The sequence below is a fragment of the Hordeum vulgare genome, chromosome 1H (genome assembly GCF_904849725.1).
Source record: "Hordeum vulgare subsp. vulgare chromosome 1H, MorexV3_pseudomolecules_assembly, whole genome shotgun sequence".
NCBI lineage: Eukaryota > Viridiplantae > Streptophyta > Magnoliopsida > Poales > Poaceae > Hordeum > Hordeum vulgare.
Window position 1 is genome coordinate 484,501,399 of NC_058518.1, and position 72,089 is coordinate 484,573,487.

A 72,089-nucleotide genomic window follows, 5' to 3' on the forward strand; every position below is an offset into this window, starting at 1 on the left:
ATTACTCTTTGTAGTTGATGCTAGTTGGATTACTTGGTGGAAGAGTTTACGTTCAGATCCTTGATGCTACTAATTACACCTCCGATCATGATTATGATTATTCTTTGTGAGTAGTCACTTTTGTTCCTCAGGACATGCGATAAGTCATGCTAATAATAGTCATGTGAATTTGGTATTCGTTCGGTATTTTGATATGTTGTATGTTGTTTTTCCTCTAGTGGTTTTATGTGAACGTCGACTACATAACACTTTACCATTATTTGGGCCTAGAGGAAGGTATTGGGGAGTAGTAAGTAGATGATGGGTTGCTAGAGTGACAGAAGCTTAAACCCCAGTCTATGCGTTGCTTCGTAAGGGGCTCATTTGGATCCACTAGTTTAATGCTATGGTTAGACGTTGTCTTAATTCTTCTTTCGTATTGCGTATGCTTGCGAGAGGGGTTAATCATAAGTGGGATGCTTGTCCAAGTAAGGGCAGTACCCAAGCACCGTTCCACCCACATATCAAACTATCAAAGTAACGGGCGCGAATCATATGAACATGATGAAACTAGCATGACAAAAATTCTCGTGTGTCCTCGGGAGCGTTTTTCCTCCTATAAGACTTTGTTCAGGCTTGTCCCTTGCTACAAAAGGGGTTGGGCCACTTTTTTGCACCGTTGCTACTACTTGTTACTTGTTACTTTTCACCTGCTACGTTTCACCTCACTACACCATCACTTGTTACCGCTACTTTCAGTGCTTGCAGTTATTACCTTGCTGGAAACCGTTTATCAGAGCCTTCTGCTCCTCGTTGGGTTTGACACTCTTACTTATCAAAAGGACTATGATTGATCCCCTTTACTTGTGGGTCATCAAGACCCTTTTCTGGCGCCGTTTCCGGGGAGTGAAGCGCCTTTGGTAAGGAAACATTTATATAATGTGCTGAAATTTATTGTCACTTGTCACTATGGAAACTGTTCCTTTGAGGAATTTGTTCGGGGTATCTTCACCACGAACGGAAGCACGAGTAGTTGCTCCTCAACCCAAGGTACGTACTGAAAATATATTTTATGAAATTCCTTCGGTATGCTTGAGAAACTGCTGGCTAATCCTTTTACAGGAGATGGATCATCACATGCAGACTTGCATCTAATCTACGTAGATGAAGTTTGTGGTTTATTTAAGCTTGCAGGTTTGCCCGAGTATGAGGTAAAGAAGAAAGTCTTTCCTTTACCTTTGAAGGATAAGGCATTGACATGGTATAGGCTATGTGATGATACTGGATCATGGGACTACAATCGGTTGAAATTGGAATTTCATCAAAACTTTTATCCTATGCATTTAGTACATCGTGATCGGAATTACATTTATAACTTTTGGCCTCGTGATAGGGAAAGCATATTCAAGCTTGGGGGAGGCTTAAATCAATGCTATATTCATGCCCCAATCATGAGCTCTCGAGAGAAATTATCACTCAAAAGTTTTATGTTCGGCTTTCTCATGAAGATCGTACCATGCTAGACACTTCTTGTACCGGTTCTTCTATGAAGAAGGATATTGACCACAAGTGGAATTTATTGGAAAGAATCAAACGCAACTCTGAAGATTGGGAGCTGGAGGAAGGTAAGGAGTCAGGTATGAATTTCCAGTTTGATTGCGTTAAATCTTTTGTTGAAACAAACACTTCTAGAGATTTTAGCGCTAAGTATGGACTTGACTCTGAGATAGTAGCTTCTCTATGTGAATCTTTTGCTGCACATGTTGATCTTCCCAAAGAGAAGTGGTTTAAGTATCATCCTCCTGTAGAAGTCAACATAGTTAAACACAATCTAGTTGAAGAGAAAGACATTGCCTATAACGATCCTATTGTTCCTTGTGCCTACACTGAGAAACCACCTTACCCTGCTAGGAAAAAGGATTATTCTAAAGCTCCAACTGTGATATGTAGGGGTTACATTAGACCACTTGCACCCCCCTGAGGAAATTAGAGTTGAACCTAGTGTTGCTATTATCAAAGATCTCTTAGCCGAAGACATAGACGGGCATGTTATCAAATTCTGTGAGGACTCCGCTAGAATTGCTAAACCTCACGCAAAAGACAAATACGGACCTATAGTTGGCCTACCCGTTGTTTCTGTCAAGATAGGAGATCACTGTTATGATGGTTTATGTGATATGGGTGCTAGTGTTAGTGCAATACCCCGGTCCCTATCTGATGAAATCAAAGATGAGATTGCACCTGCTGAGTTAGAACCCATTCATGTCACTATTATGTTAGCTAATAGAGACACTATCTGCCCTGTGGGAATTGTGAGAGATGTAGAAGTCCTATGTGGTAAGACGAAGTATCCTACTGATTTCCTCGTCCTTGCTACTACACAAGATAGCTTTGGTCCTATCATATTTGGTAGACCCTTTCTCAACACTGTCAATGCTCATATTGATTGCATTAAACAGACTGTCACTGTTAGTTTCGAGGGTGTGCCTCATGAATTTAACTTCTCCAAGTTTGGAAGACAACCCCATGAAAAAGAGTCGTCTGGTAGGGATGAAATCATTGCTCTTGCCTCTATTGCCGTGCCTCCTACGGATCCTTTAGAGCAATATCTGCTTGAGCATGAAAATGATATGCATATGGATGAAAGAGATCAGATAGATAAAATTGTTTTAGAACAATATCCTATTCTTAAGAATAATCTGCCTGTTGAACTGCTTGGGGATCCTCCCCCACCAAAGGGTGATCATGTGTTCGAGCTAAAACAGGTACCAGATACACTTAAGTATGCCTATCTTGGTGAGAAGGAGATATATCCTGTTATAATTAGTGCTCACCTCTCGAATCATGAAGAAAAAAGTTATTAAAAACTTTGAGGAAGCACTGTGCTTCTATTGAATATACTCTTGATGATCTTAAGGGTATTAGTCCCACTCTATGTCAGCACAAGATTAAAACCGATCCTGATTCTAAGCCAGTTGTTGATCATCAATGGAGGTTAAATCCTAGGATGAAAGAGGTCGTGAGAAAATAAATATTAAAGCTTCTGGAAGCAGGAATCATTTATCCTATTGCTCATAGTGATTGGGTAAGTCCAGTACATTGCGTACCTAAGAAGGGAGGTATCACCGTTGTTCCTAATGATAAGAATGAACTAATCCCACAGAGGATTATTACTGGCTATAGGATGGTTATAGACTTCCCGAAACTGAACAAGGCAACCAGGAAAGACCATTATCCTTTGCCGTTTATCGACCAAATGCTAGAAAGGCTATCTAAACACACACACTTCTGCTTTCTAGACGGTTATTCAGGTTTCTCGCAAATACCTGTTGCACAATCTGATCAGGAGAAAAACACTTTAACCAGCCCCTTCGGTACCTTTGCTTATAGACGTATGCCTTTTGGCTTATGCAATGCACCTGCCACCTTTCAAAGGTGTATGATGGCTATATTCTTTGACTTTAGTGAAAAGATTGTTGAGGTTTTCATGGATGATTTCTCCGTTTACGGTTCTTCCTTTGACGATTGCCTCAGCAACCTTGATCGAGTCTTACAGAGATGCAAAGATACCAACCTCGTCTTGAACTGGGAGAAGTGCCACATCATGGTTAATGAAGGCATCATCTTAGGACACAAAATCTTTGAGAAAGGCATTGAAGTTGATAAGGCTAAGGTTGATGCAATTGAGAAAATGCCTTGCCCCATAGATATCAGAGGTATACGAAGTTTCCTAGGTCATGCTGGTTTCTATAGAAGGTTCATTAAATACTTCTCTAAGATTTCTAGGCCTCTTACCAACCTCTTGCAGAAGGATGTCCCTCGCGTTTTTGATGAGGATTGTAAGGAAGCTTTCGAAATACTTAAGAAGGCCTTGATAACCGCACATATTGTCCAACCACCTGATTGGAACTTGCCCTTTGAAATCATGTGCGACGCTAGTGATTATGCTGTTGGTGCTGTTCTAGGACAAAGAGTTGACAAGAAGTTGAATGTCATTCACTATGCTAGTAAAACTCTAGACAGTGCCCAAAGAAACTATGCTACTACGGAGAAGGAATTTTTAGCAGTCGTGTTTGCATGTGAAAAGTTCAGATCTTATATAGTTGACTCCAAAGTCATTATTCACTCTGATCATGCTGCTATTAAGTACCTTATGGAGAAGAAGGACGCTAAGACTAGGCTAATCAGATGGGTTCTCCTGCTACAAGAATTTGATTTGCACGTTGTCGACCGAAAGGGTGCTGATAACCCTGTAGCAGATAACTTGTCCAGGCTACAGAATGTCCTTGATGACCCACGACCTATTAATGACAGCTTTCCTGATGAGCAATTGAATGTCATCCGCACTTCACATAGTGCATCGTGGTATGCTGATTACGCAAACTATATCGTAGCCAAATACATACCACCCAGTTTCACCTACCAGCAAAAGAAGAAATTCTTCTTTCATTTGAGACACTACTTTTGGGATGATCTTCACCTTTATAAGGAAGGAGTAGATGGTGTTATTAGACGTTGTGTGCCTGAACATGAACAGGGACAGATCCTGCTGAAGTGTCATTCCGAAGCCTATGGAGGACACCATGCTGGAGATAGAACTACTCATAAGGTATTGCAATCAGGTTTCTATTGGCCCACTCTCTTCAAGGATGCCCGTAAGTTTTTCTTGTCGTGTGACGAATGCCAAAGAATAGGGAACATCAGTAAACGTTAGGAAATGCCTATGAACTATTCACTTGTCATTGAACCATTTGATGTCTAGGGCTTTGATTATATGGGACCTTTCCCGAGTTCCAATGGGTATACTCACATCTTAGTTGCTGTTCATTACGTCACTAAGTGGGTAGAAGCTATCCCCACTAGAAATGTTGATCACCACACCTCTATTAAGATGCTTAAAGAAGTCATTTTCCCAAGATTTGGAGTCCCTAGATATCTTATGACTGATGGCGGTTCACACTTCATTCATGGTGTTTTCCACAAGATGCTCGCTAAGTATGATGTCAACCATAGAGTTTCATCTCCTTATCATCCTCAGTCTAGTGGTCAAGTGGAGTTGAGTAATAGGTAGATCAAATTGATCTTACAAAAGACTGTCAATAGATCTCGAAAGAATTAGTCTAGCAAACTTGACGATGCTCTATGGGCTTATAGGACTGCTTATAAGAATCCCATGGGCATGTCACCGAATAAAATGGTTTATGGTAAGGCGTGTCATTTACCTCTTGAGATAGAACACAAAACTTATTGGGCAATCAAAGAGCTCAACTTCGATTTCAAACTTGCCGGTGAGAAGCGGTTGTTTGATATCAGCTCATTAGATGAATGGAGGGCCCAGGCATATGAGAATGCCAAGTTGTTCAAGGAAAAGGTTAAGAGATGGCACGATAAAATAATACAAAAATGTGAGTTCAATGTAGGTGATTATGTCCTGCTATACAATTCTCGCTTAAGATTCTTCGCAGGCAAACTTCTCTCTAAATGGGAAGGTCCCTACGTTGTCGAGGAAGTATATCGTTCCGGTGCCATCAAAATCAATAACACAAAAGGTAATTTTCCTAGAATGGTAAATGGGCAAAGAATCAAGCATTATATCTCTGGTACTCCCATAAATGTTGAGACCAATATCATCAATATCATAACTCCAGAGGAGTACATAAGGGATGTTTATCAGCCTGTTTCAGACCCTGAAAACGAAGAGTATGTGTTTCGGTAAGTAATTGGACTCCAAAACTTTTCCAGTAGGTAATTTTCTCCGTTTTGGAATTTTTGGAAAAATAGAAAAATAAAAAGCAGTCCGGAGAGCGCACGAGGCGGCCACAAGCTTGGTCGCTGCGGCCTGCCCCCTGGTCGCGGTGATAGGGCTTGTGGGCACCTCGTGTACCTCCCGGATTTTGTTTTCTTGCGGAGCACTCCTTCTGGTCCAGAAAAAATCATTATATATACGCCCAAGGGTTTTGATCTCCGTATCGCACAGTTTTCCTCTGTTTTCGTTTCGAGCCTGTTTTCTGTCGCAGATCTAGGTCAAGATGTCTTCTCAGGATTCAGAGGGGGAGAGCTATGTGGCTGATTACCTTGCTAACCCCAAGGTCTATGGGGACTTGGAACCATATGGCTGGACCACTGACCAGGAAGAGGACTATGATCCCAAGGGGAAGGAACAAACGAGTTCCGATGAAGAGGAGGCTCCTCTACCTCAACTTGGACGCACTCATGTGGAGTTCAAGAAGTCGAGCGTCCCTGACTCAAGGAAGAATCCTAAGAACTTGTTTATCCCTTCTCGTTTCTTGCAGGAGAGTAAGCAAGAACTTTGTCAAAGGGTGTTCAAGCTTGAGGAGGAAAATGATGATCTGAGAGAGCAGAATTTTATGCTCAAGTGGAAATTAGACAAGCTCAAGACCTCTGCAACGAAACCACCATCACCACCAAAGGAAGACAACTAAGCATTGGTATGGGAAACTCCCTCGGCTTGTGCCAAGCTTGGGGGAGTAGCCCTGGTATCGAATCACCTTTATATCTTTCGCTTTTACCTTTGTTTTAGTTCTTTCTTTTTCAGTTTTTACTTTCTTCTCTTAGTGGAATAAGTCTTTAGTGTTTAGTTTGAGTCTTTTGCTTTGTATCTCCCCCGATGTATTCGAGCTTGCGAGCTATATAATAAAGAGTATCTTAGTCAAGGGCTTTGTTTTGTGTCGTGATCAAAAGTATGAAAAGAACGATAGCATGAAAGATCATGAGATGATCTTATGGAAAGTGATAGCTTCACATATAACAAGTATGATGATTGAAACTTGTTGAGAATAGACCAACATAGACCCCAGTCATTGTTGCAATTAATAAGAAGTAATAAGGAAAGAGAGGTTCACATATAAATATATCATCTTAGACACCTTTTACAATTGTGAGCACTCACCAAACTATTACATGCTTAGAAGTAGATGTTGGGCAAGGAAGACAACATAATGAATTGTGTTTGCTTGATTCCAAACAATGTTATATGATTAGAGATTCCTTAGCATGTGACGATTGCTTCCACCTCATATTAGCCGAAACTCCTGCACCAAGTAGAGATACTACTTGTGCATCCATAAACCTTCAAACCACTCTTGCCATGAGTGTCCAACATACCTACCTATGGATTGAATAAGATCCCTCAAGTAAGTTGTCATCGGTGCAAGCAATAAAAATTGCTCTCTAATATGTATGATCTATTACTGTGTGGAAAATAAGCTTTGTACGAACCTGTGATGAGGAAGACATAAAAGCGACAGACTACATAATAAAGTTCTTTATCACAGGAGGCAATATAAAGTGACGTTCCTCCGCACTAAGAGGACACGCATCCAAACCTCAAAAGCGCATGACAACCTGTGCTTCCCTCTGCGAAGGGCCTATCGTGTACCTTTACTTTTGTCCTTGTGAAAGTCTTCGTGATCAACACCAATTCCCTATTCCGTCTTCATCTTGGTGAACGTCATATGCTAGGGAAAGATCTATATTCTTATATCAACTTGGAGATGAGTACTTATGCTTTATTGTTGTTGGTTTTACCCTTGAGGTAAATGGTTGGGAGGCAAAATTATAAGCCCCTATCTTTCTCTGTGTCCAACTGAAACTTTGATGCCATGAGTACCACGTGAGTTGTAACAATTGTGGAAAACAAAAGAGATGATTGAGTATGTGGATTTGCTTTACAAGCTCTTATTGGACTCTTTCTAATGTTATGATAAATTGCAATTGCTTCAATGACTATGGACTGTTGTTGGCTACTTCTCGGTAAGGTTTTTGATTCATACTTTGTTTTGTGAAGGAATTGTAACTTTCCCATAAGAATCTTTATGATATATTGCTGTTCTATGTGTGATCATGATGCCCTCATGTCCGTATTATGTTTTATCGACACCTTCATCCCTAAACTTGTGGACATGTTTATGGATCTTGGTTTTTGCTTGAGGACAAGTGAGGTCTAAGCTTGGGGGAGTTGATACGTCCATTTTGCATCATGCTTTCATGTTGATATTTATCGCTTTATGGACTGTTATTACACTTTGTGGTACCATACTTATGCCTTTTCTCTCTTATTTTGCAAGGTTTATTTGAAGAGGGAGAATACCGGCAACTGGAATTCTGGACTGGAAAAGGAGCAAGTTTGAGTCCTCTATTCTGCGCAACTCCAAATGCCCTGAAAATCAATGTGGAATTTTTTGGGAATATATAAAAAATACTGGGCGAAAGAAGTGCCAGAGGGGAGCTGCCAGGGGCCCACAAGCCTGGTGGCTGCGGCCTACCCCCCTGGCCGCGGCAACAGGTCTTGTGGGCACCCTGGTGGCCCACTGGTCCCCCTCTTCTGTCATATGAAGGGTTTCATTCGGAAAAAAATCAGGGCGGAGCTTTTTCGTGGATTCTTCGCCGCCATGAGGCGGAACTTGAGCAGAACCAATCTAGAGCTCCGGCAGGACGATCCTGCAGGGGAAACTTCCCTCCCGGAGGGGGAAATCGTCGCCATCGTCATCACCAACACTCCTCTCATCGGAGGGGACTCATCTCCATCAACATCTTCATCAACACCATCTCATCTCCAAACCCTAGTTCATCACTTGTAACCAATCTCTGTCTCGCGACTCTGATTGGTACTTGTAAGGTTGCTAGTAGTGTTGATTACTCTTTGTAGTTGATGCTAGTTGGATTACTTGGTGGAAGAGTTTATGTTCAGATCCTTGATGCTACTCATTACACCTCTGATCATGAATATGATTATGCTTTGTGAGTAGTCACTTTTGTTCCTGAGGACATGGGATAAGTCATGCTAATAATAGTCATGTGAATTTGGTATTCGTTTGGTATTTTGATACGTTGTATGTTGTTTTTCCTCTAGTGGTTTTATGTGAACGTCGACTACATAACACTTTACCATTATTTGGGCCTAGAGGAAGGCATTGGGGAGTAGTAAGTAGATGATGGGTTGCTAGAGTGACAGAAGCTTAAACCCGAGTCTATGCGTTGCTTCGTAAGGGGCTGATTTGGATCCACTAGTTTAATGCTATGGTTAGACGTTGTCTTAATTCTTCTTTCGTAGTTGCGGATGCTTGCGAGAGGGGTTAATCGTAAGTGGGATGCTTGTCCAAGCAAGGGCAGTACCCAAGCGCTGGTCCACCCACATATCAAACTATCAAAGTAACGAACGCGAATCATATGAACATGGTGAAACTAGCATGACAGAAATTCCCGTGTGTCCTCGGGAGCGTTTTTCCTCCTATAAGAGTTTGTTCAGGCTTGTCCCTTGCTGCAAAAGGGATTGGGCCACTTTGCTGCACCGTTGCTACTACTTGTTACTTGTTACTTTTCACCTGCTACGTTTCACCTCACTACACCATCACTTGTTACCGCGACTTTCAGTGCTTGCAGTTATTACCTTGCTGAAAACTGTTTATCAGAGCCTTCTCCTCCTCGTTGGGTTCGACACTCTTACTTACCGAAAGGACTATGATTGATCCCCTATATTTGTGGGCCATCACTTACCTTAAAGCCCGCGAGCAAGCCATTAGACTTCATTCAGTCCGTTATTAACGGATTGAATACTTTTCAAGACCACACCCATAAGGGTGTGATGTTCTTCGGCTATGGAGGAGCCGGCCAAGGCGTCTTCCATTATGGTAGGCCACCCATCCATAGCTTGTTCTGTCGTGGGCGGTGCTGGGGTGGCATAGAAGATGCCGGAGCATCAGGTCCCCCGGAGGTTGTGTCTGGGCAATGCTCGAAGGGAATTGGGTTCTTTTCCCCGCCTACGGAGAAGGAACCTGCCCCCTGAGTTTCAATGACCGAGGTGTGTACCTCGGTCAAAATCTCCTGGTCCTCGGTGACCGTTGTATTAACACCAACCGGAACCTCTCGGTCGTTGGAGGTTTGTGTCTTTTCTTCGGCCAAGATCTCCCGATCCTTGGCGCCCGATGTATCTGCCTCGAGCATCACCTCCTTGGTAGTGGTCGGCGGGGCTTGATGAGCGACACCTCGGCTAGCTTTTCTGAGGTCCGGGGAGGGGTGTTGTGGGACACATTCCCACTCTTGGCCAGCTCGGTAGGCAAGGAATCCCCCTCTGACACACGATCCGTCGGGAGATCACGGACCGGGCTATGATACAAAATGGCTCGGTCCTCATTATTGGTTCAAATAGGAATAACTCTATTAAAATAGAGAATGGACTTTGTACCTTCGAGCCACGGGCTTGACCCTCACTGTTCGGCAAGGAACTGCCCCTATCTCTTCATTAGAGTTTGGGTGGGCGCCGGGGAGGGTGGCCTTGTGCTTGCAAGGTTTCTTCGGAGCCCGAGGAGGTAGTCCCTCCTCAGCCCCCTCCGGTGCCCCCCTCTTCCTCGCGTGAAGAGAATATTTCTCTTCCTCCTCATCTACCTCCTCCCCTTCATGGGTAGAGGAGGCATGGGTGTCCTTGGATTTTGTATGCAGACCCTTTGAACGGAGACCCCCGTGGGTCTCCTTCTTTTTGTTGTCCAGCGCCACATTCGACGAATCTACTAGCATTTGCTCCAGCAGAGGAATCCGGGGTTCCTCGGGCAAGGGAGCTGGGGCCTCTATGTTCTTGGCCACTTCCAGCCACTCCTGTGAAAGTGAAAATATAGTACAATCTTTAACAAAAACAAAGCTCCAAGTAGATAAAAGAGCTTGGAGGCACCTCCACCGGGGGAGTATTGTCGTCTAGGCCGGTATCTTCATCCTAGACCAACAACTCCTGTAGCGGTTTAAGCAGTACCCGCCACATGTCTTCATGGGTGGTGCGATAGAACTCGAGCACCGTCCAAGGCTCGTCAGCCTTGTGACACCACATCGGGTTGTCACGACGCTGGCAGGGAAGGATATGGCGATGGAGCGCGACCTGGACCACATCAGCAAACCGAATATTGGACTCCACCATTTGCCTGATGCGGTTTTGCAGCTGCTGCATGTCTGAAGATGAGCCCCAGTCCAGGCTTTTCCTGACCCATGAGGTCAGCCTCACCGGAGGACCAGACCTGAACTCGACGGGCGCTGCCCAGTTTTATTCTCGTGGTTCTATGATATAGAACCACTCCTTCTGTCAGTTCTTGATGGTGTCGGTCAGGGTGCCCTCCGGCCATGTCACGCGGTAGATCTTGCGTATCACAGCCCCACCGCACTCGGCATGCTGGCTACAGACCGACTTCGGATTAACACCAAAGACCTTGAGCCAGAGAACGAAATGCAGATGAACCCACAGAAAAGTTTTGCATACGGTGATGAAGACCGATATGTGCATCATGGAGTTTGGGGGAGATCATGAAAAGCCACCCCATAATAAAACATCAGACCCCTGACGAAGGGGTGAAGCAGGAAGCCAGTCCCCGGAGGAAGTGGGGAACGAACACCACCCGCTCCTCGGACCTTGGCGTAGGAACCACCTAGCCCTTTTGTGGTGCTCGGTGGGCGATGTCGATGGCAATGTAGCCGCAACGCTTCAGCTCCTAGATATCTCCTTCGGAGACGTAGGAGACCTCTCATTTTCCATGAGCGCCCGAGCTAGCCATTGCAGATCTTGAGACGGAGGGCGACTAGAGGGATGGGAGTCGGAATGGATCTGGGCACTTAAGCGAGGAAGAAGAAGGATCAAGGGTTTGGAATGCCTGTGGTGGGCTTTAGATCTTTTCCCCTTTTAAAATGGGAGGTCGAGAAACCAAGGGTTTCCGCTTACTGTGCCACCAGCTCCTCCACTTCTCGAAACAACCGCACCGTTGGGACGTGCGTAGATTTTCTCGGGTCATTAAATCAAAGTCCCCTCAAATGCGGGACACGATCTCAGTTGATGATGGGACGTTTCGGATTAAGAGGTCCTGGGAAGTCGGCTTATCCCGTATGGGTTGATCATATGGGACACATCATTGAAGAATAGGATTATCCGACGACTACGTGATAAAAATGGAAAGCTCCGAAGACATGCATTCACTCCAAGGCAGGATGACCAGTTCGGTCCATCTACTCCTCTTCTATGTCGTTAACATGTAACCCCAGAGTCCCCAGTATCTAGATAAATCGGAAGCCCTTAAACATAGAGGGAAAGAATATCTCATCTAGGGTCAGCTTGTACGATCTCGAGGTAGATCAACTCTGTAACCATTGTTCCCCATCAATATAATCAAGCAGGATGTAGGGTTTTACCTCCTCAAGAGGGCCCGAGCCTATGTCAACATCGTCTCTCTCTCTCTCTCTCTCTTGCAACCCATCGATCCAAGCTCCATAATTCGGGACCCCCTACCCGAGATCTGCCAGTTTTGACGTCGACATGAGGGGGCGCTACGCACGGCTCCATCCTACCGGCAAGGAGTCAAACCCTAGCAACGATGCAACCGACTAGGATGGACCTTCACTGACGGGAATGAACTGAATAATCTTATCGGACATACCCCAAAAATTCTACCAAAAGTACCCTTGAAAAGTTTGAGAGCGAAAGTCTAATCTGTTTGAAAAAACTTCTAAAAATGCCCCTCGGTGTCATATATAATACAACTGACATCACAATATTGAATTCGATCTAGACCATTCAATACGGTCGGACGGATGGTCCATATCGACTGGATGCATCGTAATAGAACTGCTATCTGTCTATCCATATTGATTTTAACCCAGTTAGGTTCCGATGGTTGCCAACCATGGCCTACAGAGGTGCTAGGGATATTTCTCGGAAGGTCTAGAAGAGCCAAGTCGTCCCTTGCCCTCTTGACTACGTGTACAGGGTTATATCCATCCTCATCATTTTTTTCAAAATGGCAGTTATCATGCATTCATTAAAAGAAAAGACTTGCTCAGTGAATTAGGGAAATCCGAGCAAAAACCTGATTGCCTAGTTAATTATGGAAAACCGGGCAAAAACCGTTACAACCATTGCGCGACACACATAAAAAAACCCACACACAACACTCCAAAGAGGGTCTCGGTGAGACAGCACGCGAGCGTCATCATCATCAGTCCTCCCATAGAGGCGTCATCGCCATCCCTACACTTTGAGCAAGAAACAAACCGAGGCAAAATCATAGACACGCCGAAGAAGAGCCGACTGACGCAACCATTTCTGCATCGCTGAAATCGCTCCCACCATCATCGTTGCCACACAAGTCTGGATGCCACACCCGTCGCCAACCGCCAACCACCGGTCCCGCTCACCGGCGCCAAGCTCCCAAGATGAAGCCCCTAAAAGGGAATACGGCACCAAGGCACCGCCATCATCCGATCATAGATCAAGGTTTCCCCCGGAGAGGCAAAAATGGCCAAATCCATGCAGGAGGGGTGGGAGAACAAAGAACGGCGCCTCCATGAAGGTCAACGACGGCCACAGCGGCCGTCATCGCTGGTCACGGCACGAGGCCGAGACATGGTTTTCGTCAAGCTCCACACCACCTCAGCCGCACATTATACTGCATTGGCATGGGCAAGCCCACCAAACATCACCACCATCAACGAAGAAGCACCAATATCCGCCGCAGCCAAACCCACCTCACGGAGACCACGACGGCCTGAAAACAAATCCGCATCACATGCTAGAGCGCACTTCCTCGTTGCCATTGTCCCCCAATCCATGCACCCCCTGTTAGGGAACGTCGCATGGGAAACAAAAAATTTCCTACGTGCACGAAGACCTATCATGGTGATGTCCATCTACGAGAGGGGATGAGTGATCTACGTACCCTTGTAGACCGTACAGCAGAAGCGTTAGAGAACGCGGTTGATGTAGTGGAACGTCCTCACGTCCCTCGATCCGCCCCGCGAACAATCCCGCGATCAGTCCCACGATCTAGTGCCGAACGGACGGCACCTCCGCGTTCAGCACACGTACAGCTCGACGATGATCTCGGCCTTCTTGATCCAGCAAGAGAGACGGAGAGGTAGAAGAGTTCTCCGGCAGCGTAATGGCGCTCCGGAGGTTGGTGATGACCTTGTCTCAGCAGGGCTCCGCCCAAGCTCCGCAGAAACGCGATCTAGAGGAAAAACTGTGGAGGTATGTGGTCGGGCTGCCGTGGAAAAGTCGTCTCAAATCAGCCCTAAAACCTCCGTATATATAGGTGGGAGGGAGGGGACCTTGCCTTGGGGCTCAAGGGGCCCCAAGGGGTTCGGCCGAGTCCAAGGGGGAGGACTCTCCCTCCCCCCAAACCGAGTTGGACTAGGTTTGGTGGGAGGGAGTCCCCCTTCCTTCCCACCTCCTCCCTTTTTTTTATTTCTCTCTTGATTTTCTTCTCCTTGGCGCATAGAGCCTCTTGGGCTGTCCCACCAGCCCACTAAGGGCTGGTATGCCACCCTCAAGGCCTGTGGGCTTCCCCGGGGTGGGTTACCCCCCCCCCGGTGAACTCCCAGAACCCATTCGTCATTCCCGGGTACATTCCCGGTAACTCCGAAAACCTTCCGGTAATCAAATGAGGTCATCCTATATATCAATCTTCGTTTCCGGACCATTCCGGAAACCCTCGTGACGTCCGTGATCTCATCCGGGACTCCGAACAACATTCGGTAACCAACCATATAACTCTAATACGCATAAAACAACGTCGAACCTTAAGTGTGCAGACCCTGCGGGTTCGAGAACTATGTAGACATGACCCGAGAGACTCCTCGTTCAATATCCAATAGAGGGACCTGGATGACCATATTGGATCCTACATATTCTACGAAAAATCTTATCGTTTGAACCTCAGTGCCAAGGATTCATATAATCCCGTATGTCATTCCCTTTGTCCTTCGGTATGTTACTTGCCCGAGATTCGATCGTCAGTATCCGCATACCTATTTCAATCTCGTTTACCGGCAAGTCTCTTTACTCGTTCCGTAATACAAGATCCCGCAACTTACACTAAGTTACATTGCTTGCAAGGCTTGTGTGTGATGTTGTATTACCGAGTGGGCCCCGAGATACCTCTCCGTTCACACGGAGTGACAAATCCCAGTCTTGATCCATACTAACTCAACTAACACCTTCGGAGATACCTGTAGAGCATCTTTATAGTCACCCAGTTACGTTGCGACGTTTGATACACACAAAGCATTCCTCCGGTGTCAGTGAGTTATATGATCTCATGGTCATAGGAATAAATACTTGACATGCAGAAAACAGTAGCAACAAAATGACACGATCAATATGCTACGTCTATTAGTTTGGGTCTAGTCCATCACGTGATTCTCCTAATGACGTGATCCAGTTATCAATCAACAACACCTTGTTCATAATCAGAAGACACTAACTATCTTTGATCAACTGGCTAGCCAACTAGAGGCTTGCTAGGGACGGTGTTTTGTCTATGTATCCACACATGTAAATGAGTCTTCATTCAATACAATTATAGCATGGATAATAAACGATTATCTTGATACAGGAATTATAATAATAACTATATTTATTATTGCCTCTAGGGCATAATTCCAACAGTCTCCCACTTGCACTAGAGTCAATAATCTAGCCCTCACATCACTATGTGAATTACATTGTAATAAATCTAACACCCATACAGTTCTGGTGTTGATCATGCTTTGGCCGTGGAAGAGGTTTAGTCAGCGGGTCCGCTACATTCAGATCCGTGTGTACTTTGCATATATTCACGTCCTCTCCCTCGACGTAGTCGCGGATGAGGTTGAAGCGTCGTTTGATGTGTCTGGTCTTCTTGTGAAACCGTGGTTCCTTTGCTAAGGCAATGGCACCAGTGTTGTCACAGAACAAGGTTATTGGATTCAGTGCGCTTGGCACCACTCCAAGATCCGTCATGAACTGCTTCATCCAGACACCCTCCTTAGCCGCCTCCGAGGCAGCCATGTACTCCGCTTCACATGTAGAATCTGCTACGACGCTTTGTTTGGAACTGCGCCAGCTTACTGCACCCCCATTAAGAATAAATACGTATCCGGTTTGCGACTTAGAGTCGTCCGGATCTGTGTCAAACCTTGCATCGACGTAACCTTTTTACGACGAGCTCTTCGTGTTGGGAACGTCGCATGGGAAACAAAAAATTTCCTACGCGCACGAAGACCTATCATGGTGATGTCCATCTACGAGAGGGGATGAGTGATCTACGTACCCTTGTAGATCGTACAGCAGAAGCGTTAGAGAACGCGGTTGATGTAGTGGAACGTCCTCACGTCCCTCGATCCGCCCCGCGAACAATCCCGCGATCAGTCCCACGATCTAGTACCGAACGGACGGCACCTCCGCGTTCAGCACATGTACAGCTCGACAATGATCTCGGCCTTCTTGATCCAGCAAGAGAGACGGAGAGGTAGAAGAGTTCTCCGGCAGCGTGACGGCGCTCCGGAGGTTGGTGGTGATCTCGTCTCAGTAGGGCTCCGCCCGAGCTCCGCAGAAACGCGATCTAGAGGAAAAACTATGGAGGTATGTGGTCGGGCAGCCGTGAGAAAGTCATCTCAAATCTGCCCTAAAAGCCCCATATATGTAGGAGGAGGGAGGGGGACCTTGCCTTGGCGTCCAAGGGACCCTCAAGGGGTCGGCCGAGCCAAGGGGGGGAGGACTCCCCCCCAAACCGAGTTGGACTTGGTTTGGTGGGAGGAGTCCCCTTCCCTTCCCACTTCTTCCCTCTTTTTTTTTCCTTTGATTTCCTTCTCTTGGCGCATAGGCCCCCTTGGGGCTGTCCCACCAGCCCACTAAGGGCTGGTGTGTCTCCCCAAAGCCTATGGGCTTCCCCGGGGTGGGTTGCCCCCCCCCCCCGATGAACTCCCGGAACCCATTCGTCATTCCCGGTACATTCCCGGTAACTCCGAAAACCTTCCGGTAATCAAATGAGGTCATCCTATATATCAATCTTCATTTCCGGACCATTCCGGAAACCCTCGTGAAGTCCGTGATCTCATCCAGGACTCCGAACAACATTCGGTAACCAACCATATAACTCAAATACGCATAAAACAACGTCGAACCTTAAGTGTGCAGACCCTGCGGGTTCGAGAACTATGTAGACATGACCCGAGAGACTCCTCTGTCAATATCCAATAGCGGGACCTGGATGCCCATATTGGATCCTACATATTCTACGAAGATCTTATCGTTTGAACCTCAGTGCCAAGGATTCGTATAATCCCGTATGTCATTCCCTTTGTCCTTCGGTATGTTACTTGCCCGAGATTCGATCGTCAGTATCCGCATACCTATTTCAATCTCGTTTACCGGCAAGTCTCTTTACTCGTTCCGTAATACAAGATCCCGCAACTTACACTAAGTTACATTGCTTGCAAGGCTTGTGTGTGATGTTGTATTACCGAGTGGGCCCCGAGATACCTCTCCGTCACACGGAGTGACAAATCCCAGTCTTGATCCATACTAACTCAACTAACACCTTCGGAGATACCTGTAGAGCATCTTTATAGTCACCCAGTTACGTTGCGACGTTTGATACACACAAAGCATTCCTCCGGTGTCAGTGAGTTATATGATCTCATGGTCATAGGAATAAATACTTGACATGCAGAAAACAGTAGCAACAAATGACACGATCAATATGCTACGTCTATTAGTTTGGGTCTAGTCCATCACGTGATTCTCCTAATGACGTGATCCAGTTATCAATCAACAACACCTTGTTCATAATCAGAAGACACTGACTATGTTTGATCAACTGGCTAGCCAACTAGAGGCTTGCTAGGGACGGTGTTTTGTCTATGTATCCACACATGTAAATGAGTCTTCATTCAATACAATTATAGCATGGATAATAAACGATTATCTTGATACAGGAATTATAATAATAACTATATTTATTATTGCCTCTAGGGCATAATTCCAACACCCCCAGGGGCGTCCATGCGATGCTAGACTGCATAGACACCCATCGGCCGCGCCCCTCGAGGCTAAAGCCGCCACTCGAGCGCCGTACAGACCTCTGAAGCCCCTCCACCATAGGCTCCGACAAGGCAACAATGTCGCTTGAGCACAAGCACCACGGTAATACTCCACCACGCCATAGCAGGCAGCCACCAGGGCGTAGATCCTCGCTGCCAATACCTCCAGCGCTCCCCGACACGAACTAGCACCCCGCCACCCCAAGCACCACCACCACTCAGCACCGTCGTGCCCAGCCCCTCGTCTGCCACCTCGCCCGCAACGTCTCGCACCATGAGCAGCTGTTGTAGAACCGTCACCACCCACGCACGTGTGCGCGCATGCTGCCCCCAGCCGACGCCTGGGTCAGAAGCGTCGCACACGTCACAACTGCATAGGCCGCCCCCCGTTGCGTTGCTGCCATTTGCTGCCACCCCATCGGAGATGACCTGCGGCCTAGTCGGCCCCCTCGACACAGATGCGCTCTCGAGCCGCCCCTTGCTACCGATAGACACTCACCGAGACCCAGATCCGCCGTGAGCACCTTCACCGCACCCACCCTGCAATGTGCACCTCCAGCACACACCAGCCTCCCCTACGGCCGCGCGCCAACCACCGCATCAGATCCAGGTGCGAGGGGCCTGGATGCGTCACATGTCAAAGGAGAGGACCTCCCAACTGCCGGAGCCGTCCACATGACGAACCACACGTTGGCTCCTGCACAAACCAGTCATGGGTGCGCCCGCGCCCTAGAGAAAGCCCCCCGCCGCGGCTGCCACATGGCCTTCGACCAGCAACGCACCCCGGTGGCGGCGAGGGAGAGGACAGCGGGGAAGCGGCTGTCGGCGGCTGCTAGTGTTGCTGCCTGTGTCGTCCGTGCGGAGCGACGCGGGGGCTGGGTGATTTCCCTTGATAGAAAATTTGTAGTACATACAGATCATCCATCCTCATCATGAGTCCAATGATTCCTCTTGACATGGTTGTTTCCTTCGTGTTATGTTACTCCTGTACATATGATTTGGTACAGTCTTTTAGTTTGTGAACTTTATCAATGTACTTTTGATGGTTCTAAAGAACAGACTTATGCAGGTGGATACATAGTTATAGGTTTTTCCTTGCAACAGAAAAGAACACAACTAAGTGAATTTAACTGAAATCAATAAAATGGAACCATGTGAACCATGCATGGTTGTAAGATGTCTTTTTCTTTGCGAATATTCTGATATACTTACCTAATCCAATATAGTGCCCAACAATGGTTGCATATATATAACTAACACTAAGTAACAACCTCTCATATTTGCCCCAGTTATCACGATACGTACTTCTACCATTCTTACTCGTGTTATCTGTATAAGTCTCAGATATCAGTGCAACCAAGATCAACGTCCTTGGTGATGACCTGTAGTCCTATCTGGTCTGGCCGTTTACTGGAACGTCCCAACCACTTCTTATTGTCCACCAAACCGTCTACCTCTGTTACTCTACATACGGGCATATATATGTACCCAGCCGCTTCTAGGGTTCCTTCTGCCTCCCACCGACGTCCACGTCTGTCCGTCTTGTCTTCTATGGCCTTTGGTCTATGGAGTCATGATGGATCTCGATCCTTGTCATTGGGAAGGCTTCGTTTTTTCTATTTTTTGAGATTTTTAGGGTTTATGTCTTGTTCATAAAGCACCCCTACAATATCGCTTCTTCGCGTGGCTAGCGATGCGAACCCGCTGCTCGACCTCGGACCGCTTGGCACGTCGAGCGGCACCTCACCAGATCACGTGTCCCTTCTAGAACCAGCATGTGGAGACCATAAACAACATACCGCTAACGTGCATTTTTGCACGAGCATTGTGGCTCTGGGTTTGGTCTGCCATGGGGGATCCCGAATAGGCGCCAACGGCGGAAGATGACTTGGTGGAATGGTGCTCCACATGGATGGTGCCCCATTGCACACCTAAAGACCTCAATGCGTTCATCACTTTATGCTTATGGGAACTGTAAAAACATCACAACGCAATTGTTTTTATGGCGAAACACCGTCACTTCAAACAAGACTCTGCAACATTGATCGTGAAGGTCATGTGTGGATGTCGGCATGATTGCTCAAAGATGACCTAGAGTTCCACTTTAACGGATTATATAGGCGGGCTAGTGGCGAGTAATTCACTTTCTTGCACTGTAGCGTGAGTGATGGTGGAGGCTGTTGAAAGACTTGTAAAGATGTAAACTCCGTGGAGGTTCACTTCACCCATTTCTTCTATAAAATATGATATGCACACTCATGTATATTCTAGAGAGAGAAAAGACTGTCCCCACCTAGTCCCCATCATGATGGTGCTTCTAGCTTCATAGTAGGGCGTGTGAAGATTTGTCTCCGATGGATCTCGTGGGATTTGGTCGGCATTGTTTTTGGTGTATCGACGTCGATCCAGTCTTTGTTCATGTGTGTTGGTGTGTCTACAGGTTGGATCCTTCTGATCTAAGCTTCTCTTCAACGATGACGGCTGATGTTCTGGTGCGCTGATCCTGTAAGACTTTAGCACGACGAATTATCAACTGTCTACTACAACAAGTTTTTCCCGGCTCCAAGCAGGGAAGGGCAATGACAATGACGCACCTTCGGCTTGCTTCAGTGCTTGTAGTCGTTGCTACGTGGTCTATGGATCTGGAAGTATTTTTTTGGGTATTCATTGTACTATCATGACTGACCATGCATGTCATTTTTCTCGCAAAAAAATACACAATCATGGATGGAAATTGTATGTGGTACTATGGAAAATAGGGGGATCAGTCAATGGAAACATACTCTACCTATCACAGTACCTAGATCTGGGTTGCATACATGAGGCAAGGAGCTAATTATTTCTCTCATGAGCAACTACAAATTTATCAAATGTACAGTGTTACTCTATTTTTCTATCTCCTCTTTAATTACTTGCCATGTCATTTTTTTCACTTAGATGGCATGCATGTTACTATTTATGTTAGAGCATCTATAACCGAACCCTCCATACTCGCCCCAAACACCCGGGTGGACTGCCTGGACAATACCCGCGCAATTTTGGCCACCCAACCGGGCTCCCCATAGCCAGTCCAAATGCCCAGACTGACCGGCACTCCCCATACCTGACCCATCTCTCGGGAATATATGGGGAGTCCCGGACGCACCTGGGCACGTCCTCCACATCAGACTAATTAATAGGGCCCATGTGAGAACATGGAGAAACCACTGCCTCGACGGATGCCTCCTCTACTCCATGCCATGTGGCATTGCTCCATCATGCCGCCCGAGAGAGGAGATCAATTATTTAAGCTGGACGGTGGCAGTCGAAACCCTATATGCCCCATTTCCCTTTTCTCCTTTCCGCCATCACCATTTCCAATCCATCTGCCGCACAATGCCGAGGCACCGGATCACTGCTGCTGGCTACGCCTATAGGGATTTCCTTGGCAAATATGCAAAGGATTCCCCCGCGGCCTTGGAGCCTTGCGTTGGTGTTCCCTTGAAAGGAAAGGGTGATGTAGCACAGCGGCGGTAAGTATTTCCCTCAGTTGAGAATCAAGGTATCAATCCAGTAGGAGGATCGCGTCAAGTCACAAGTACCTGCACAAACACAAAGAGCTTGCACCCAACTCTATGAAGGGGTTGTCAATCCCTTATAGATTGTTTGCAGAGTGAGAACTGAAAACAAAAAGTAAACAAAGCAAAGTAAAAGTAAAAGCTGAGATGATAATTGTGAATAGACCCGGGGGCCGTAGTGTTCACTAGTGGCTTCTCTCATGAAAGCAAGTAGACGGTGGGTGAACGAATTACTGTCGAGCAATTGATAGAACCGCTCAAAGTCATGACGTTATCTATGGCAATGATCATATCTATAGGCATCACGTCCAAAACAAGTAGACCGATACTTTCTCCATCTACTACTATTACTCCACACGTCGACCGCTATCCAGCATGCATCTAGTGTATTGAGTTCATAAGAACAGAGTAACGCCTTAAGCAAGATGACATGATGTAGATGGACAATCTTAAATCTATGATCAAAGCCCATCTTGTTACCCTTGATGGCAACAACATGATGCGTGCCTTGTTGTCCCTTCTGACACTGGGAAAGGTCACCGCACGATATGAACCCAAAACCAAGCACTTCTCCCATTGCAAGAATCATAGATCTAGTTGGCCAAACAAAACCCAAGACTCAGAGAGACTTACAAGGATATCAAATCATGCATATAAGAAATCAGCAAAGACTCAAATATAATTCATAGATAATCAGATCACAAATCCACAATTCATCGGATCTCGACAAACACACCGCCAAAGAGGAATACATCGGATAGATGTCCATGAAGATCATGGAGGACTTTGTATTGAAGATCCAAGAGAGAGAAGAAGCCATCTAGCTACTAACTACGGACCCATAGGTGTGAAGTAGACTACTCACGAGTCATTGGAGAGGCAATGATGTTGATGTAGAAGTCCTCCAACTCCAAAGTCCCCTCCGGCAGGACACCGGGAAGGGTCTCCACATGAGATCTCGCGGAAACGGAAGCTTGCGGCGGCGGAAAAGTGGTTTTGTGGACGCCCTTATTTTTTCTGGGATTTTAGGGAATATATAGGCCAAAGAGCTAGGGTAGGGGAGCGCCAGGGAGGCCACAAGCCTGGTAGCCGCGGAGCCCCCCTGGCCGCGGCTACATGGCTTGTGGGCTCCCTGTGGGCCTCCTGCCTTGGCCCTCAAGTCCCCTGATCTTCTTCTGTTCTGGAAAAATTCATTTCGGGGATTTTATTCCGTTTGGACTCCGTTCCAAAATCAGATCTGAAAAGAGTCAAAAACACAGAAAAAACAGGAACTGACACTTGGCACTGAATTAATAAGTTAGTCCCAAAAAAGATATAAAATGTATATAAAACATCCAAAGTTGACAAGATAACAGCATGAAACCATCAAAAATTATAGATACGTTTGAGACGTATCAAGCATCCCCAAGCTTAACTCCTGCTCGTCCTCGAGTAGGGAAGTGATAAAGAATGAATTTTTGATGCTTTCATGATACCTAGCATAGATGTCCTTTGTAACTCCTCTTATGTGACGTGAATGTTCATATCCGTTAGATTCAAAACAATAGTTTGCTATTGACGTGGAGACAATAATACTTCAAGCAAACTAGCAAGGTAATCATGAACTTTCAAAATAACAAGGCCAAAAGAAAGTTATCCCTATAGAATCATATAGTCTGGCTATGCTCTATCATCCTTGCACAACAAATTTAAATCATGCACAACCTCCGTATTGGCCAAGTAATTGTTTTCACACCTTTACTTTCTCAAACTTTTTCAACTCTCACGCAATACATGAGCGTGAGCCATGGTTTTAGCACTATAAGTGGAATGGAGTGTGCTGGAGGTTGCAAGGCAAAGAAGGAGAAGATGGTCACATTGACTAGGCATATCAATGAGCTATGGAGATGCTCATCAATAGATATCAATGTGAATGAGTAGGGATTGCCATACAAATGATGCACTAGAGCTAAGAGTAAGTGAAAGCTCTTAAAGAAAACTGGTGGGTGTGCATCCAACTTGCTTGCTCACGAAGACTTAAGGCAATTTTGAGGAAGCCCATCATTGGAATATACAAGCCAAGTTATATAATGAAAATTTCCCACTAGTTATATGATGGTGACAAAACGAGAGACTCTCAATCATGAAGATCATGGTGCTTAATAAGCAGAAGTGTGGAAAGATAGTAGCATTGTCTCTTCTCTCTTTTTCTCTCATTTTTTTGGTGGGCTCTTTGGCCTCTTATTATTATTATTATTATTATTATTTTGGTCAGCATCTTTGGCCTCTTTTTGTAAATGGGCTTCGCTGGCCTCTTTTATTTCCTCACATGGGACAATGCTCCATCAATGATGATCATCACACTTACAACTCAAAACTTAGAGCAATGATGACTCTATATGGAATGCCTTCGGTAGTGTACCGTGACAATGATCTAGCATGGCATAGAAATCAATGGAAACATCATGCTAGCTATCTTATGATCATGCAATGGCAATGTAGAAGTGGTGGCACATGTCATGGTGGTAGTTGCATGGCAATATATCTCAGAATGGCTTTGAAAAAGCCATACTAGGTAGGTATGGTGGCTGTTTTGAGGGAGGCTAATGGTGGTTTTATGCACCGGCGAAAGTTGCACGGCACTAAAGAAGATAGTGATGGTGGGAGGTCAAAGTGCATCTAAACCATGGACTCAACATTAGTCATAAGAACTCATATACTTGTTGCAAAAGTTTTAGTAGTAATCGAAACAAAGCATTCAACGCATACTCCTAGGGGAAGGGTTGGTAGGTATAAACCATCGCGCGATCCCGACCGCTACACAAAGGATGGCAATCAATAAACTAATCATGCTCAGACTTCATCACATAGCGGTTCACCATACGTGCATGCTACGAGAATCACTAACTTCAACACAAGTTTTTCTAGATCCACAACACCTTACTAGTATAACTTCAATATTACCACAACCACAACTAAAAACTAATTGAGATGAATCAAACTTCTCTAACTACTCAATGCACATGAAGGTGGAAGTTTTCATATCCCTTTGGATAACTACCCCTTTTGAGACTACTTTCATAGCATAGATAAAATACCACGCCACGCACTTCCGTTCTCTAAAAGATAGAAGTGAAACACGTAGAGCAAAATCAACTAGCTCAAAAGATATAAGTGAAACACATGTGAGCTGAATCGTCTAACCAAAGGATATAAGTGAAGCTCGACAAAATCACGGTGAGTGCATGTCTCTCTCTCTAGGTGTGCAGCAAGGAAGATTGTGACACAAAAAAAATAAAAGACTCCTACGATACAAGACGCTCCAAGCAAAACACATAACATGTGGTGAATAAAAATATAGCCCCAAGTAACGTTACCGATGGATTGAACACGAAAGAGGGGATGCCTTCCCGGGGCATCCCCAAGCTTAGGCTTTTTCGGCATCCTTGAATCAACTTGGGGTGCCTTGGGCATCCCCAAGCTTGAGCTCTTGCCACTCTTTATCTCTTTGTCCATAAGAACTTCACCCAAAACTTGAAAACTTCACAACACGAAACTTAAACAGAAACTCGTGATATCATTAGTATAAGAAAGCAAATCACCACTTCCTTAGGTACTGTAGCAAACTTAAATTCTACTTATGTTGATGTTGGGTTACTGTATTTTCAATCTTCCATGGCTAATACCCCCGATACTATCCATAGTTTCATCAAAATAAGCAACCAACTCAACAAAAATAGAATTTGTTAACAGCAGACCAGTCTGTAGCAATCTGTATACTTCGTATACTTCTGGTACTTCAAAAATTCTGAACAATTACGACAGTCTGAAGAATTTGTGTAGCAGTCAGCAGCAAAAATAATCAACTCAAAAGCTCTCACAGAAGAAAAAATGAAAATTCTTTTCGTGAGCAGAAAGTTTCTGTCGTTTCCAGCATGATCAAACGATCATCCCCAAGACTAATCATAACGGTTTCACTTGGCACAAATGCAAAATAAACACAAAAAACACAATTACAACAGAATTATGAAAGTGTGGACGCAACAAAACAGAAAGAAAAATATAAATTCATTGGGTTGCCTCCCGACAAGCGCTATTGTTTAACGCCCCTAGCTAGGCATTGATAATTCAATGATGCTCACACAAAAGACAAGAATTGAAGCACAACGAGAGCATCATAAAGCATGTGAAAATCACATCTAAGTCTAACATACTTCTTATGCACAGGCATTTTATAGGAAAACAGATTGTCAAGACAACCAATAGTTGCCATATGCAAGGAAGAAGAAAGAGACAATAGCAATCTCCACATAACGAGAGGTAATTTGGTAACATAAAAGTTTGTACCACAGTATTTTCCTCTCTCATAGCAATTACATGTGGGATCATATTCGAATTCAACAATGTAACTATCACATAGGATATTCTTTTCCTGATCCACATGCATGCAAAGTTGACGCTCTTCAAAAATAGTGGGATTATCATCAACTAAAGTCATGACCTCTCCAAACCCACTTTCAATAATATTGCAAATATCATATTCATCATGAGGCTTAAAAAAAATTTCAAGATCATAAGAAAAATCATCGCCCCACTCATGATCATTGCAACAAGTAGTGTACATAGCAAAACTAGCATCCCCAAGCTTAGGGTTTTGCATATTCTTAGCATGATTGTCACTAATAGAATTTATAGTGAAACCATTGCAATCATGCTTTTAATCCAAGGAGCCCTCGTGAATTACTTCATAAATTTCTACCTCACAATTTTCAGATTCACGCATCTCGAGCAAAACTCCATAAAGATAGTCAAGTACACTCAACTCACTAGCAATTGGATCAACATAATTGGATCTCTTAAAGAGATTAGCAAGTGGATGAGGATCCATATCACTAGATTTTCAGCAAGCGAAGATGCAAGCATATTGAAGGCACATGGCACACAAGCGAACAGAAAGCAAACGAGAGAAAAGGGCGAACGATAAAGGCAAACGAAAAAAGGCAAACGGAAAAGGCAAATTGTGAAGTGGGGGAGAGGAAAACGGGAGGCAACTGGCAAACAAAGTAAATGCATGAGATGAGTTTGCGACACCTACTTGGATGAGTTCTTGACTTGATCTTCCTCCCCGGCAACGGCGCCAGAAATCCTTCTGGTGCTGGCTACGCCTATAGGGATTTCCTTGGCAAATATGCAAAGGATCCCCCCGCGGCCTTGGAGCCTTGCGTTGGTGTTCCCTTGAAGAGGAAAGGGTGATGTAGCACAGCGCCGGTAAGTATTTCCCTCAGTTGAGAACCAAGGTATCAATCCAGTAGGACGATCGCGTCAAGTCACAAGTACCTGCACAAACACAAAGAGCTCGCACCCAACGCTATGAAGGGGTTATCAATCCCTTATAGATTGTTTGCAAAGTGAGAACTGAAAGCAAAAATGTAAACAAAGCAAAGTAAAAGTAAAAGCTGAGATGATAATTGTGAATAGACCCGGGGGGCCGTAGTGTTCACTAGTGGCTTCTCTCATGAAAGCAAGTAGACGGTGGGTGAACGAATTACTATCGAGAAATTGATAGAACCGCGCAAAGTCATGACGTTATCTATGGCAATGATAATATCTATAGGCATCACGTCCAAAACAAGTAGATCGATACTTTCTACATCTACTACTATTACTCCACACGTCGACCGCTATCCAACATGCATCTAGTGTATTGAGTTCATAAGAACAGAGTAACGCCTTAAGCAAGATGGCATGATGTATATGGACAATCTCAAGTCTATGATGAAAGCCCATCTTGTTACCCTTGATGGCAACAACACGATGCGTGCCTTGCTGCCCCTTCTGACACTGCGAAAGGTCACCGCACAGTATGAACCCAAAACCAAGCACTTCTCCCATTGCAAGAATCATAGATCTAGTTGGCCAAACAAAACCCAAGACACGGAGAGACTTACAAGGATAATAAATCATGCATATAAGAAATCAGCAAAGACTCAAGTATAATTCATAGATAATCTGATCACAAATCCACAATTCATCGGATCTCGACAAACACACCGCCAAAGAGGATTACATCGGATAGATCTCCATGAAGATCATGGAGAACTTTGTATTGAAGATCCAAGAGAGAGAAGAAGCCATCTAGCTACTAACTATGGACCCGTAGGTCTGAAGTAGACTACTCAGGAGTCATTGGAGAGGCAATGATGTTGATGTAGAAGCCCTCCAGCTCCAAAGTCCCCTCCGGCAGGGCACCGGGAAGGGTCTCCAGATGAGATCTCGCAGAAACGGAAACTTGCGGGGGCGGAAAAGTGGTTCCGTGGACGCCCTTATTTTTTCTGGGATTTTAGGGAATATATAGGCCAAAGAGCTAGGGCACGGGAGCATGAGGGAGGCCACAAGCCTGGTAGCCGCAGGCCCCCCTGGTCGCGGCTACATGGCTTGTGGGCTCCCTGTGGGCCTCCTGCCTTGGCCCTCAAGTCCCCCGATCTTCTTCTGTTGTGGAAAAATTCATTTCAGGGATTTTATTCCGTTTGGACTCCGTTCCAAAATCAGATCTGAAAAGAGTCAAAAACACAGAAAAAACAGGAACTGGCACTTGGCACTGAATTAATAAGTTAGTCCCAAAAAAGATATAAAAGGTATATAAAACATCCAAAGTTGACAAGATAATAGCATGAAACCATCAAAAATTATAGATACGTTTGAGACGTATCAATCACCACCTATGTCATGATTCTTCCTTGTAGCTCCTGAAGGGATCAAGGCGTGATGAGCTGCTCGTTTCACTTTGGGCCCTCCTATGGATCTGCCCAAGCTGAAAGAGGAGGAGGGGAGCATGGGGAGGAGGGGGAGCAGCTGCGAGAAGTGGAGCCCATGAAGGAGGAGGCGGCAAAGCCGGCTGTGGGCTTTACCATGGTGGACGCGGAGGTGAGGTACGAGGCCGCACAAGCAATGAAGATGGCAGAGTAGACCACCATCCTCGAGTCCATCTAGGACGAGGCCTACGTCGAGGCCAACCGGCGATTCATACAACAAGAACAGGCGGGGTGGAGGGATAGTTCGTTGAACTGGACACGGAGGCGGAGGGGGAGGAGGAGTCGGGGCCTCTGCAAACGCACGAGTTGCCGCACTTGCCCGTCTACCCGATGTCGGGCACAAAGATCATCGAAGTGTCTGACGTTGAGTAGTTTTAGCTATGTACTACTACATAGGTTTTTATCTGTATGACTAATATGGAATTAAGATATGAAGTAAGAGATTCATGGTTGTGGCGGACGTTTTTAGTATGTAGCCCGGTCGTCGTCTGCAGACGCATCCGGACACGTCCACGGACGTTTGTGTTGGGGAACGTTGCATGGGAAACAAAAAATTTCCTACACACACGAAGACCTATCATGGTGATGTTCATCTACGAGAGGGAGATTGGATCCACATACCCTTGTAGATCACTAAGCGGGAAGCATTAAGAAACACGGTTGATGTAGTGGTACAGCTTCGTGATTCGAATCACCGTCGTCCCACGACCCGTTCCGATCTAGCGCCGAACGGACGACACCTCCGCATTCAGCACACGTACAGCTCGATGACGATCTCCGCCTTCTTGATCCAGCAAGAGGGGCGGGGAAGTAGATGAGTTCTCCTGTAGCATGACGGCGCGCCGGTGTTGGTGATGATCTACTCCGGCAAGGCTCCGCCCGAGCTCCGCAGAAATTCGATCTAGAGGAAGAACTACGTGGTATAGGTTTGAGTTACACGTGGCAAAGTTGTGTCTCGAAAGCCCTAAAACCACCAATATATATAGGAAGATGGGAGGGGCTAGCCTTGGGGCTCAAGGGATCCCCAAGGGCGCCGGCCAAGGAGGAGGAGGTGGACTCCCACCCCAATTCGGTTTGGGGGAAGGAGTCCACTCCTTCCTTCCCACCTCCCTCTTTCCTTGTTTTTCTTTTTTCTTTGGATTTTTCTCCTTGTGGCGCCATAGCCCACTTGGGCTGGCCTCACCATCCCACTAAGGGCTGGTGCGCCACCCTAGTGCTACTGGGCATACTCCCGTGTGGGTGGGCCCCTCCCGGTGAATACCCGGAACCCATTCGTCACTTCGGGTACACTGCCGGTAATGCCCGAAATCTTTCCGGTGACCAAATGAAACCATCCTATATATCAATCTTCATTTCCGGACCATTCCGGAAACCCTCAAGACATCCGTGATCTCATCCGGGACTCTGAACAACCTTCGGTCACCAACACATATAACTCAACTATACTAAAATGTCACCGAACCTTAAGTGTGCAGACCCTGTGGGTTCGAGAACTATGCAGACATGACCCGAGACACTCCCCGGTCAATATCCAATAGCGGGACCTGGATATCCATATTGGATCCTACATATTCTACGAAGATCTCTATCGGTTGAACCTCTATGTCAAGGATTCATATAATCCCGTATACTATTCCCTTTGTCCTTCGGTATGTTACTTGCCCGAGATTCGATCGTCGGTATCTCTATACCTAGTTCAATCTCGTTACCAGTAAGTCTCTTTACTCGTTCCGTAATACAAGATCCCGCAACTAACTCCTTAGTCACATTGCTTGCAAGGCTTGTTGTGACGTTGTATTACCGAGTGGGCCCCGGGATACCTCTCCGTCACACGGAGTGATAAATCCCAGTTTTGATCCATGCCAAACCAACAGACACCTTTGGAGATACCTGTAGAGCATCTTTATAGTCACCCAGTTACGTTGCGACGTTTGATAACCCACAAGGTATTCCTCCGATGTCCGGGAGTTGCATGATCTCATGGTCATAGGAACGGATACATTGACATGCAGAAAACAACAGCAATAAGCTGACACGATCATATGCTACGTTTATAGTTCGGGTCTTGTCCATCACATCATTCTCCTAATGATGTGATCCCGTTATCAAGTGACAACACTTGTCTATGGTTAGGAAACCTTAACCATCTTTGATCGACGAGCTAGTTAACTTGAGGCTTACTAGGGACTGTGTTTTGTCTGTGTATACACACATGTATTTGTGTTTCCAATCAATACAATTATAGCATGGATAATAAACGATTCCATGAACAAAGAAATATAATAATAACTAATTTATTATTGCCTCTAGGGCATATTTCCAACAGTTTGGGGGCTGAACTTTGGTGTTTAGGGTTGTAGATGCTCTTACTCCCACCTAGTGTGAGGAAGGGGATGTAGCCCTTTTTCCCTTTTTCCTTTTTTCTTATTTTCTTGACAATGGAGTATTCACCATTTTTTGGAAAACAAAATGAATTCGTGGTAAAGGTCATGGCAAAAAAAATAAGTGGCAAAACTGGGTAATTATTTGAACATATTATTTTAGAGATCTATTCGGAACTGATTGGGTATGTAATTTAACTTATGGTTGGATGCTTCTAGTTTCATTGTAATTTCTAGCATATTTATATTTTTTGGACCCTAACAAGTGTCATACGTGTGACACGGACACATGACAACTTTAAAATTTTCTAGTGATAAATTTATTGACGCGTGGATGGCAACTTCAGTTGTCAAGCGTGACAATTTTTTGTTCGAATAGCAAGCGTTAGTTATTTTTGGGTTTGATTTTTGTTCGAATGATAATTTCAGTTGTAAAGGCATCAGGACCGGATTGTTTCGCGCCAGGCACTTATCATTTAAAAACATTTTTGGGTTAGCAATGCATGTACTTTTATATTATATATTTAATTATTGATTGCTAGTAGAACTCTACGTAATAATAAAGTATGGATTTCTTCTTGTCGTTCGTCACACCATATTATGAATAAATTCCTCAGTTTTCTTTAAATTAACACGCATTACGCATTTAAGTCAAAACCAATCCGTTTTTTTCTAAGAAACCCCCCCCCCCCCGAGAATTTAGATAATCAATCCGTCGTACATATCTTAGTCAGCCGTACCGTTTTTGTTTTGTTTTATTTTACAGAAAACCTCTAAATGTATCGGGTAATTAATCAGCAGTTTATGTTAAACAAAATTATTCATATATTTTGAACTGTAAATCCCATTTTAGCATATTATATATATGAAATTTGATCCAAAAAATATGTAGAATTTAAATATGATGTTATTTTTAGCTGTTATATATTTCTAAAATATTATTTTTGGTCCAAGCTTAATCTATAGTGCACGGTCTATATTTCTTTCGTACCGTCGATGGACCGAATTGCAAATAAACATCCATTAAAACTAGATTGGAAGAAAAAAACATCTAGAACCACATATGCACTTATGAAAGCCCTCGTGGGAAAAAACAACATATTTCTCGTCTTATTCCGAAAGAGCATGGGCGCGTGAGCTCGCGCGAGAGAGAGAAAAAAAGAAACCTTATGACTGACCACATTTAAACTTATTTTCGTTGTGTAAGCACTGATGCCACTGTTGGCAACAACGTGTGGAACTAAAAGATATGAACCTATTAAGCTCTTATAAGTCATGGTTATTCAGTTAAGAACATGTGTTATTTTCTCTTATGCGGAGACCGGGGGCCCGCTTCCTCCTTCTAAAAAAAATATGTTATTTTCTCTCATGTTGTAACGCACGTGCTGTAATTAAATCTTGGTAGAACCCGCTCACATGCAGTTTGTTTGCTATGATTCGCAATTGGTAGTTCATACGATACGTCTGTCTTCAGCATGCTGCAGGAAGCGAACAATGCTACACATACATAAGTTTACATAAATTTTACAAATAGGTGGATTTTGATTAAAGATTAAGGAGAATGAGGGCCCCACCCTTCTTGAAAATCAGGGGGGAGTGGTTAGTTAAACAGAAAAAATCTTAGTCAGCGTGTAACCTTATGTAACTCTCTGTATGTCTAGCATTTTTGGCAGGACGCATACCAGTTCGCCTATAAAAATGGCACTGATGCTACAAATTACTACTCGAACTTCCGATGTAACACCAACTTGCGATCTAATGGAGGGAGAAAGAAGTCAGAAGTATTATTCCAAGTTGAAGTCCAAATGAGGCTCTGTTCTTGGCAGGGCTGCGAGATAGAACTTGTGCTCCAGCGGTGAGTGTTGCCGCTCCATCTCCACCTTGGCCCAGTGCAGCACCTCGCCGTCGAGCACGCTGCCCACCTCGCCGCCGTAGTTCCAGTTGCTTCTGTTGCTTGAGCTCTCCCCATAGCCTAGGTTCTCCGACACGTACAGCACGCAGCTGTAGTCTGCGGCTCTGAAGTTCAGAGTCTGAACCCGGCACCGTCGTCCGCGCCATCCTTGCCGCCGTCGAACTGGCCGTATAATGCTGCCGCACCAAGGTTGTCGGCGCACACCGGGAACAGGTCGAACACCGCCGGCTACTTGCGACGTAGCCGTGTCAGCGGTGGCTATGGCCTTGTGCATGTCGGGGTCGAGGCCTTGCTGGCGGAGCTTCTTCTTGATGCAGCTGTTCCAGAAGTTCTTGATCTCGTTGTCCGTACGGACATGCACGTGCGACGCCATCTGAGACCACCACACGCATCAGTAATTCGGTATGTTTTCTCCTAAATCTTTCTGCTAGCTTGATCGATCTTCGCACTGTGAAATTAATATGACCTAGATGCATGCATTGCACGGACGGACGGACCTGTTGACTATGAGGCCCTCCTCGTGCTTCGAGAATCAGCCGCGCTTTAGGTCGGGGTGGAGGGTAGTTGAGCCACCGGAGGCGGCACGTCTTGCCAATTGCCACACCGGTGCACGGTGCTGCCCGGCCAGCCTGGGGACGGAGCTCCAGCAGCCGACGCCGTGCCGGCTGATGTGGTTGCAGAGCTTCTCGTCTTCCTCGGGCGAGCACAGCCCCTTCCGGAGCTTTGGCTGCCCCACGCCGCCGGACGACTTGTAGTTGTAGGCTTGTAGCTACTTCCACCATCGAGCTAATTAAGCTAGCCAACGGCGACGGTTGCTTCCTTCCTCATCGATGGTTGCCTGGTATATATGGGAGAAGCGTAGGTGAGGCCCGACGACGAGTAGGCCCCTCCCGCCGACGTGCCGGCGCCGCCAGCAGGGTCTGACAAACCTCATATCACCTCCCCGCCTAGACTTGGTCGCGTCGAGCGAGCCGGTCATGTACTCGTGTTCCCCAGCTATGTTTACAAACTCCAGCTACAGACTCTGTCACATGCATGCTATTTCTATTTCGTCATCTGTACGCTCGCGTACTCCTAGTTTCCTACTACTGCTACTTGCCCGAAAGTCCACCATCTTCTCCTCGCAAGCTCATTTGAGCTCGCGACGAACGGTTAAATCCCAAAAAAACGAGAACAAAAAAAAAAGTGATTTCTTTCACAAACTTTGACAAATGTTTTCACTGTTTGCAGAAGTTCATCATAATGTTTTCGAACTTTAACATTCTTAGAAATCATGGCAAATAAAAAACAAAATAAGCACTCCAAAATGCTTTCGAAAATTACACTATTTAAGCATATCAAATCTCCTTTTTGCTACGAATTCCATGAATGTCATTTCATGATGAAATTTCGTGAACACTCGAAACTGTGCCACTGTTTACACAGGAAAAAACATTATTTTAAACCATACTATATTTTCTAAAATTTACTGTTCATCCAAGCTCATTTGACATCTGAGCTGAGAAAGACCACGTCCGAACTTGCCAAATTATACTTCATTTTTGAACCTCACCTGCTGCCTGCAACCACGCATACGTACTTGCGTTCGAGCAGGTGAGTGGGCTGAAAATTTGGGATAACATGCTGATGCGTGTGTGCTTGCAGGTGGTCTCAGATCGCGTCGCACCTGCCGGGCCGAACGGACAACGAGATCAAGAATTTCTGGAACAGCTGCATCAAGAAGAAGCTCCGCCAGCAAGTCGTCGACCCGGCCACGCACAAGCCCATGGCCTCCGCGGACACGGCCACAGCGGCATTGCCGGATGCGGAAGAGAAAAACCGTAACCCCCATGCCGCGGCGGCCGACGGCAGCCTCTGTCCGAAGCAGCCGGCGGTGTTCGACCCCTTCCCTGTGTGCGCCGAGTACGGCAGCAGGTTCGCCGGGGACGTCGGCGCGGCGAACGCTGAGGCATTGCATGGCCAGTTCGGCGGACGACGACGCCGGGTTCGGCGCCGGCAACTACAGCTGCGCGCTGGACGCGTCGGAGAACCTGGGCTACGGAGAGACCACGAGCAACAGCAGCAACTGGAACTACGGCGGCGAGGTGGGCAGCGTGCAGGACGGCGAGGTGCTGCATTGGGCCAAGGCGGGCCGGCCTTCGCCGACATGGAGCGGCAGCACGACGCGGCGCTGGAGCACAAGTTTTCGCTGCCATGCCAAGAACAGAGCCTCCTCGCAAGTTTTGAGTTCAACCTGGAACGATACGTCTGATCTTTTCTTCCTTCTCCTGTATATTTTTTACCCTGTTGATTTCTTGATTTTAGTGTTAAAGACGTTTTTATATTATGAAACGAAGAGGTTGATGTATTGTCATATGTTGGGTGTAAATCATTGGAGGCTCGTTATATACATCCTTTATTTTAAGTATCATATACTAGAAAACATTAGGCTAAGTCGGTCATATAAAAAAGAACTCGGCATAGACTTTGGAGTAATGCTACACATACATAAGTTTACACAAGTTCTACAACAAATGAATTTAATTAGAGATTAAGGGGAATGAGGGCCCCATCCCCTTGAAAATCAGGAGGGAGGAAAGAAGTTAGTTAAAAAGAAAAAATCCTAATCAATGTGCAACCCTTTATAAGTCTTTGTATACTTAGCATTTTTGTAGACTTTATGTCATTTGCAGAGCGCGGCTCAGAACACCCGGCATGCCCTCTAGCGACAATGGCAGAGATCTCTTATTCGGGTCCATGATTAAGGCTATAAGAGCATCTTCAAGTAAGACTTGTAAATTCAGGCCATCAAATTCCTGCGGACGCACCTTGTTAGTGACGGGGCATCTTCCTTATTTATTCGTCTGTACAGCCATATTTTTCATCTTCTTCTTCATATGTTCGGATTCGCACATGATTGGTGAAGAGGAAAAGAGGAAAAAAAAAGTGATCCAGGGTGGGGTTACCTCCTATATGACGCACTGACTGGGTGTGGCCGGGCGCGTCCGTGAGCCCTTTTATTCTTCTCATATTTAAGATTGATATGAGAGTTCGCCGATAATCTGGTTGGGTCATTTTTTTTCTCTTTCATGTCCGATCACTGATCGGGCGCGTCCGCAGAGTTATGAGGGGTCATTTAAGGAATCCGGTTGTAGATGCTTTAAATGTCCTCCGGTCTAAAAAGACCAAGATTTTCAACATATATAAATGAAAGACGTGCTTGGTCAATAAGACTCTTCACAACAACTTCTGGATCTGGAAAACTAACACTAGATCCAGGAGTTTGTGCTCAATGGGAGATGATTGAGGTAGAATGAACAAAATTGACCTATGCGCGAAACAATTTCATAAAGTGAACCATGTATTATTTTTTTGCACTCAGCTCGTCCTTTTGTCTGACGCCCGACAATTAGGTGGTGCACTAAACTATGCAATGCCTTACCGACAGGCGTGATACACCTGGTCAGCATGGCACCCCAGGCCCCACTCTTGATTGTGCAGTGTCTAGCTCAAAGGAGCCACACTACCTTATATTAAAATCGTTGTAAATTTTAATTTGTGCATATGATGAAAACGTGTCTTATATGAATGTTATGCATTTTTCTGTGTTCTACGCAATTGTGGCATTTTAAAACTATGTTAGAATCAATTTGCTTTGATAAAAACAATGTTACAAAAGTGCATCATAATACTGACATAATCTGTTAAAACTTACAAAGTTCGCATGATGATAGCCATTGACATATAGCTTTTATGCATTTGCATCCTATGTAAGTTTTGCACTACATAATGTGTACATTCTTGTCATGCATATGCTTGCCATGTTAATTATCTTTAACATGTTCATTTCTTACATATAAATGATTAATATGGTATAAATGAACATTCGTTACAGAAAGTTGCATTTTGTAAAATCCATAGTGATTAGTCTTGGCATCATATGAATATGATTTAATTATGGAAGTTAGAAAATCTTATGTCTACTTGAAGTCCATGCATATTTTAAAGCACTCCATACATATTTGAGACTTGTCAAGAAAAATGTTTCTAATGTATAAAAAAATGTACTGCAAGTCTGCATGTATGAAAAAGGTGACATCAAAATTTATTGGAAAATGTACTGCAAGTCTGCATGTATTTATTTTTGCAATGTATATGAGTAAAAGTAGAAACCAAAATATATATTTAAAAAATATTAATTAGGAATTTTATATTTATAATGATGTATAAAACTAATGTTTCATATGTGTAAGCAAATGTACGACATGTATTAAAATAATAGACATCAGAACATATGTTTGGAAAAAAATCATATACATGAAAAATGTTAAACATATATAACATTTTGTTCCTTCTGTATACGAAAAATGTAGGCATTGAAACATATATTTTTTTAAATATTACTATATTTGAAAAATGTAAACATGTAAAAGAATGTTCCTGAGGTGTATGGAAAATGTATAGTATGTATGAATAAATAAACATGTGTCAAAAGGAAGATAAAAAACAAAACAAAACCAGCAAAAAATATAGAAAGCCAAAGAAAAAAGAGGTAAAACCGTGAAAACCATAACAAAACGAAATAAAATGCATGAAAATAGAAATAACTAAAAAACGAAAACCGGCAACAATTATACAAAAATAGAAAAAGAAAGATCAAAGAAATAATGAAAACTGAATAAAACCATAGAGAAAACACACATGAAAAGAAAGAGGAGAAAAAACCAGTGAAAAAGGAAATCACAGTAAAGAATAAAAAGAAAAAAACACGGTGAACACAGACCAATCCAATCAGCAAAAAGCAAAGAAAAAAACACACGCAACAAACAGGGCTAGCGAGCGAGTTAGCGTCGTGTCTTGTTCGATCGGCACAAAGAGAAGAAACGGGTGAGTGCAGTAAGGCCGATGCAGAAATCACTAATTCAAGAGTACTTATTGTAAATATTACTTTCACCATTCTAAATTGTGACAAGTGCCGTAATTTTGAATATTTTTTGATTCGTATTTTTAAAATGTTTTATCATTTAAACTGTGCGTCCAAATCTTAAAAGTTTTTTGCCGTTGAGTTACTCGCATCGAGATCTTCAAAACTAGATCCATGCTGATAGATTTGTTAAAAAAAGTTACTTAAACAACCGGGACGAACAAAACCGGACAGAAAAACCGCGCCTTTCGCGATAGATTTTTTCTAAAATACGTATCTTTCCGTTTTCGAGAGGCTCGGCCGTGCTCTTACGAAGGCAAAAGCGTGCCTCTAACAAAACAAAAACCATGCCTCTCGCGGAAGCAAAATTGTGCCTCTCGTAAAAAAAAGCAACAAAAAACGTGTTTTTTTTGTTATCAAGAGGCATGATAGTGCCCCTCGCGAAAGAAAAATCGTGCCTCTTACGAGTGCAAAAATCATGCCTATCACAAAAAAAAAATCACGTTTTTTTCCGATTTCGAGAGGCACGGGCGTGCCCCTCGCGAACGCAAAATCGTATTTCTCGCTGAAGTAAAACTGTACCTCTCAGAAAAAAAATAACAGGGACAAGTTTTTTCGTTTCTGAGAGGCACAGCCGTGGCGAGGCACCGAACGAGGAGATTGGTGAGGCGCTGCAGCCTAGGTGCTAGTCAAGGAGCTCCGCGAGGCACCGGAGGTCGACTAGGTGTTGGTCCAGGAGCTGCAGCTCGGCTAGTCACGCTGGTCAAGGAGCTCCGCGAGGCGCTGGAGCTCAGCCAGGCGATGGTCAAGGAGCTTGGTGAGGCGACGCGTCTGGAGCAAAGGGACGGAGGTGGGCCGACTGCGAGGGGCCTGGGCAGGAGCTTCGGCCGGCGGTGGCGGGCCTGGAGCAGGAGCTCCGGTCGGCAGCGGCGGCGGGCCTGGAGCAGGAGCTCTGGTCGGCAGCGGCGGAGGGCCTCGAGCAGGGGCTCCGGCACCGGCGGAGGGCCCCGAGCAGGAGATCCGGCGAGGATTGAGATCTGTACCTCGAAGCTCAAGCGAGATCGCGGGCAGGTGCGGAAATCACGGGGAGGTGGGATCGTGGGCAGGTGCGAAGATCACGGGGAGGTGGGATCGTGGGGCAGGTGCAGAGATCACGGCGAGCTGGAATCACGGAAGGGAAAGGGGGAGTCTGGGGATCACGACGATGTTAATACTGGATTGCTAGCTATTTAAAATGTAAAGGGTGTAAATGAAAAATTGTACTTAGTTCAAAAATTCTGTCACCTGCGACAGATATTTCGGGACGAAGGGAGTATTGAAGTTCAATTAGTTGACCAACACATTTGCTCCGGCATTAGTCCATAGACAGGTGGGGCCAGTCCGCGGGCGTTGATGCCGAAGGCCACCATTAAATGTTGTCAATAAATATACATTTCAATAACTAATTGAACTAGCCAGACAAAATTCGTGCAAAGACGACGGATTTCATATAAATCAGACGACATTCATAGAAACACGATGGATTTTCATTACGTTTCGAATATTTAGAAAAAAAATGTTTCGACCCTGAACCAATCCTACAGCGTGTCCAGCATTCAAGCCCTTGTCATCCTCCATCTGCTATCTCCATGAACACTAGCGATAAGATCGATGAAGCGAAACCGTGTTTTCCGGCGAGGAAGAGTAGACCATAGGAGATGGACTGGCCCACATGGAACACAAGACCCTATTGCATCCCTTGCCTTACTCATTTTCAGAGGATACACGCCTTGTCCGTCGCTGGTGGACGTGTGACCCACAATGGAAATGATGGCGGTGGCTTTTTTGTGGTGAGTAGTGGCTTGAGCGCGAATGACCTCGTAGATCGCATGTTGTTCCGCGACCAAGTTGGGGTTCATCGTGCCCATGGGCGCCATAGCCTCCTCTCTAGCGCATTCGTCGTCGATTTGGCCTTCTGTAAGCCGGTGCTGCTCTAGGAGGAATAAGTTGTACCATTGTTCCTCCTGCTCCTCTAGAATGTTGACATAGGCGCCAGCGCAGGCTCCTCCTCCTCCATGACAGTGTTGAAGTGTGTGTGCGCCTACTCCATGGTGAAGCCGAGATGCACATACACAGATTCCGATGCAGTATCGTCTGAGCTTATGTCCATCGTGGGGTTGTCCTCATCGTCACAGACCTCGGGCGAGCAGGCAGCATGTCTTCCTTGGTCCGCTTGGCATGGCGGCTCTGCCAGACGGCTGCAAGAGCGGCCACCCCATGCTTCATCTTCATCAAAAGGCCCTTCTACAAAGCGTTGTCGCCTGTAGTCATGATGGATGTGGTGCAAGGTAGGAAGATGAAAGGAGAATGTGAAGCGGCTTGTATTCTAGCTTGATGTTAGCCGGATGCGGCCGCCTTTAAATAGCGGATTATGGTGAGGCCAAGCGTCTCAGTGCGTCAATGCACGATGTCGAAGTGGGTTTCTCATCCGGCGATCCTATGTAATGGTGGCATACGGACGAACGGGACATTGAACGGGGCATGGTAGATATCTGCCTCATCCCCGCCTAGTAACGTGTCTCCATCAGTGAACATACGTGGACACGGGGGCACGTCGCAGGCGGTACCATCGGTCGGCGCGCCGCTTCATTGCCGGAGCCATTTGGAGGTCACGTCGGCTTTGGGCCGCCTTTAATGTGAAGCGGTTGCCAGTGGCATGGATGCGTGAAGTTGGCGTCAGGCAGGAACGCCCGCGGGTGAGGGAGTAGGGTTTGGGGTTAACCTGAGTGGTCAGAAGCCGGCATGGTTGATGTCCGAACGCCACAAAGTCCCCTTAGTTTGTCTCCGGTTTGCAAGAGAAAGTGCGTCCGGACCATCATGCGGACCGATGCAGATCCGCGTTGGAGCAACACGTTTGAATCACACGGTCCGTATGGTTATGGGCAGTTTAAGAGTCAGCATTGAAGATGACCCTAATCTCAATTAGGAGGGTGTTGGGACCCAAGTGCAATAGTTTGTAGCAAGCAACATTTTTTTCTTAAAGTGGATGGCCTCGGTCTATCGAACCGGTTGGAGTTTGCTAAGCAAGCAATAACCAGTACTTGCACTCAAAAACACAAAACTTTCTTGGCCCCTAACGAAACAAGCAATATTTGTAATTGATGAATTTCAAGAACTTGTTAAACACCCCGTTATCTTGTACTCCCTCCGTTTCTAAATATAAGTATTTTAAAAAAATCATTAGAGACTACATATAAAACAAAATAAATAAATCTACACTCTAAAGTATGACTGTATACATGCGTATGTAATCCGCTAATGGAACTTCTAAAAGACTTATACTTAGAAACGAAAGGAGTATGTAATATTTATATTTGCACTATTTGTTGTAATAGAAATATTTGCAAGCTATTTATGAATGAATTGTGCTATTTTCTGTTATTTGTTTGAGTGTTGCGGATAAAAAACAAGATGGGCGTTTTTAGACGACAAGCTCGGTTTGGATGACTCGCTCCCTTATCCGCACCTGAGGACTAGTCTAAACCGGTTCACAGATAATTGTCGTGTCTGTTTCAGGGATAACGTTGGAGAAGCACCGAAAGCTCTGGTCTATGGATGTATATACATTTTATATAAAACATAGAAATTAAACTAAAAATTATTAAAAAATCTGAAAATATTTTTAAAATAAATTTGACTTTCCATTATACGTGCAAACAATTCCAAAAAAAAAACAATTTGCTTCCTTTGGGAAAATGCTTTCTCAACCAAAATATTATGAATAGTGAGCAGCAAACGTAAAGGTGATAATTCATCTCTAACCTGAGCTCAGATGCACCCGATGATTTTTTTTTGTGGTAAAAGGTGCATGAGTGCGCGATGTTCGTGACAAATTTTAAATCATCTGGGCATTTGAGCACCTCTCAGCAAAAAAGACAAAATCAAGTCGAAACAGTGCAAAACAGTGAAAAGTTTCACATACCCCAATTTTGTATTTTTTGCTGAGAGCTTCTCAGATGTTTAAATATTCTCAAATTTGAAATGAACATCACGCATTCAATCATCTCTTATCATAAAAAAAATTCATTTTTTGTAAACTTTTCTAGTATTTTAAATGATTTTATTGTTCATGCCCGGGCTCATCTGAGCTTCGGAGCCAAATCGCCGCATCCACGTAAAGGTGGGATGCCCAATCGAGCTCGTGTTGTGCCCCCCTCCAATCTGAAATGAAAAAAAGTCCATTTTAAACCCTGAGCTGGTAGATGTCTCGCGAAATGAACCCCGAAGTATAAATCCCTGTCGATTGCACCCTGAAGTAACAAATCCCGGTCTAAATTGAACCTTTGTGTTCTTTGCCAAACGGGGATAGTCGACGTGGCCATAGTGGCTAGGCGGGAGAGGGAATGTACTGGGCCGACCCACTTTTTCCTATCCGCGAGTCGATCAGAGAGGCCCAGCAGGGCCTAGGCGTTGCCCTTCATCACCAGTCCGACAGGGCCCAGCCGGGTTAACCTCGAGTACTCCGTGCCCCCTGTCTTCCATCCATCTTGCGTGGCAACAATGGCGACCGGCGAGTGATCGTCTGGACGGCGACAACGACGATTGTGACGGCGCGGCGGTGCAAACAAGTGAAGGTACTCCCCTCGATGCCCTCCTCTTCTGATTCCCGTAGTTTAGAGTACGATTTCGGCATGGCGGGGTTAGGGTTTTACACAGGTTTTGGGGGTAGTTTTTGCGGGCGGAAAGTTGCGATTTTTCTTCGATTTAGCCTTATATTTGGAGTGTAAACAAGACGGAAAGGTTAATTTTGTTGGCATTATCTGTCAATTTCAGTGAAAACATGGATCCCAGTGAGATTTTGCATGTCTGTTTCCATCTGGGCGGCGAGTTCGTCCGAATTGGTCCAAATTTGCAGTATGTTAGGGGAGAGGAAGCTATGTAAGACATAGAGAGGGACAAATTGTCACTGCAGGAAGTGAAGGGCTATCTGAAGGATCACATGGCTGTGAAGGAATCAATGAAGTTATATTTTCTAATTCGTGGTGAAGAACTTGTCAATGGTCTGATATTTCTTAATGATGACAACAAGTGTGTCCAAATGGCAGATGATGTATCTGTTGGTGCAGTTGCAGATTTGTACGTAGAGTACCATGGAGAAGAAGACAGTGTTGAAAGTAGCAGTGGCGGTGACTTTGAGGATGAGTTTGTGGCATTGACAGATAGTGAACCTGATGTTGTGATCATAGCTGCAGAGCCTGCTGAGTCTGATACAGATGTGATTATCACTAATGAAACAGGTGTGGTCACACAAGTTATGTGCAACCCATTGAAGCATAGAAAAAGCAGTGGAAGGAATGAAAATGTAGATGGACATACAAGTGTGAGCCAAATGCCACTTTCTCAAGTGTTTGATCCAACACAACAGACAGTTGCTAGTAGAGAAGATAGTGGAGAAGACTCAGATAGTGATTTTGTGTACATTCCACATAGTGATGATAGTGGAGAAGATTCAGATGTAGTGGAGCTAAGGAGGCATGCTAGAAAGTTCAAGAAAAGAATGAGAGATAGCAAGAGCTGGATTGGAAGAGATGCATCAGGTCCTGTTCCAATTGACCTTATTGCCAACATGGAGCAACAAACAGCAGGAGAAGAAGAGGACTCGAAGTATGATTCATCTGATGAGGACTATAGTTATAATGAAGACTGTGACAAAGAGCTAGTGAAAAGAAAGAGCCAGTTTCCAAGGTATAACAATGACACTGATATACCCCATTTTGAATTGACCATGGTTTTCAGAAGCAAGAACCACTTTTGCAAAGCTTTGAGAAGGTATGGTCTAATTACTAAGAGGAGTATCAGGTTCTTGAAATCATAAATGATCGGGTTAGGGCCAAGTGTGGATGGGATGGTTGCCCGTGGCTCATCTATGCAACTAAGAGGTCAAGAACATGTAGATTCCAAGTGATCACATTTAATAATCATCATGAATGTGCACAGAACATATGCAACAAGCTTGTGACTGCTAAATTGATTGCACAGAGGTATGAGCACTTCATACTAGCTAATCCTATGTGAAAAATTGAAAGCATGAAGGCCACTGTGTTGCAAGACATGTTTGCTGATGTTTCGACCTCAAAATGCAAGCATGCAAAGACAATTGTGATGGAGAGATTGATGAGTGGTATGAAGAATGAATATACCATGGTGTTTGATTACCAATTGGAGCTGCTTGGGAGCAATCCAGGAAGCACTGTTGATGTGTGCCTTGATCCAACAAACATGGACCAAAATATATTTTAGAGTTTGTATGTTTGTTTCAATGCAATGAAGCAAGGATTCAAGGCTGGATGCAGGAAAGTGATACGTCAAGATGGATGCTTCTTCAAAGGGGCAGTGAAGGGTGAGCTATTGTGTGCCATAGGGAGGGATGCTAACAATCAGTTGTATCCACTTGCTTGGAAGTGGTTTATTGGTTTACTCATCAAGGATCTTGACATCAACAACAATGGAGAAGGGTGGGTCTTTATCTGTGACCAACAGAAGGGCCTAATCAATGCCATGAAGGACTATCTTCCAGCTGCAGAGCACAGGATGTGTGCTAGACACATATATGCTAACTGGAGGAAGAAGCACAGAGCTCATGATTGGCATAAAAAATTCTGGGTTGTTGCCAAAGCATCCAATAAGCAAGATTTCAACTATTACAAGGCCAAGCTTGCACAAGAGACACCTAAAGGATCTCAAGACATGATGAGGACAGAGCCAGTGCATTGGGCTAGGGCTTTCCATTGGGAACAAATTGTGAGTCAGTTGACAATAATCTGTGTGAGTCATTTAACCATGCAATTGTTGATGCTAGGTTCTATCCAATAATTTCTATGCTAGAGAAGATTAGGAAAAAGATATTTGTGAGAATTCAAGAGGAGAAGGAGAAGGGTGATAAAATGATAGGGACAATATGCCCTGGTATCTTTAATAAGCTCAAAAAATCTATTGCTTGGACACAATGTCTTGATGTGATTTGGAATGGAGAAAATGGGTATGAAATGAAGCATATCAATGGAAGGGGAAGGCAGTACACTATTGATCTTAAAGCAAGGACATGCTCTTGTGGCTACTTCGAGTTGTCTGGTCTCCCCTGCCACCATGCCATTAGTGCTATTTACAAGTGTAAGAAGACAATTGATGAGTATATTCATCCTTGCTACTCAGTTGAGGTTTTCTAGAAAATATACGGTCCTTGCTTGCAGCCAGTGGAAGGGGAGGATATGTGGCATGTGTCTCAAAATCCTAGGCCTCAAGCTCCTGGTTATGTCAGAATGCATGGAAGGCCTAAAAATGACAGGAGAAGAGAAGAAACAAAAGCTCCTAAGGGCAAGAAAATGAGCAAGCATGGAACCATAATTAAATGTTCTATGTGTGGAGATGTTGGACACAACAAGTCAGGCTGCAAGAAGAATCCTGAGAGAGGCAAGAAGAAGAATGCACATCTCAGCAAAACTAGCAAGAAAAAGAGCACAATTGAGGTATATATGAATTTAAATGTTTGCACATGCTCTTACATGAATTGAAATGCTTCTAGTCAATTATATGCTTGCACATGCTTTTACATGATTTTAAATGCGTGACTATTTTCTGTCTTTATCAAATACCAGCAAGCATCTGGTTATGGCTCTGCATCTCAACCACAACCACAACTAGCAAGCACTAACAGTGCACCTGCTACTCACTATGCATCTTAACCAAAAGCACAAGCACAAGCAGCAGCTAGAACCAGTGCACCTCATGCTCAACAAGCCTCTGCACCTGGTACTAATGCCAACAAGTTCAAGCCTCCAAGGAAGAGAGCTGCAACTACTACAGCTGGATCATCTTCAGTCACATCACCTAGAGCATCTACTTCTACAGTGAGAGGAACTGGAGCAAATAGAGGAAGAAGAAGGGCTGCATCCTCAGTTCCAAGCTAGCAGTACTTCACTTGCAGTGGAAACTACTAGCTATGCCACCAGTTTGCCTGTTCTACTACTTTTGATAATGTTGCAGTGTTGAAAACATTTGTAATGTAATATTGCAAACATCTACTTTTGTGATAGCCTGAAAACAAACATATATCGGGTTATGGATGCTATATGCCCTGTAATGGATGTTATTTTCATGTTGCAATGGATGCAATGGATGCTATATGACCTATATGCTATGGATGCTATATACCCTGTACTGGAGTACAATTAAGATCTAAAATATATGCTCTATGATATGGATGCTATAAAATAGATGGAATCCAAAATAGTCAGACAATTTAACACAAACTTGATGCATTGCACAAAGCACAATTGTTAAAATGATCCAGTACTTGTCCATAGCAAACTACATTGCAACTGCGGTTCAACTACATTGCTTACAAAGCCATCACTGCATTAACATCTTGCCTGCAACTACACCCAACACAAACATGATGAACACAAACACAACATTATCATATTTGGCCTTCACAGCAGTCAATTCTTCATTCTTCTTCCTCGGTTCATCTTGCATAGACACAAGCATTATTGTTGTTTCATCATCATTGGGAGTCATCGTTGCAGTGTGATCTTCCACTTGAGAGACACTCCTCTACCCTTTCAGCCTCCACACCTCATCACGAAGATCACCAATGAGGTCACTTAAAAACTTGGGCAGCTCATCGTCATGCCACTCAACATAGCCGCAGCCACCATGTTGTTCAAGTGCAGAGAGGAGAAACAATCAGGACAGAGAGGAGAAGAAATCAAACACAGAGGAGAAGAAATGGGGAACTCACCAGCGCATCCACGCAGGCGTAGTATCTCCTTCATGGATTTTGACGGCTCCACGAGATCCAGCGCGGCGCCTTCCTCCGAGGATCGCACCAGCACATCTTCGCAGGCTCGTACGCCATGGCATCCTCGCGTTAGCGCACCGGCGAACGCGCATCCGCCGCTCGCCTTCCTGTAGCGCGACGGAATCTGGAGCAGGCACATCAACACTCAACGACCACGACATATCCCTCTCCGGCGCCGGCGCCAGCCTCCGCCATCACACTCTGATTTCTCCTCCACCCCTCTCGTCTAATTTCTCACCGGTCGATGAACCCTAGCTCCGTTTCCCAATCAACTGGATGTATTTGTTGGAGGAGGCTGCGGGTGCGGTTAAGACATGGTCTTCGTCAACGATATGCCCCACCCGTCAGAATCCTGGTTGACTGCTGCCACGTGATCAGTTGTTAGCAGCAAACCACTCTAAGGTTAGATTTAAACCGGGATTTGTTACTTTAGGATGCAATCGACAGGAATTTGCACTTCGGGGTTCATTCCGTCAGATATCTGCCAGTTCAGGGTTTAAAATGAACTTTTTCCAACTGAAATCGAGCTCGTGCTGTGCATCCCCTCCAAACTGAAATGCAAACGCAAAGGTGGCATGCCCGATTGCACTACGCATGCAGCCAGCCATTTGTGTTGTCGATCCCTGTTGTCAATCGTCACGTTTCGTTCCCTCACGAGCTTCCAGAGACCGTGAAAAAGGCACATAATTAATGTAGGAGTATGACCGAAGAAAAGTGCATGGAGATGTTTAATTTGCCCACGCGACAAGCACGTCTCAGATCGACGTGGCGCGCGCCTTCGGTTCTCAGATCACGGCCAGCGACGTCTCGGACTGCCGCCACGACGGCGCCCGCCGGCTGTGAGCCTGATGTGCCGTGATTACAAGAGAAACTAACTGCTACTCCACACGTCATAAAAAAGTGAAAATGAGGTGACATGGCCGGTCCTTCTCACAACACGCCACGGTGCATGGTGGAAAGAAACGAGCTAGGAGAGGACTGTGACATCGCCCCTTTATTTCCCACGGCGACAAAACGACCCCAGCAGGTTTGCGCCCGCAAGTTTTACAAGCATGTACCAGTACAAGTACGACGTATCACGCACTGTACGTACGTACGGCATGCACACCTGCTTGGCGCTTGGAAGTGTCGGCAGTCTCGCAATAGTTACGCCGAGAGCGAGACGACACAAGATCGGCGATACGTACAGTACAGCTTGTACGGCCCGGCATACACTTGGCACTGTCGGCAGATTCTCATTGGTACCGTTCACCGTTCACACGTAGCTTTCGTTCAGATTTTACCACGTCCGATTAATCCACTGATTACTACTAGTTAACGTCCAGTTGTAGGCCGTGCTCTCGACGAGACAGAGTAGTGAATCCGTAGCCGTCGTGTTCCCGTACGATCTTCCAGGTCCCAATCGATCGTGATCCTAGGCGACGACGACTATCAAGTCATCAGACACCTAGCGTGCCACTTAAGTCAATGAGACGCACGCACGGCACTGAGGCCATGACCAAGAGTTGCAAACCGACATGTCAAGTCTCGGAAAAACCTTACCCTTTCGTCGCTGTCCATCACGATGGAACTGATATTGATCGCTCGATCGACGCACGCGCTAGCTACAAGCGGCAGCGAGTGATCGACATGTGTCGTTCTGTTGAAACAGGAGAGCGGATTTTTGGCGTTTTAGATCACTTGCACAAGTGAAATGCTAGAAAGGATCATCTACAAATGTAATTGACAAAGTACACAGTGCAAGCCCAACAAAGTCACATGGCATTTGCCACCGTAGCCCGTGGCGGTATGTTGCGGTGCACAAGATTTCCGCGAAGATGGCTCACTGGAAAAAGAATGGAGTTGCTATTGCTGCTCATGCTGACGATGCACGTGTCCAAAATGATGAATCCGGCCCTGCTTATGCATGTCGCTGGCAAAGGTGTTGGGTTCCTCGACGAAAGCCATGCTTAACTTTGGTCCGAACAAGCGGTGAATGATGTCTTCGGATGTGATTTTTTTTGTTGAAGGCGCCATCGAGGGGCCCGACACCTCTCCTTGCTCCATGTTCTTGCCTTTCGATGAAAGCCACATGCAATGGTGGCGTTTGTGGTGTCATTACTTCATTGAAAGCTTTGCTTTGGAGCCAAATCTGACGATGGAGCACTTGGTTAGTGGTGGTGCGGTGATTTTGGAGCGGGCAACGTTTTGAAGTGTGTGGAGTCTCTGGTGGTGCTTTCGTTTGGAACAGGTTGTTTGGTTGACGATGAAAGCAGCAGGAGCATCCTTCACATGCAAGTAGTGTCGGGCGAGCTATGCCGGCTAGGCTCGTGGGATCGGCGCATCATACATTTTCGTTCTTTCGGACTTATCATTCCTCCCCGATGTCCTCGAGGTTTGCGGATTTGCTTGTGGCAACCTGGTATAATACCACGGTTGTTGGTGTGCACTCTCGTAGCAACGAAGGCGCTCGATTGTCCGGCCGGGTGTGTTATGGGGGGTTCGCCTTCCGGCATCTCTTGTATGTTGCGTGATGCTTTAGGTCTAGTCTAGATGGACGTTGCAATGGTTTTTACCCAGTTTCATGCAATAAAGTGAACAGTCTGTTTTTTCTTTTTTTTAGCACTCGCCTTTATGCGGTGCATTTCTTCTTTGGAGGTGTTCTTGTAACACCTTCTTCTTATCAATGAATTTGCCAGCTCTCCTGCCAAAAAAACAACAACACAAGATATACTCATAGGCGCTAATCAACAAGAACAATAATACCTCTCATGTTAACGAAATACAAAAAAATGGATTGGCTGATATATTTTTACTTCAACAACAACTTGTAAATCAGCTTCTAAATTGATCCAAATCCTGGTCAACTTAGTATAGTTTAAACACTTGCACATATGCTTCAGAGAGGAAGAGGATTTGGGGTGCGCAGGTGTGGGCGCACCGAGTCCCTTACCCATGTGTTTTTTTGGCTTTCGATTTTTTTAACTTTCATATTATCTGACTAAATCATGCAATTAATATATGTTTTCATATTTGCGTTTTTAATGACTAGGCATCTCAAATATGATCCGTTTTTAATATGTTTTGATGAATTTTGATAAAGAAAATGTTAAGTTAGTATGAGTGGTCATTAAAATCACAACTTTAATACCTGCGACCGACAAAAATATCACTTAAAGTTTCAACTTAGAAACTTAATACTTGTGATCGAGAAAATTAAATTTTTCAGATGCAAAATTGTAAGTTTCAACGATTAAACCTTAAACTTACTGTGTTGTAGTGCCAGATCCAACTACTTTATGAATCACGAGGTAATTAAACGGCCCGTGCTTATTTCCTCTTGAGAGGGAACTGATTTGAGTTGAGAGAGGAAGAGAAACAAAGCTAAACGAGAAATAAGATGGGTGAGTGTGTGAGCTGACACATGTGTAGTCACAGCTTCCGGCGGCAAGTGTCATGTCAACGCCTCCGTTTCTCTTGCAGTCGAGGGAGTCACATCTAATGGAAAAGATTATGAAGACCACTGATTTGTTCAGAAACTTCAAGACAAATCTTTGGATATTTTAAATGCTTTGGATTCTGTTTCTAACACAAAGGTCCTACTTGGTGAGCTAAGTGAACATGGTTGGAAATATCTTGTAGAGGAGGTCAAATCATTTTGTGTGAAACACAAGATTGATATCCCAAATTTCGACCACAAGTATGTTCTTCTACTTTCTAAAATTGCTTAACTTATATTAAGTTATATCTTTGTTGCTTTTTATCTTGAGAATTGAGCTGACTTTGTAATGAAATTGCTAGGTCTGTTGATGGTAACAAATCGCGAAATAAGCATGACAACACAACATTGCTCCACCACTGCAAAGTCGATGTTTTCAGTGTTGCAATTGATCAATAACTGAGTGAACTAAATGATTGATTCAGTACCCAAGCAACTAACTCCTTACTCTCTGTTCATCATTGGATCCAAGGCATGCATCTTTTAATATCGCAAAGATAAGCACTCTCGCAGAAAAATTCTACTCCGCTGTTTTTTGAAGTCAAGAATTAGCTCAGTTGGAAAGTTGACTACCCCATTTTCAGCTAGATGTGTGCAACCATCCACAACTGATGACCTTGCCATCTATTGCTAGTTTAACAAAAGAACTAGTTAAGACATGTAAGGCTTCTTCATATCCGATGGTTGAGAGGTTGTTACGACTAGTTACCACTCTCCCAGTCTCAACTACAACTGCAGAACAGACTTTTTCAGATATGAAGATTGTCAAGACACGTCTTTGAAGTAAAACGGGGGACGATTTGCTTCGTCATTGCATGACAATTTACAAAGAACTTTTTTTAGCAGCTAAGATATCTTCTGATGAAATTGTTAATATTTTCAATCTTATGGACAATCGTAGACGCCACTTTAAATTAATAAAAATGTAATGACATCTTTATGACACATCATTAAAACCTTATTTTACATGATTTTTTTTGTACTGAATTTTTTTCTTTTTTGGCTTGGCTTGGCCTCCGTCACCCATATTCAAATCCTGGATCAGCCGCCTCCGCAATTGGTTTACCTATTTCATTCGTAGGTGGTTCCTTTTATCATTACTGTCCCGTAGGTAGTAGAAAATGCTAAAAATGAGCACCCAACGTTTTAGAATCAAGCAGGATCTAGAGCCAGGCGTACAGATGATTTGATGAGTTTGCTGCCCTAGATTCCTCCTCCATGCAGGACACACGAACACGGTGGCCAGCTAGATTATTCCATCGGAAACTGTTGTTGATGATAATCTTATCACACACTAGGAACGCGTTTGATAGACTGCATCAAGCTCAACCGGACTTTGGTGGACCAAGTATTCAGTTGTTTGGTTGTCTGGCTGCAAGCACAGACAGGCTCACATGAAACTTAAAACTCTCTTAGCTAGGCCTACGGGGATACCTAGATTGATTGTTTTTGAAATGCAGGCTCAACCTAATGCAATTTACTCCCTCCGTTTCTAAATATAAGTTTTTTAGAGGTTTTATTAAAAAATTACATACGGATGTATATAGACATACTTTAGAGTGTACATTCACTTATTTTATTTCGTATGTAGTCCACTAGTAAATTTCTTAAAAAACTTATATTTAGAAACGGAGTGAGTACAATACAGGTAGGATAGGACCTGGGTTTGATACGCCTATAAAACCACATGCAAATGATGACCGAGAGCTTGCATACATCAAAACAAGCTCCACCCTAAAAATAACCAAACGCGTCCTAGCAAAAGGCAAGCAAGGCAGGCCATGCTTCCTTCGGCATCACCTGTCATCCGGTCGTTCGAGCAAAGTTCCTGCACGTTTTATCGCAAGGGGGACAAACGGACAGGCGTATGTGCACCCTCTCAATCCCATTTGACAAACTACCTGCGTGGCAAGCTGTGTACAGCTCCCAACCACGGCTGCCTGCTCGTGTCGACACTTTTTTTTTTGAACAACCAACTGATGTACCTAGTGTCGTCTCTTCGCCTGTCAGTCAAGCAATCCGCTGCTCGGCACGTCGAACAGCCGGCGAAAATCTGTCTGATCTGACGGAAGAGCAACAATGCTGCTAACATTTTTTGTTCTTTTATTTTTATAAAAAAGATTGAACCCTGAACTGTTAGATAGAACGAGATCAACGAAACACGAGAGACACGAATTTTCACATGAAAACCCTTACGGGAGAAAACCACGGACGCACGAAGACGCAATCACTATGAGGCTGGAGTATTACAAGCACGAGACGATATGCCGTCTTTAGGTGCGACTACATGGAGTATATATGAGAGGCAATACATGAGAGTTCTTGAAGGACAAGTAAACGAGTTGTACTCGAACGCGTCGGTACCAACGCAAGGCCCACATCGTTTGTAATACGTCTAGTTCAATACGGTAGAATTTAAATTACAATTGCATCAAGTGATGCACAAAGTCATAGTTGCCAACTCCTGTACGAAAATGTAACTGTCAAGTGATGCGTGGGTAGCCGATGGATGCTCCGGCGCTTTGTTTTCTGCACCGAATGGGTGATCCAGTGACCAGTGGTGTATCTGTCGTCACATTAGAATCTACAATAGAACTGTAGAAGGGATCAGTTAGCCCGTGACAGGGGTCGAATCGCAGAGAGGTTCCCTTGAAGAAGGAAAGCCCAAAACTTCAAAGTGGGTCGGCATCAGATAAGAGGATTTCGTGCGGAGCAACCGGCATGCATGATTTCTCTGCAACCTTCTTCCTCAAACGCCGGATTATTGTTGGTTTGGTCGTGTGTGGCTCACAGATTTGACATGATTTTTTTAGGTGCGCGCCTTTTTCACTGAAGCGATGATGCGTGACCCCGAGTGATGCATGCATGATGGGAACCGTGGATTTGAGTTGCCATCATTTGGATCACCACGAAGTTAATTAAGTAACCGTTTGATACGATGGTTCTGATGACCTCCTCATCTGGAGTACGCGATTTGATGACCAAGGGGGCCGGCAGCTGATGGTCATCCGCACTCTGCTCCTTGCTGCTGCCCCAAATTTTATTATTTCGATGAAATGTTGTATGACTAGCAAAGTCCTTTAGTAAGAACATCTACATCCGAACTTCCTAAATCTTCTTCAAACAACCGCGGACGTGATCGGTCAATAACAGAGTAGAAAAGAAGAAGAAACTGACTCAACTAAATTACTTATATCATCTCTATAGGTTCGGTCTATCCGCGAATACTCATATATCCATCTCAAATGTAGTAAGGATATAAGGGCTCATGGACGTTGTCGGTCAATCCGTCATGTAGGACGCGGCCCCACTGTGGACCATCTTTTCTCTTTTTTATTCATTCCTTTCTTTTTTTTCCTTTTTATATTCAACAACTACGTGTAAGTGATCGAACATATGAAAAAAAAAAGATTATGATTGCACGGATGGATATATAAAGGCTTAAAACAGACATGTCTAGTCACTGAGGATCGAATTAGAGGTAAGTGGCTATAGATTCTCTAATGTACCGACCGGCGGGGATATTTTACGTGAGGTATACCGTATGGCAAACATTATCATTGTGTGTATGCATCAAATCAAGACCGATTACTGGTTAGGTTCGGTGAACACGAGCTCGAACCGTTAAGAAATCAGTCACTAAAATATTTGTCGGTAAGCTCATTCACCACTAAATGATTCCCTTTCTAGATCGCATACCTGGTTGTTGAATAAAACTGTGAGCAGAAGCTAACAACCCTTGTGGTGAAAACATGTGCATTCATTTCTTTTTTTACTTACTAAATGAGGTTCTCCGCTTTATTATATACTCCCTCCGTCCCAAAATTATTGTCTTACGTTTATCTAGAAATAGATGTATCTCAATACTAACACATGACTAGATACATTCATATCAAGATAAAACAAAGACAAGAATTTTGGGACGGAGGGAGTATAAAGCAACCGCACCATGCAATCCCATAAAAACATTCGCTATCACAATACACATCCAAGACACAATACATAGACACTAAAAACAACAACCCCACCCCAAATAGCTCTAAGCAAAGATCAAGTGTTCAATATAGAAGCATCACTACAAAGTTGTCGAGGCCTTCAACCGCGGACAAGCCACCACAATGAGATGAGGCCGTACAAGAGGAGTCATTGGTTTCAAGGCGGCGCCTTCAGAAATGGGATGGCACAAAAGCGACACCACAACCCAAGATCCAAGGATCCGGATTTGCCCCGGAGCTCCATGATTAGCAATGAGTAACCGTGATGACACCTTCAGAAAGAGAACGACGCTATAATGCAATCGCCACTTGCCTGACAAGTCAGAACTGATTTTCATCCTGACCAACACTCACCATCACTGAACTGGGATACGGTCTACCACACCACCGCCACCAAACATCATATCTCGGCCACCTCACCGCACACACAACCATACTCCACATGCAACGCGTGAGCCGCGGGCTCTGCCCATGAGCATCCGTGCTCCAACCACTAGGACGCGGCCCCGTCGTCCAAGAGTGTCCCTTGGCCAGAGACACACCATATGGGCGTGGCTGAGTGGCAAGGGGGAGAAGCCCCCCATCCGCCCCTAACTGGACACCTTAGCAAGTTTGGCAGCCTCGCCACAAGCCACAACCGCTCGACACACCACACAATGACGTTGCGGGAGGAAGGGGGGTCTGTCTCCCTCCCCAAAGAGCCATGCTGCCTCCGGTCAGCCCTGCATCACATGTAAAGGCACAAAATCCGCACCACGAGATCATCCTGCCCGCAAAGACACGTACATGTATTCACGTTTGAGGGACAAGGCTCACCAGGACAAGAAACCGATGGACCGACACCAAAATACGCCTTACCATCGCTATGACCAGACTCGGCCAACCATCATGGCTATAGTCATGCCGCCGAATACCACCACCACGCAGCGCCTCCCGGAGCACCATCACCTCCAGTGTCTCCCGTCATCCACCCGAGGCCAAATTCGAGTGGATCTGGCCGGTGACGAGCAATCACGCCACCCTTGGACTGAAGCTCCCTGCAGCTGCCACACTACAGACACCGCGATGACGCCAACGTGTCACCACCAGGAACCCCCTATCTCCACCCCGAGTCTGCACCGCCGCACCGTTGAACCCATCCATAGTCCAACGCCTTTGCTCGACCGAACATGCTGCGTCATCCGTGTACCTAGAGCGGACTGGAGGAGAGGCCCCCCACCACCGCTGCTGACCGGGCTTCACCCGACGGCGCCCCTGGGTGCCGGCGTGGGAGGAAGGCAAGGATGAAAGGAGGGTGTGGCGACGGCTAGGGTTTCCCCCGAGTGCTTGCTGGAGCGACTCAGGAGGAAGAGATGGTTTTTTCTTGAACCAGATACCATAGACTAATCATTCTATGGTATTTTCATTAATATAAACAAAGTCACAAAGAAAGCAGAAATTACAGAAAACACCTAGCTAATGGCGCACCCAACACCAGTTTTGGGAAACATCATGTTCAACATAGTAAATCGATTAAGGTGTGTTGTGATCCAAGTCTTGAAATAATCCAAATATCTAGTCTTGGTTCTGTGAGTGAATAGCTGCAAGTCTTTTTTTTCAGTAGATATCTCCAATTATCTAATGAAGGTGGTGTATGCTGAAAAATTCATTCATCCCTTTGCATCCACATATGCCAACAAACCCATAATGATTATTGTGAGACCAAGGTAATTGAGGAGAACTTCTGCTCTAAAGAAAACCTCATCTAGAACCTCATCCATATTTATTTCCTTTCAAACATGTTAATACCAAGGGAATTTCAGAGGTGGAAGAAAACAATTAAAGGATCTCACAACAGTTGCACAATGTTCTTCTGTATGACATCACAGAATCCAAATCAAATCACCTAGCTTAATTAATCAGTACACTACACGAAATCAATTTGCTCTGAACGAGCAAAAGATAGCCTAAAGAAACACTACAGTGCTAGCTAGCTAGCCCTACCATGAAAAGGGCAGCCTAGATTAGCTGCGCTAGCTAGGCTGTACGTAGGCTTAATTAATTAGTGCACGGCTAGGTTTTGTTTATTTAGTTTTCATGCACGCATGACTTGAACAACTACTACTACCTTCGTTTTTAAATAATACTTTTAAGAAAATTCAATACGAAACTATATACAAACCAAAATGAATGAATCTACATTATATATATATATATATATATGTAATTTTTAATAAAATTAATTACTCATGCGTGTTACTCATGCATGACAAGTGCACGTCACGCCATCTGTTGTGACGCCAACAACCTAGTGCAGTTGCACATGCATGCACCTCTCCATAGTTCTCCTTCAAAATAACTCGAATTCATATGCGGGACGTGTGGTGAGCAATCTTTAGAATGCGTTTGGCTGCAAGGGTGCCTATGAATGGATTGTGATCGTTTAAAAAGTAGACATCTTCCTCAAATAATCCCTCATATTTCCGTGAAGACCGGACACCTTCAAAATAACTCGAATTCATATGCGGGACGTGTGGTGAGCAATCTTTGGAATGCATTTGGCTGCAAGGGTGCCTATGCATGAATGGATTGTGATCGTTTAAAAAGTAGACATCTTCCTCAAATAATCCCTCATATTTCCGTGCAGACCGGACAGAAAAAAAAAAGAAGTAATTCAACCAGACCTCTCATATCGTCTTTATATGTCCGAACTGTTCGCGAACCCTCATGTCCATTTTAAATATAAGAAGGATATGAGGGCTCACGGATGCGTCCGAGCACGTCAGGTCAGTTCACTACATAGGACACGACCCCATCCTGAACCATATTTTTCTTTTCTTTATTCATTATTTTCTTTCTCTTTCTTTCTCTTCATCAATCACATGCATGTGACCGGACATATGAGGAAGAAAATGAAGAGTATGACTGCGTGAACGAACAAATAGGGAACACGATCGATCACTCACCGAACGCGTCCGCGGACATTTGAGGGCTTGAATTTGTAAGTCATGATTGTAGATGATCTAAAGCACTTGAAAGGTTCCACTGAAAAAAAAGAATATGCTTTGAAGATGCTGAACCATTCCACTTCAAGAAATCGGTCACCCATTGCATGCAAGATCATGTAAGCATCACTGGTGAACCAATTCCAAATCTTGAACTCATATCTTATATACAGCCAAACACATGAATTGAATGGTTTCATTCTAATTTTTTTTGAACGATCCAAACCCATTCATATGACACCTTCAACCAAACACATCCAAAGTCATTTAAATATATAGTGTGCTTACTAGTATGTGATTAATTAGACGTTAATTTGATATGTCGTGATCGAGACTATGATCCATGGAGTATTGTATCCTTCTCTCTCTCCCTCTCTCTGTGATTAGTATAGCTCTGGCCTTGATGCTGGCATAACTTCAAAGGGGAGCCAGAGCCAAAGTCGGACGACATGATGCATATTATGCTAGCTCTTTCTTCCGCTTTCCTTTCTGGAGGAGGCAAGTCAAGATCGGGGCTCGTGTAAAAGTTTGTGGCAGGATCTTTTTGGTCCACAACAGGGACATCCTCTTGTGGAAGATAATCGATTAAATTTGGTCCTTCTACGTGTGTGTTACACAGAACCAGCATGGTCCTGAGACGGTACCACCACATGTAGCCAGTGCGAATCACAGAGCATACCGATCGCACCGGTAGCTGTTTCTGGGACAAGCTATGATATATAGAAAATCCCTATCCTACACACACGCACGCACGCACGCACGCACGCACACTATTACACTATCTAGTCTCTCTCTCTCCAGAAATAGTTAAGCCTCTTTTGATTCATATGATAGGATTATCAAATGAATAGAAAATTTATAGAAAACGAGATGACATGTATCTTAAATCCTATGAGTAGGAATAGGAAAAGAGATGCCATTTGGTACACATCATAGGATTTTTTTCATTGAGTCTATGCTCATATTTATTTTCCTTCAAAATGTAGAGGATAGTAACCAATCCTATGTAGGAATAGGAATCCATTCCGTTAAATCAAAGGGCTCTAAAGGAAAAAAATTTTATAAGAATCATATCTTATAGAGTTCCTATGATATTCCACCAAACCAAAGGAGGCTTTAGTCAACTTGCCTCGTGTTGTTAATTTATGCAATCGAGTCTTATTTGTAAGTGGGGCGGCGAAACATGAAGGATACAGTGTCTTAACTTTCAGAGTAAAAACTCAAGATCTGACCTTAATTGGTTGTGCTTGGCAGCGGTCTTTGTTGAAGGCATTGGTTTTTGGAGCACGGATTTTCACCTGGGTGAAAACCTAAGATCTATGATCGAACGATGATGGTGTTTGTGCACTGTTTTTTTCTTGAAGACGTCACTTGTGGAGAATTTGGATTTCCGGTATTGTCTTGGTGGTGGTTCGTGCTATTGTTACAAGAAATTGATCATTGTAGTGGGATATTTTCTTCTTCTTTTTGTTTTTGGGTTATGTGCATCTGTAATACCTTTAGGACAATGCGTTTTAGCAGAGTCTGTGTGTGATTGGTATCTTCGCGAAAAAATGCAGTTGGGCATGTCGACAATGAAGGATACTAGACATATGCATGTATGCACTATTACTAAATATAAAGGCCACCAATACAGTCTAACACAGCGGAGTAGGAGCAGTAGTGGAGTAATATGACTAGATAATGAAAAATCTTGGAGAGGTCGATGTTGGGCATATGGAATGAAACTCGACTTGGTTGAGACGACTTATTCACATGCATGTCCAGTGTCCTCCTTTCAAATCAGGTTGAGTACATAGAGGCTGGTAGTCGTGCAGTGATCGGTATACTAATGGTTGATGGAGTACGTATGCAAGAACGCATTGGTCAGTAAACCGACAAACTTGCACATCGGGGCAACATGATTTGCCGCACGAAACTCAACAGGACTATGATATGAATATGATCGCCTGCCCTTTGGTTTGGTTGGAAGAAATTGGCACTAGTGTGTGTAGTGGTGCTCTAGCTAGCGCCCTAATCGGTCCCACTCACAAACTTGATGGAAAAAGGAGAGCCGGCCCGCCTACCTTCGATGAAGTATCTTCCAACCTTCCCAAAGGGCAAAGGAACAGGACGACGGACATGTACAATCCAATCGACAACTGCAATTATGCATCGCGCCAAAGGATGTACGTGCATGGATGCTGGCTGGAGCAAATATGCCACACACTTGCATGTTGTGTACTGACTGAAGCAGAAGCATGAATACAATATGATATCTGAGCTACGAGGTCTGATCTTAAGATTCTGTCATAGTATTAAACTAAAAAGATTATATGGTCAATCCAACATCTAAAGACTAAATAAATCTATATGTGAGGAGAAGTGTCGAAATATATTAACCGCGCACCAGTGAGGATTGACAAGGATCGCATGCATGAGTGGACGTTCCTTACGTACGTAAACGGCGTGCACCAGCCACCCGCCATGCAGCAGACTGCAGCAACGCTTGTCACGGCCAGTTACGTGCAAATCTGTTGGAGCTAGCCGTAGCCACTAGCCAGGTAGCCTAGCCTTTCTTGCACCACGCTCGAAGCGATCGTCAACCGGCCGGTACGAACGTCCGCGCGCGCGCCCATCGAGCTCCGGCCAGCCGTCCACCAGGCCAGGCATCACCAGCATGGTCCTTATGCAACGCAACGCCCACGACCGCGACCGGCCACCGGGCGTACGCGCCCGTGTGGTCGCCGAGCTTTCCCAAACGCACGCAAGCTTTCTCTCCTCCACTCTCCGCCGTTCCCTTCCTCCGTGGGCTGTGGTGGTTAATTGTGGCATTTGCAAGCCACCTGCCGGCCGGCGACCTCTTTCTCTCTCGGTGCTTGCGAGCAGAACGCCATCATTGCGCTTTCCTCTCCCCCCATTGAGCTGTCCGGCCGGTACTATAGTTGCACACAACTGATGGCTCGCTGAGCGTCGACGCCGTGCAACTTTTGTTTACGTGTGTCCTCTCAACTCACCAACCGGCCTGACAGGAACAGAAACATAGACTGATGAAGAACACACTAGCTGGCACGTACGTAGGATTCATGCCAACGGTACTGCAACGCCAGGCATGCATGCATGCAACTCGTGAGATGCATACATGCATGTTTGTTTTTCCTCTGAGATTTGGTTGCGCGGTTGAAAATTATAAACGCAAGCCTGTGCATCGGACGACCACACCGAAAGAAAAATGCACAACATGTGCGAGGTTGGAGTAGCAAACAATGTTGCGGGAAAGCTTCAAATTGGCCTCGATTTCGACTCATTTTTGTTATGTCCGTGGATCATCGTGAAGGCTCGAGACTCCAGAGACAGTTGATTGGAGAATCGACCGCATCCATGGTACGTACTTTCCGCACCACTCAAGCAATGGAGACTATTCTGTCTTTTTTTGAACTGTATCTGTCGGTCTAGGGCTCGATCCGCAACAACTTTGTATAGAAATCTCCTTTTCCCTTCAGGTCCAAGGACCAGGATATTTGTGCTTTATTCGGTCTGCACTGCAGTACCCTGGGCAATCCCCGGCGACCTTGCGTTACACATATCGTAGCGTTGTAGAGTAGGTCCTACTTATTAACTTTCTTAAGTAACCATATTGTAAACTGGTTCACTTTTCAGCATTAGAGCATCAGAAATGATATTGTAATCTGGTTCAGTTTTCAGCATTAGAGCATCAGAAATGTGTAGAGGCAGCATTGTCTCTAACATGGGTCCCACATGCTTGCCTCTAAGCTAAGTGCAAAATTCTGTAGTGTACAGAGTATATCTCGCCATGGATACCTGAGCCGATCGGCCCGACCCGACCCGGCCCGAAAAATCCCCGATCCGGCCCGACCCGACCTTGCCCTAGCACTAGTGGAAGAAGGGACTTTAGTCTCGGTTCTTCAACTGGAACAAAGTTATCGGGATTAATGCCCATTACTTTTAGTCCCGGTTGGCTTATGAACCGGGACTAAATGAGCTCCACTTGACCGCCGTGGGGCGCCCAGGCAGGATCACCTTTAGTCCCGGTTGCCAACCGGGACCAAAAGGCAGCCACGCATTAGTAGCTCGCAGGCCATGGGATTTTTTTTTGAAAGCGGGGGGGGGGGGGGGGGGGGGGGGGGGGGTTGGGGGGTTAGGAGTTTTGAAGCGTTTTATTAGGGGTTTCATATTGTGTTACCTAGCTACAACATATAGAGAAAAGTGACCTCTCTTTCTTCGTGCTTGGTCGACGGTAGCTACTATACATATAGAGAGAACTCGACGCTAGCTAGTAAGCAAATGAAGGAATCATTAATTACACAACATCGTCTTGAATATATATAGAGAGAAGTGACCTCTCTTTCTCCGTGCTTGGTCGAACAACTCGACGCCACTACATATAGTATACGATCATGCATATATACAATATATAAAAAATCTTGCGATCCCTAACTAGCTAATATCTATCCACCAAAATCGGTATGGAAATCCCGATGATATTCCCCATCTGATGGTATGACATGCTCAATAAAGAATCCTGCCAACACCTCTTGAATTGCTCGTATGCGATCAGTTTGTAGGAGTGCGTCCCGTTTTCGCGCGATCTAATTTAAAGAAGGGGCTCAATAAGTATATATATGAATGAAACTCAACGCAGTTGATGGTAATAAAATAAAAATGTGAATATTGTTTACGTACTTCAAGTTCTTTAAAACATCTGCCCTTCTCAAAGGTCGTCTGGTTAATCCACTCGCAAACGAAGAATCCACATAAATTATTTCCGGATTCCTACCTCAAGCAGTACTTTACAAGAATAGAGTTCAGTCAAAATAATAATCAAGCATGATAATGGTATTGGAACTAAAACGAATGACAGATGCGTGGAACTAGCTAGTACTACTTACTTGGGAGAAGGAAAATCGCAGCTCCTTATTCCATTCACCTTTAGCTTTCTTGGTGAACTTTTTACAAACCCTCCACGGCAAAGAAAACGATTACTTGATATCTGGAAATGAAAGAAAGCTGTCGATATGGTGCGATAATGATTGAACTTACTTCTGGAGCATTTCAGTAATCGGCGTCAACTCTGTAGGGTCTTTACGTAGCGAGTCCAAGACAATTACTACTCCATCGTCAATCCTAATGATTAGCAGAACAAAGTGAAACCTGCGCACGCATAACTCATTGATAACCCACAAGTATAGGGGATCGCAACAATTTTCGAGGGTAGAGTATTCAACCCAAATTTATTGATTCGACACAAGGGGAGCCAAAGAATACTCTCGAATATTAGCAGTTGAGTTGTCAATTCAATCACACATGAAAGACTTAGTATTTGCAGCAACGTTTTAGTAGCAAAGTAGTATGATAGTAACGGTAGTGGCGGTAACAGTAGCAGTAGTAATTTGTATAGCAATTGTGACAACAGTAGCGGTAAAGTAACTTAGCAAGGACCAGTATAGGAAAAGCTCGCAGGCATTGGATCGGTGATGGATAATTATGTTGGATGACATTCATCATGTAACAGTTATAACATAGGGTGATATGCAACTAGCTCTAGTTCGTCAATTTAATGTAGGCATGTATTCCGTATTTAGTCATACGTGCTTATTGAAAAGAACTTGCATGACATCTTTTGTCCATACCTTCCGTGGCAGCGGGGTCCTAATGGAAACTAAGGGATATTAATGTCTCCTTTTAATAGAGAATCGGAACAAAGCATTATCACATAGTGAATACATGAACTCCTCATACTATGGTCATCTCCGGGAGTGGTTCCGGCTATTGTCACTCCGGGGTTGCCGGGTCATAACACATAGTAGGTGACTACAACTTGCAAGATAGGATCAAGAACACACATATATTGATGAAAACATAATAGGTTTAGAACTGAAATCATGGCACTCGGGCCCTAGTGACAAGCATTAAGCATAGCAAAGTAGTAGCAACATCAATCTTAGAACATAGTGGATACTAGGGATCAAACCCCATCAAAACTAACTCGATTACATGATAGATCTCATCCAACCCATCACCGTCCAGCAAGCCTACGATGAGATTACTCATGAACGACGGAGAGCATCATGGAATTGGCGATGGAGGATGGTTGATGATGACGACGGCGTCGATTTCCCCTCTCCGGAGCCCAGAACGGACTCCAGATCTGCCCTCCCGAGGAAGAACAGGCGGTGGCGGCGGCTCCGTATCATGAAACGTGATGAACTCTTCTCTCCTGTTTTTTTTCTGGGCAAGAGAGACTATATAGAGTTGGAGTTGGAGGCTGCGGAGCCACGTGGGCCCCACAAGCCTGCCAGGCGCACCCTAGGGGGGGGCACCTCCTGGGCTTGTGGGCCCCTGGCTCTGTGTCTTCGGGTAATTCTTGCGCCAATATTTTTTATATATTCCACAAAAAATCCTTGTAAGTTTCGAGGTCATTCCGAGAACTTTTATTTCTGCACAAAAACAATGACAATTATTGCTGATAACATCGTCAGTCCGGGTTAGTTCCATTCAAATCATGCAAATTAGAGTCCAAAACAAGGGCAAAAGAGTTTGGAAAAGTAGATACGATGGAGACGTATCACTCATCAGTTACACTTATAACCTCGAGTAAGCGAAACACAATGTACAGAAGACAACTAGCTAGTAACGACACTCAGCCGAAGTTGTATGGAAGCTAGTAACGACACTCACCCGAAGTTGTATGGAAATAGTATTTCCCTTCTGTTATGTTGTGGAAGTAACGTATTTAGCAAGTTGTTCTCTGTATCGATGGGATTCGTGCATACGTTATGTGCATTTATGGTATCTAGGTTAATGAACCCAATGACATATATTTGTCCTCTTTTGCATTCGAGGATCTTCAATCTGCATAATATAGTAAGATAATTACACATGCAAGAATGAAGGAGCTGAGCTAGAGACTTAATTATAGGAATAATACTTACAGACAATAACAACTGACGATCATTTTGTCGAGGGCGTCTTGATTGTATAACTGAAATAATTCGTCAAATTCAATGTACAACGATCCGGTTCCGTTGTAAAAGTTCTCATCTTTATATCCCATGTAAATATTGTTGGTCCCATCCTTGCAGGCATTCAAGTACCAATTATGTAGTCTTCGCATCATTGTTGGTAGTTCCGCCAACTACTCGGATTTGACGAGAGGCTTCCCGTGCTCGTATATAGTGGCTACTATTGGGGCAATTTTGTATTGTACATCTTCGCTTATGAAATCAGCAAGAGTGAAACCAGGATAATTAGCGGCCACTACCCCCGAATCAACATTAGCGACATCGGTAAATATCTTGAGCAAGGGGCACGATTGCTTCTCCTGTTCGCTGAGCTGGGGAATTGTTTTCCTATGTCTCGAACCACTGATACTTGAGCTTTTCGACTGCTTCCCTTTCTCATATGTCTTTTGAATAGTTCTTTCATAGTGTGATGGCAGCGGAAGCGGTACCGTTGGTGGTTTCTGAAGGGCATCCAGACAACGCTTCACTTTTACCGGATCAAGTTTCTCATTTGGAGGTGGACGTTTCGGTACAAGTTGTTCCTTATTATATGTAGCCACGATTTTCGCGTTTTCCTCGACAGTGTTCTCATATGGTAGCTTTGAAAGAGCCTTGAGGCTTGGACCATATTTGAATATATTCCCGCCTATTGTACTGCTAGCCGCTAGAGCGGCGGCGGCTCTCTTCCGCGGTTGCTTACGTGCCAGAGGAGGCGAGGGAGGAGGAGGCGAAGTGGGCTCTCTTGCCGGAGGAGGCGAAGGAGGAGGAGTGGGCTCAGTTGCCGGAGGAGGTGGAGGAGGAGGAGTGGGCTTACTTGCCGGAGGAAGCGGAGGAGGCGGAGTAAGCTCAGTTGCCGGAGGAGGCGGAGGAGGAGGCGTCCAGTCTGGAAGCTTGATGTACTTCTTTCTCCATAGACATGTAGACCTTAAAGCATCACCCAGATGAATGTCCCCTTCACCTATAGGGTAGTCAAGCTCCAGCTCCTCAAATCCCTCCAATATTTCATCCACCGTCACAATAGCATAGCCATGTGGAATCGGACGACAATGGAAAATTCCCTCAGCTCGAGGAGGTAGAACAGAGCCGAGCACCGCCTTCAAGGTCAGGTTGTGGCATTTCGCCATTAGCACACAATGTTGAGCCTCTGTGATGCTATCCACGGGGTAGCGAGGACCCGAAAAATCTGGCTGAACGAGCTCCGTCGAGGCCACGCTTCTTCTCCGCTGAGATGGTGGGGTAGTTTCTGTGGCAGCGTCCAAGGAAGGATCTTCGTGCCGTTCAGGTGGTTGGTCGGTAGCTCGCTGGCTCTCAAGTTTCTCTAGTTTCGCTAATCATGCACTGAGCTTCTGCAGTTCGGTTGCTTCCTCTTTTCTCATTCTCTGTCGTCTTCTAGAACCACCGCTGTCGGGAAACCCATGCACCCACGGAACGGAGCATAATGTGCCTCGTGTTTGTCCAGGGTGTTCAGGATTCCCAAGGGCCTTTGTTCGTCCTTCTCTCTGTCGGGAATGAATGTCCCTTCCTGCGCTATCTTGATTGCCTCCTGAAGTTTGGTAATGGGTATTGCAAGTTGTTCGTTCGTCCAAACACACTTTCCTGGTTCTGGGTTGAAAGTTCCCCCAACCCCGAAGAACCAAGTCCTTGACTGATCTGTCCAGTGCAATGTCGCTGGTTGGACCCCTTTATCAAGAAGGTCTTGCTCAACTTTGTCCCGCAACGGCCGGGCTTTGTTGTAGCCACCTGACCCTGTGGTATGGTGATACTTCTTCAATGCAACATTTCGCTTGTTTGTCTCTGACCTTTGCTTACCCTTGTTCGATTTCTTGTAGGCCACAAATACTGGCCAGTGATCTCTGATCTTCTCATATTGACTGGTGAACTCTGGAGTCTCGTCTTTCTGGAAAAACTTTGTGTTCAAATGTTTCCTCCAGTTCTTGAATAGTTCTTCCATCTTCTTTAGAGCAAACGCCTTGACCTTTCTCTCTTTAACTGCGTTATTCGGATCCTCCTCTAGCAGTAGGCTAAAATTTGTCATCAACGAGGTCCAAAGATCATCTTTCAGTCTATCATGGACATAAGAAACTTTAGGGTCCTTCTTCTTATTTCATTCCTGGATTGTGATAGGGACGTTGTCCCTAACAACAACTCCGCAGTGATGTACAAATGCGTCCTTGGCCCGCTTGGGAGAAATCGGTTGGCCATTTCCCGCGACTTGTGCGATCTTGAACCTTTCATCCTGGCGCAACCTTTTCTTCGGGCCTTGTCTCTTTATGGAAGTTTGACTCAATTCGGAGGGCTAAAAGAAGAAAGAAGCGTGTTACCAAAACATATAATGCATCAAGTCAGCACATGATTAATATATATATATATATCCACCACTAGATTGCATTTAGATGCGTACTGTCATAACGGGTATATTTGTTAATGGATTATTTATTTAGAAACCATTAATGAAAAAATATGACATAATCACTAATTGAATGCCATAATAATGGTCCTGCATACCATGTATGGCAACGTTCCATGTTGAGACATAATAAGAGAAAATAATCAATAATTAAGGTTCCATGTTTCATGTATGAAAGGTACGTGATATTTGTTAGTACTAGAGAAAACTTTTTGTAACTATATGCCTGCGTACTTTTATTGAAGTACCAACACGTACACATGGTATCTTAGTATATGTATATTTTAATTAGATACAATGCCCTGAGTTTGTGTATATTTTAATTAGGTATATATGCATTCGCTGGATACCTACAAGATAGTATTTAGTCCACATTTACTTTAGGTACATATTTAACTAGGTATAATACTCGGATATGTGTATATTTTCATTTGGTATAGTACGTTGGGTATGTTAATATGTTCAATAAATATAATACATATGCTATGTGTATATTTTTAATAGATAAAATTATATGTGTATTTTTAATAGGTACAACCTACATGTCAATATTTTTAGTAGGTAAAACACCCGCGGTATGTGTATTTTTTTATTAGGTATAACACCTGCGGTATCTGTATTTTTTCATTAGGCATAACACCACGGGTTTGTCTATATTCATTAAATATAATGCCCTAGGTACATGTTTATTTTTCATTACGTATAACATCCGAGGTATGTGTGTGTGTATTTATTAGGTATAATACTTCATGTGTGTGTATATTTTTGTTAGGCATATCATCAACGCATATATTTGTATTAAGTATAATACCTAACAACTAGTGTCGTGCTCTAATTTCATGTACAAGTGTATATTGTAATAACTAGTGTCGCGTCTAATAATATATACGTGTGTGTATGCTGAATTTTGATTTTGCATGCGTGGGAGTCTCCTTCAAATAGAGCAGGTACATAAATTTGGAAATAAATTGTAGATGCTCCAAACATGCAAATGTATTAGGAAACACTAATGCATTATGTTTCCAATTAAATGCATTAGCGGGTTGGACCCTAACTAGGTGCCCAGGCACCTAGATGCCCCAAACATTTAACATATATATATATATATATATATATATATATATATATATATATATATATATATATATATATATATATATATATATATATAGAGAGAGAGAGAGAGAGAGAGAGAGAGAGAGAGAGACACCTTGTCGGACTTTGCAACAGTTAAGGCTGCCTCCTCCGTTCGGTTACGACAACCGTCATCATAATCGACTTCCTCCGCCATTATTCGATCACCGGAGCCGTCATGACCTCCTTCCTCCTCCATTATTGGATCACCAGAGCTGTCATCCTCTTCTTCTTGACCATCGGTGTTGTTGAGAAACGACATGGGATCACGTTCGTCGCGGATTATATCACCCAACACCTCTTCTTGTTCCAACATGGCAATATATAAACATGAGAGATGGATATTAGCGTGGCCTCGATAGTTGGTCGCGCGAGCGGACTGCTGATGTCTACTACGCAACCTTCTCCTTGTAGACGTTGTTGGGCCTCCAAGTGCAGAGGTTTGTAGGACAGTAGCAATGTTCCCTCAAGTGGGTGACCTAAGGTTTATCAATCCGTGAGAGGCGTAGGATGAAGATGGTCTCTCTCAAGCAACCCTGCAACCAAATAACAAAGAGTCTCTTGTGTCCCCAACACACCCAATACAATGGTAAGTTGTATAGGTGCACTAGTTCGGCGACGAGATGGTGATACAAGCGCAAAATGGATGGTAGATACAGGTTTTTGTAATCTGAAATTACAAAAACAGCAAGGTAACTAATAATAAAAGCGAGCACGAACGCTATTGCAATATGTGGAAACAAGGCCTAGGGTTCATACTTTCACTAGTGAAGTTCTCTCAACAATGATAACATAATTGGATCATATAACTAGCCGTCAACGTGCAACAAAGAGTCACTCCAAAGTCATTAATAACGGAGAACAAACGAAGAGATTATTGTCGGGTACGAAACCACCACAAAGTTATTCTTTCTGATCGTTCTCTTCAAGAGTCCGTAGTAAAATAACACGAAGCTATTCTTTCCATTCGATCCATCATAGAGTTTGTACTAGAATAATACCTTAAGACACACATCAACCAAGACCCTAATGTCACCTAGATACTCCATTGTCACCTCAATTATCCGTGGGCATGATTATACGATATGCATCACACAATCTCAGAACCATCTATTCAACCAACACATAGAACTTCAAAGAGTGCCCCTAAGTTTCTACCAGAGAGTTAAAACGTGTGCCAACCCATATGCATAGGTTCCCAATGTCACGAAACCCGCAAGTTGATCACCAAAACATACATCAAGTACTCACATGAATATCCCATTGTCACCAGATATAGACACGTGCAAGACATACATCAAGTGTTCTTAAAGACTCAATCCGGTAAGATAACTTCAAAGGGGAAACTCAATTCATTACAAGAAGGGAGAGAGGGAAGAACATCATAAGATCCAACTATAGTAGCAAAGCATGCGATACATCGAGATCAAGACATCTCAAGAACATGAGAGAGAGAGAGAGAGATCAAACACATAGCTACTAGTACATACCCTCAGCCCCGAGGGAGAACTACTCCCTCCTCGTCATGGAGATCGCTGGGATGATGAAGATGGCCACCGGAGATGGATTCCCCCTCCGACAGGGTGCTGGAACGGGCTCCAAATTGGTTTTTGGTAGCTACAAAGGCTTGCGGCGGCGGAACTCCCGATCTAGGTTTATTTTTGGGGGTTTCAGAATTTATAGGAATTTATGGCGGTGGAATTACGTCGGTTGGGCCCACGAGGAGGTCACAAGCCTGGTAGGTGCGGACTAGGGCGCCTCGTGGGCTTGTGACTCCCTCGTGGCTCTTCTGGCCTTATTCCAAAGCTTCGGGGGTCTCTTTTGGTCCAAAAAAAATCATCGCAAAAGTTTTATTCCATTTGGACTCCGTCTGGAAAAGGGTCAAAAACACGAAAAAAGCAGAAACTGGCACTTGGCACTGAGTTAATAGGTTAGTCCCAAAAAAGATATAAAATAGCATATTCATGCATATAAAACATCCAAAATTGACAAGATAATAGCATGGAACCATCAAAAATTATAGATACGTTGGAGACGTATCAAGCATCCCCAAGCTTAACTCCTGCTCGTCCTCGAGTAGGGAAGTGATAAAGACTGAATTTTTGATGTGGAATGCTACCTAGCATATTTGTCCTTTGTAACTTATTTCTTGTGGCATGAATGTTAAGATCCGTAAGATTCAAAACAATAGCTTACTATTGACATGAAAACAATAACACTTCAAGCAAACTAGCAAGGTAATCATGAACTATCGACATAACAAGGCCAAAGAAAGTTATCCCTACAAAATCATATAGTCTGGCTATGCTCCATCATCCCTACACAACGAATTTAAATCTTGCACAACCCCGGTATTGGACAAGTAATTGTTTTCGCACTCTTACTTTCTCAAACCTTTTTCAACTCTCACGCAATACATGCGCGTGAGCCACGGATATAGCACTATAGGTGGAATAGAGTGTGGTGGACGTTGCGACTTGATAGACAAAAAGGAGGAGATGGTCACATTGACTCGGCGTATCAATGGGCTATGGAGATGCCCATTAATAGATATCAATGTGAATGAGTAGAGATTGCCAAGCAATGGATGCACAAGAGCTATAAGTGTGTGAAAGCTCAAAAGGAAAACTAGTGGGTGTGCACCCAACTTGCTTGCTCACGAAGACCTAGTGCAATTTTGAGGAAGCCCATCATTGGAATATACAAGCCAAGTTATATAATGAAAATTCCCACTAGTATATGGAAGTGTCAAAACAAGAGACTCTCTATCATCAAGAACATGGTGCTATTTTGAAGCACAAGTGTGGAAAAGGATAGTAGTATTATCCCTTCTCTCTTTTTCTCTCATTTTTTTTGTTTGGGCTCTTTGGGCTCTTTTTTTGTGTGGGCATCTTTGGCCTCTTTTTTTTTTATTTCCTCATATGGTAAAATGCTCTAATAATGATGATCATCACACTTTTATTTACTTACAACTCAATACTGAACAATGATGACTCTATATGAAATGCCTCCAGCAGTGTACCGGGATGTGCAATGATCTAGCTTAGCGTATGACGTTGAAACATCTCGCTAGCTATCTTACGATCATGCAATGGCAATATGAAAGTGACGGCACATGTCATGAGACGGAACGGTGGGAGTTGCATGGCAATATATCTCTGAATGGCTATGAAAATGCCATAGTAGGTAGGTATGGTGGCTGTTTTGAGGAAGGTATATGGTGGGTTTGTGCACCGGCGAAAGTTGCGCGGTACTAGAGAGGCTAGCAATGGTGGAAGGTAAAAGTGCATCTATACCATGGAATCACATTGGTGATGAAGAACTCATATACTTATTGCGAAAGTTTTTATTAGTAATCGAAACAAAGTGCTAAACGCATACTCCTAGGGGAAGGGTTGGTAGGTGTTAACCATCGCGCGATCCCGACCGCCACACAAAGGATGACAATCAATAAATCAATTATGCTCCGACTTCCTAACAGAGCGGTTCACCATACGTGCATGCTACGGGAATCACTAACTTCAACACAAGTATTTCTAGATTCACAACACCCTACTAACATAATTCTAATATTACCATATCCATATCTCAAAACTAATTGTGAGGAATCAAACTTTTCTTACTAATCAATGCACTTGAACATGGAAGTTTTTATTATATCCTCTTTGGATGCCTATCATATTTAGGACTAATTTCATAGCACACGCAAATTACCATGCCGTTTAAGACTCTCAAAATGATCTTAGTGAAGCACGATAGTTCAACTATTTCTATAAAATAGAACCATTGCAATGCTCTACAAAGATATAAGTGAAGCACTAGAGCAAAAGACAAACTACTCCAAAAGATATAAGTGAAGCTCAATATGTAGTTGAACAACTATTTGGCTATGTGGAGACTCTCCCATCTAACAATTTCAGATCCTAAGTACCTTATTCAAACAAAATAAATTGACACTCCAAGAAAAACACATATCATGTGGTGAATAAAAATATAGCCCCAAGTAAAGTTACCGATGGATTGAAGACGAAAGAGGGGATGCCTTCCCGGGGCATCCCCAAGCTTGGGATCTTTGGTGTCCTTGAATATGGCTTTGGGGTGCCTTGGTAATCCCCAAGCTTAGGGTCTTACCACTCCTTGTTCCATAGTCCATCGAAACTCTACCCAAAACTTGAAAACTTCACAACACAAAACTTAACGGAACTTCGTGAGATGGGTTAGTATGATAACGAGCAAATCAATCACTTGGGTACTGTCAAAACAAGACTCATAATTATTTTCACACAATGCCTACTGTATATTATCATTTCCACAAATTATATTACTCAATATAATCTATGGAAACACCAAAACAAGCAAACTATGCATTGAAAACAGAATCTATCAAAAACAGAACAGTCTGTAATGATCTGAACAATGACCATACTTCTGCACCTCCAAAACTTCTAAACAATTATGACAATTAGGGAAATTTGCATATAAATCAGCAGCAAAAATAATCAACTCAAAAGCACTCTCTGGATAGAAATTACAAATAATTTAGTGAGCACAAAGTTTCTGTCTTTTTCAGCATGATTGAACAACTATCACCAAAACCAATCATAAAGGTTCTACTTGGCACAAACACTAAATAAAACACAAAAAACACAATCATAACAGAATTATTATGGTGTGGACAAAACCAAACATAAAGAAAAAACAAAAATAAATTCATTGGGTTGCCTCCCAACAAGCGCTATTGTTTAACGCCCTTAGCTAGGCATGATGATTTCAATGATGCTCACATAAAAGATAAGGATTGAAACATAGTGGAAGCATCATGGAGCATATGGCTAGCACATTTAGATCTAATACACTTCCTATGCATAGGGATTTTGTGAT

The 72,089-nt window shown here is 44.3% G+C and overlaps 1 pseudogene; it reads left to right on the forward strand.

The window, feature by feature from the left end:
* The first annotated feature begins 32,224 nt into the window (after positions 1–32,224).
* Positions 32,225–34,877, forward strand: LOC123417031 (annotated as a pseudogene).
* Positions 34,878–72,089: the final 37,212 nt, after the last annotated feature.